The sequence below is a fragment of the Microcebus murinus genome, chromosome 22 (assembly GCF_040939455.1).
Source record: "Microcebus murinus isolate Inina chromosome 22, M.murinus_Inina_mat1.0, whole genome shotgun sequence".
In the NCBI taxonomy this organism is placed as follows: domain Eukaryota; kingdom Metazoa; phylum Chordata; class Mammalia; order Primates; family Cheirogaleidae; genus Microcebus; species Microcebus murinus.
The window spans coordinates 28,209,723-28,281,247 of NC_134125.1; positions in this window are offsets into that span (position 1 = coordinate 28,209,723).

Below are 71,525 nucleotides of genomic sequence, written 5' to 3' on the forward strand. Positions count from 1 at the left end.
CACAGCCAGATCCACACGGCGCCTTGCCTACCCGTCTCCCGTGGGTGATTGGACACAGCCAGATCCGCACTGCGCCCTGCCTGACCGTGTGCCGTGGGTGAGTGGACACAGCCAGATCCTCACTGCGCCCTGCCTGCCCCTCTGCCGTGGGTGATTGGACACAGCCAGATCCGCACTGCGCCCTGCCTGCCCGTCTGCCGTGGGTGATTGGACACAGCCAGATTCGCACTGCGCCCTGCCTGCCCATCTGACGTGGGTCAGTGTACATAGGCAGATCCACACAGCACCCTCTTTGCCCGTCTCCCGTGGGTGAGTGGACACACCCAGATCCGCACTGCGCCCTGCCTGCCCGTCTGCCTTGGGTCAGTGTACATAACTAGATCCACACAGCACACTCTCTGCCCGTCTCCCGTGGGTGAGTGGACACAGCCAGATCCACACTACGCCTTGCCTGCCCGTCTCCCGTGGGTGAGTGGACACAGACAGATCCGCACTGCGCCCTGCCTGTCCGTCTCCCGTGGGTGAGTGGACACAGCCAGATCCGCACTGCTCCCTGTCTGCCCGTCTCCCGTGGGTAGTGGACATAATCAGATCCACACAGCACCCTCTCTGCCCGTCTCTTGTGGGTGAGTGGACACAGCCAGATCTGCATTGCGCCAGCCTGCCCGTCTGCCGTGGGTGAGTGGACACAGCGAGATCTGCACTGCGCCCTCCCTACCCGTCTGCCGTGGATCAGTGGACATAGCCAGATCCACACAGCAACCTCTCTGCCCGTGTCCCGTGGGTGAGTGGACACAGCCAGATCCACACTGCGCCTTGCCTGCCAGTCTCCCATTGGTGAGTGGACACAGCCAGATCTGCACTGCGCCCTCCCTTCCTGTCTGCCGTGTGTGATTGGACACATCCAGATACGCACTGCGCCCTGCCTCCCCATCTCCCGTGGGTGAGTGGACACAGCCAGATCCGCACTGTGCCCTGCCTGCCAGTCTGCCGTCGGTCAGTGGACATAGCCAGATCCACACAGCACACTCTCTGCCCATCTCCCGAGGGTCAGTGGACATAGCCAGATCCACACTGCGCCTTGCCTACCCGTCTCCCGTGGGTGAGTGGACACAGCCAGATCCGCACTGCGCCCTGCCTGCCCGTCTGCCGTGAGTGAGTGGTCACAGCCAGATCCGCATTGCGCCCTGCCTGTCCGTCTGCCGTGAGTGAGTGGACACAGCCAGATCCGCACTGCGCCCTGCCTGACCGTCTGCCGTGGGTGAGTGTACACAGCCAGATCCGCACTGCGCCCTGCCTGACCGTCTGCCGTGGGTGAGTGGACACAGCCAGATCCGCACTGCGCCCTGCCTGCCCGTCAGCCGTGGGTCAGTGGACATAGCCAGATCCACACAGCACCCTCTCTGCCCGTCCCCATGGGTGAGTGGACACAGCCAGATCCACACTGCACCTTGCCTGCCCGTCTCCCGTGGGTGAGTGGACACAGCCAGATCCGCACTGCGCCCTGCCTGACCGTCTGCCGTGGGTGAGTGTACACAGCCAGATCCGCACTGTACCTTCCTGCCCGTCTGCCGTGGTTCAGCGGACATAGCCAGATCCACACAGCACCCTCTCTGCCCATCTCCCATGGGTGAGTGGACACAGGCAGGTCCACAATGCGCCTTGCCTGCCCGTCTCCCATGGGTGAGTGGACACAGCCAGATCCACAATGCGCCCTGCCTGCCCGTCTGCCGTGAGACATTGGACATAGCCAGGTCCACACAGCACCCTCTGTGCCCATCTCCCGTAGGTGAGTAGACACAGCCAGATCCACACTGCGCCTTGCCTGCCAGTCTCCCGTAGGTGAGTGGACACAGCCAGATAAACACTGCGCCTTGCCGACCCGTCTCCCGTAGGTGAGTGTACACAGCCAGATCCGCACTGCGCCCTGCCTGACAGTCTGCCGTGGGTCAGTGGACATAGCCAGATCCACACGGCACCCTCTCTGCCCGTCTCCCTTGGGTGAGTGGATACAGCCATATCCACACTGCGCCTTGCCTGCCAGTCTCCGGTGGGTGAGTGGCCAAGCAAGATCCGCACTGCACCCTGTTTGCCCGTCTGCCGTGGGTCAGTGGACACAGCCAGATCCGCACTGCGCCCTGCCTACCCGTCTGCCGTGGGTCTGCGGACATAGCCAGATCCACACAGCACTCTCTCTGCCCTTCTCCCGTGGGTGAGTGGACACAGCCAGATCCACACTACGCATTGCCTGCCCATCTCCCGTGGGTGAGTGGACATAGGCAGATTCACACTGCGCCTTGCCTGCCCGTCTCCCGTGGGTGAGTGGACACAGCCAGATCCGCACTGCGCCCTTCCTGCCAATCTGCCGTGGGTCAGTGGACATAGCCAGATCCACACAGCACCCTCTCTTCCCGTCTCCCGTGGGTGAGTGGACACAGCCAGATCCACAGTGCTTCTTGCCTACCCGTCTCCCGTGGGTGAGTGGACACAACCAGATCCGCACGGCGCCCTGCCTGACCGTCTGCGGTGGGTGAGGGGACACAGCCAGATCCGCACTGCGCCCTGCCTGCCCGATTGCCGTGGGTCAGTGGACATAGCCAGATACAAACGCCACCCTCTCTGCCCGTCTCCCGTGAGTGAGTGGACACAGCCAGATCCACACTGCGCTTTGCCTACACGTCTCGCGTGGGTGAGTGGACACAGCCAGATCCGCACTGCGCCCTGCCTGCCCATCTGCCTTGGGTTAGTGGACACAGCCACATCCACAGTGCGCCTTGGCTGCTCGTCTCCCGTGGGTTAGTGGACACAGCCATATCCGCACTTCGCCTTGCCTGCTCGTCTGCCGTGGGTGATTGGAAACAGCCAGATCCGCACTGCACTTTGCCTGCCCGTCTGCCGTGGGTCAGTGGACATAGCCAGATCCACACAGCACCCTCTCTGCCTGTCTCTCGTGGGTGAGTGGACACACCCAGATTCACTGCGCCTTGCCTACCCATCTCCCGTGGGTGAGTGGACACAGCCAGATCCGCACTGCGCCCTGCCTGACCGTCTGCCGTTGGTGAGTGGACACAGCCAGATCCTCACACGGCCCTGCCTGCCCGTCTGCCGTGGGTAAGTGTATATAACCAGATCCACACAGCACCCTCTCTGCCTGTCTCCCGTGGGTGAGTGGACACAGTCAGATCCACACTGCGCATTGCATGCCCGTCTCCCGTGGGTGAGTGGACACAGCCAGATCCGCACTGCGCCCTGCCTGCCCGTGTGCCGTGGGACAGTGGACACAGCCAGATCTGCACTGCGCCTTGCCTGCCCGTCTCCCATGGGTCAGTGGACACAGCCAGATCCGCACTGCGCCCTTCCTGCCAGTCTGCCGTGGGTCAGTGGACATAGCCAGATCCACACAGCACCCTCTCTGCCCGTCTCCCGTGGGTGAGTGGACACAGCCAGATCCACACTGCGCCTTGCCTGCCCGTCTCCCGTGGGTGAGTGGACACCGCCAGATCCGCACTGCGCCCTGCCTGCCCGTCTCCCATGGTTGAGTGGACACAGCCAGATCCGCACTGCGCCCTGCCTGCTCGTCTGCCGTGGGTGATTGGACACAGCCAGATCCGCACTGCGCCCTGCCTGCCCGTCTGCCGTGGGTCAGTTCACATAGCCAGATCCACACAGCACACTCTCTGCCCGTCTCCCGTGGGTAAGTGGACACAGCCAAATCCGAACTGCGCCCTGCCTGCCCGTCTGCCGTGGGTGAGTCGACACAGCCAGATATGCACTGCGCCCTGCCTGCCCGTCTGCCGTGGGTGAGTGGACACCGCCAGATTGCACTGCGCCCTGCCTGCCCGTCTCCCGTAGTTGAATGCACACAGCCAGATCCACACTGCGCCTTGCCTACGGGTCTCCCGTGGGTGAGTGGACACAGCCAGATCCACACTACGCCTTGCCTGCCCGTCTCCCGTGGGTGAGTGGACACAGCCAGATCCGCACTGCGCCCTGCCTAATCGTATGCCGTGGGTGAGTAGACACAGTCAGATCCGTACTGCGCCCTGCCTGCCCGTCTCCCGTGGGTGAGAGGACACAGCCAGATCCGCACTGCGCCCTTCCTGACCGTCTGCAGTGGGTGAGTGGACACAGCCAGATCCGCATTACGCCCTGCCTGTTCGTCTGCCGTGGGTCAGTGTACATTGTCAGATCCACACAGCACCCTCTCTGCCCGTCTCCCGTGGGTGATTGGACACAGCCAGATCCGCACTGCGCCCTGCCTGCCCGTGTGCTGTGGGTCAGTGGATATAGCCAGATCAACACAGCACCCTCTCTGCCCGTCTCCCGTGTGTGAGTGGACACAGCCAGATCCGCACTGCGCCCTGCCTGCCCGTCTGCCGTGGGTCAGTGGACATAGCCAGATCCACACAGCACCCTCTCTACCCGTCTCCCGTGGGTGAGTGGACACAGCCAGATCCACACGGCGCCTTGCGTACCCGTCTCCCGTGGGTGATTGGACACAGCCAGATCCGCACTGCGCCCTGCCTGACCGTCTGCCGTGGGTGAGTGGACACAGCCAGATCCTCACTGCGCCCTGCCTGCCCATCTGCCGTGGATGATTGGACACAGCCAGATCCGCACTGCGCCCTGCCTGCCCGTCTGACGTGGGTCAGTGTACATAGGCAGATCCACACAGCACCCTCTTTGCCCATCTCCCGTGGGTCAGTGAACACACCCAGATCCTCACTGCGCTCTGCCTGCCCGTCTGCCGTGGGTCAGTGTACATAGCGAGATCCACACAGCACCCTCTCTGACTGTCTCCCGTGGGTGAGTGGACACAGCCAGATCCACACTACGCCTTGCCTGCCCGTCTCCCGTGGGTCAGTGGACACAGCCAGATCCGCACTGCGCCCTGCCTAATCGTATGCCGTGGGTGAGTAGACACAGCCAGATCCGCACTGCGCCCTGCCTGCCCGTCTCCCGTGGGTGAGAGGACACAGCCAGATCCGCACTGCGCCCTTCCTGACCGTCTGCAGTGGGTGAGTGGACACAGCCAGATCCGCATTACGCCCTGCCTGTTCGTCTGCCGTGGGTCAGTGTACATTGTCAGATCCACACAGCACCTTCTCTGACCGTCTCCCGTGCGTGAGTGGACACAGCCAGATCCACACTGCACCTTGCCTCGCCGTCTCTCGTGGGTGAGTGGACACAGCCAGATCCGCATTGCGCCAACCTGCCCGTCTGCCGTGGGTGAGTGGACACAGCGAGATCTGCATGCGCCCTCCCTGCCCGTCTGCCATGGATCAGTGGACATAGCCAGATCCACACAGCAACCTCTCTGCCCGTCTCCCGTGGGTGAGAGGACACAGCCAAATCCAAACTGCGCCTTGCCTGCCAGTCTCCCATGGGTGAGTGGAAACAGCCAGATCCGCACTGCGCCCTCCCTTCCTGTCTGCCGTGTGTGAGTGGACACATCCAGATCCGCACTGCGCCCTGCCTGACCGTCTGCCGTGGGTGAGTGGACTCAGCCAGATCCGCACTGCGCCCTGCCTGCCCGTCTGCCGTGATCAGTTTACATAGCCAGATCCACACAGCACCCTCTCTACCCGTCTCCCGTGGTGAGTGGACACAGCCAGATCCACACTGTGCCTTGCCTGCCCGTCTGCCGTCGGTCAGAGGACATAGCCAGATCCACACAGCGCCCTTTCTGCCCGTCTCCCGTGGGTGAGTGGACACAGCCAGATCCACACTGCTCCTTGCCTACCTGTCTCCCGTGGGTGAGTGGACACAGCCAGATCCGCACTGCGCCCTGCCTGCCCGTCTCCCGTGGGTGAGTGGACACAGCCAGATCCGCACTGTGCCCTGCCTGCCAGTCTGCCGTGGGTCAGTGGACATAGCCAGATCCACACAGCGCCCTTTCTGCCCGTCTCCCGTGGGTGAGTGGAAACAGCCAGATCCACACTGCGCCTTGCCTTACCGTCTGCCGTGGGTGAGTGGACACAGCCAGATCCGCACTGCGCCCTGCCTGCCCGTCTGCCGTGGGTGAGTGGACACAGCCAGATCCGCACTGTGCCCTGCCTGCCCGTCTGCCGTGGGTGAGTGGACAAAGCGAGATCCGCACTGCGCCCTCCCTGCCCGTCTGCCGTGGGTCTGTGGACATAGGCAGATCCACACAGCAACCTCTCTGCCCGTCTCCCGTGGGTGAGTGGACACAGCCAGATCCACACTGCGCCTTGCCTGCCCATCTCCCATGGGTGAGTGGACACAGCCAGATCCGAACTGCGCCCTGCCTGCCCGTCTCCCGTGGGTGAGTGGACACAGCCAGATCCGCACTGCGCCCAACCTGCCCGTCTGCCGTGGGTCAGTGGACATAGCCAGATCCACACAGCACCCTCTCTGCCCGTCTCCCGTGGGTGAGTGGACACAGCCAGATCCACACGGCGCCTTGCCTACCCGTCTCCCGTGGGTGATTGGACACAGCCAGATCCGCACTGCGCCCTGCCTGACCGTCTGCCGTGGGTGATTGGACACAGCCACATCCGCACTGCGCCCTGCCTGACCCTCTGCCGTGGGTCAGTGGACATAGCCAGATCCACACAGCACCCTCTCTGCCCGTGTCCCTTGGGTGAGTGGACAAAGCCAGATCCACACTGCGCCTTGCCTGCCCGTCTCCCGTGGGTGAGTGGACACAGCCAGATGCACACTGCGCCTTGCCTTCCCGTCTCCCGTGGGTGAGTGGACACATCCAGATCCGCACTGCGCCCTGCCTGCCCGTCTGCCGTGGGTGAGTGGACAAAGCCAGATCCGCACTTCGCCCTGCCTGCCCGTCTGCCGTGGGTGAGTGGACACAGCCAGATCCGCACTGCGCCCTGCCTGCCCGTCTGCCGTGGGTGATTGGACACAGCCAGATCCGCACTGCGCCCTGCCTTCCCGTCTGCCGTGGGTCAGTGGACAGAGCAAGATCCACACTGCGCCCTTTCTGCCCGTCTCCCGTGGGTGAGTGGACACAGCCAGATCCACACTGCGCCTTGCCTGCATGTCTCCCGTGGGTGAGTGGACACAGCCAGATCCACACTGCGCCCTGCCTGCCCGTCTCCCGTGGGTGAGTGGACACAGCCAGATCCGCACTGCGCCATGCCTGCCCGTCTGCCGTGGGTCAGTGGACATAGCCAGATCCACACAGCACCCTCTCTGCCCGTCTCCCGTGGGTGAGTGGACACAGCCAGATCCGCACTGCGCCCTGCCTGCCCGTCTGCCGCGGGTGATTGGACACAGCCAGATCCGCACTGCGCCCTGCATTCCCGTCTGCCGTGGGTCAGTGGACAGAGCCAGATCCACACAGCGCACTTTCTGCCCGTCTCCCATGGGTGAGTGGACACAGCCAGATCCACACTGCGCCTTGCCTGCCCGTCTGCCGTGGGTGAGTGGACACAGCCGGATCCGCACTGCGCCCTGCCTGCCCGTCTCCCGTGGGTGAGTGGACACAGCCAGATCCGCACTGCGCCCTGCCTGCCCGTCTCCCGTGGGTGAGTGGACACAGCCAATCCGCACACCGCCCTGCCTGCTTGTCTGCCGTGGGTCAGTGTACATAGCCAGATACATACAGCACCCCCTTGCCCGTCTCCCGTGGGTGAGTGGACACAGCCAGATGCACACTGCGCCTTGCCTTCCCGTCTCCCGTGGGCGAGTGGACACATCAAGATCCGCACTGCGCCCTGCATGCCCGTCTGCCGTGGGTGAGTGGACACAGCCAGATCCGCACTTCGCCCTGCCTGCCCGTCTGCCGTGGGTCAGTGGACATAGCCAGATCCACACAGCACCCTCTCTGCCCGTCACCCGTGGGTGAGTGGACACAGCCAGATCAACACTGCGCCTTGCCTACCCGTCTCCCGTGGGTGTGTACACAGCCAGATCAACACAGCACCCTCTCTGCCCGTCTCCCGTGGGTGAGTGGACACAGCCAGATCCACACTGCGCCTTGCCTACCTGTCTCCCGTGGGTCAGTGGACACAGCCAGATCCGCACTGCGCCCTGCCTGCCCGTCTGCCGTGGGTGAGTGGACACAGCCAGATCCGCACTGTGCCCTGCCTGCCAGTCTGCCGTCGGTCAGTGGACATAGCCAGATCCACACAGCGCCCTTTCTGCCCGTCTCCCGTGGGTGAGTGGACACAGCCAGATCCACACTGCGCCTTGCCTTACCGTCTGCCGTGGGTGAGTGGACACAGCCAGATCCGCACTGCGCCCTGCTTGCCCGTCTGCCGTGGGTGAGTGGACACAGCCAGATCCGCACTGCGCCCTGCCTGCCCGTCTGCCGTGGGTGAGTGGACAAAGCGAGATCCGCACTGCGCCCTCCCTGCCCGTCTGCCGTGGGTCTGTGGTCATAGCCAGATCCACACAGCAACCTCTCTGCCCGTCTCCCGTGGGTGAGTGGACACAGCCAGATCCACACTGCGCCTTGCCTGCCCATCTCCCATGGGTGAGTGGACACAGCCAGATCCGCACTGCGCCCTGCCTGCCCGTCTCCCGTGGGTGAGTGGACACAGCCAGATCCGCACTGCGCCCAGCCTGCCCGTCTGCCGTGGGTCAGTGGACATAGCCAGATCCACACAGCACTCTCTCTGCCCGTCTCCCGAGGGTGAGTGGACACAGCCAGATCCACACGGCGCCTTGCCTACCCGTCTCCCGTGGGTGATTGGACACAGCCAGATCCGCACTGCGCCCTGCCTGACCGTCTGCCGTGGGTGAGTGGACGCAGCCAGATCCTCACTGCGCCCTGCCTGCCCGTCTGCCGTGGGTGATTGGACACAGCCAGATCCGCACTGCGCCCTGCCTGCCCGTCTGCCGTGTGTGATTGGACACAGCCAGATCCGAACTGCGCCCTGCCTGCCCGTCTGACGTGGGTCAGTGTACATAGCCAGATACATACAGCACCCCCTTGCCCGTCTCCCGTGGGTGAGTGGACACAGCCAGATCCGCACTGCGCCCTGCCTTCCCGTCTGCCGTGGGTCAGTGGACAGAGCCAGATCCACACAGCGCCCTTTCTGCCCGTCTCCCGTGGGTGAGTGGACACAGCCAGATCCACACTGCGCCTTGCCTGCCCGTCTGCCGTGGGTGAGTGGACACAGCCAGATCCACACTGCGCCCTGCCTGCCCGTCTCCCGTGGGTGAGTGGACACAGCCAGATCCGCACTGCGCCATGCCTGCCCGTCTGCCGTGGGTCAGTGTACATAGCCAGATACATACAGCACCCCCTTGCCCGTCTCCCGTGGGTGAGTGGACACAGCCAGATGCAAACTGCGCCTTGCCTTCCCGTCTCCCGTGGGTGAGTGGACACATCCAGATCCGCACTGCGCCCTGCCTGCCCGTCTGCCGTGGATGAGTGGACAAAGCCAGATCCGCACTTCGCCCTGCCTGCCCGACTGCCGTGGGTGAGTGGACACAGCCAGATCCGCACTGCGCCCTGCCTGCCCGTCTGCCGTGGGTGATAGGACACAGCCAGATCCGCACTGCGCCCTGCCTTCCCGTCTGCCGTGGGTCAGTGGACAGAGCAAGATCCACACAGCGCCCTTTCTGCCCGTCTCCCGTGGGTGAGTGGACACAGCCAGATCCACACTGCGCCTTGCCTGCATGTCTCCCATGGGTGAGTGGACACAGCCAGATCCACACTGCGCCCTGCCTGCCCGTCTCCCGTGGGTGAGTGGACACAGTCAGATCCGCACTGCGCCATGCCTGCCCGTCTGCCGTGGGTCAGTGGACATAGCCAGATCCACACAGCACCCTCTCTGCCCGTCTCCCGTGGGTGAGTGGACACAGCCAGATCAGCACTGCGCCCTGCCTGCCCGTCTGCCGCGGGTGATTGGACACAGCCAGATCCGCACTGCGCCCTGCCTTCCCGTCTGCCGTGGGTCAGTGGACAGAGCCAGATCCACACAGCGCACTTTCTGCCAGTCTCCCGTGGGTGAGTGGACACAGCCAGATCCACACTGCGCCTTGCCTGCCCGTCTGCCGTGGGTGAGTGGACACAGCCGGATCCGCACTGCGCCCTGCCTGCCCGTCTCCCGTGGGTGAGTGGACACAGCCAGATCCGCACTGCGCCCTGCCTGCCCGTCTCCCGTGGGTGAGTGGACACAGCCAGATCCGCACACCGCCCTGCCTGCTTGTCTGCCGTGGGTCAGTGTACATAGCCAGATACATACAGCACCCCCTTGCCCGTCTCCCGTGGGTGAGTGGACACAGCCAGATGCACACTGCGCCTTGCCTTCCCGTCTCCCGTGGGCGAGTGGACACATCAAGATCCACACTGCGCCCTGCCTGCCCGTCTGCCGTGGGTGAGTGGACACAGCCAGATCCGCACTTCGCCCTGCCTGCCCGTCTGCCGTGGGTCAGTGGACATAGCCAGATCCACACAGCACCCTCTCTGCCCGTCACCCGTGGGTGAGTGGACACAGCCAGATCAACACTGCGCCTTGCCTACCCGTCTCCCGTGGGTGTGTGGACACAGCCAGATCAACACAGCACCCTCTCTGCCCGTCTCCCGTGGGTGAGTGGACACAGTCATATCCACACTGCGCCTTGCCTACCCGTCTCCCGTGGGTGTGTGGACACAGCCAGATCAACACAGCACTCTCTCTGCCCATCTCCCGTGGGTGAGTGGACACAGCCAGATCCACACTGCGCCTTGCCTACCGGTCTCCCGTGGGTGAGTGGACACAGCCAGATCCGCACTGCGCCCTGCCTGCCAGTCTGCCGTGGGTCAGTGGATATAGCCAGATCCACACAGCACCCTCTCTGCCCGTCTCCCGTGGGCGAGTGGACACAGCCAGATCCACACGGCGCCTTGCCTACCCGTCTCCCGTGGGTGATTGGACACAGCCAGATCCGCACTGCGCCCTGCCTGACCGTCTGCCGTGGGTGAGTGGACACAGCCAGATCCTCACTGCGCCCTGCCTGCCCGTCTGCCGTGGGTGATTGGACACAGCCAGATCCGAACTGCGCCCTGCCTGCCCGTCTGCCGTGGGTGATTGGACACAATCAGATTCGCACTGCGCCCTGCCTGCCCATCTGACGTGGGTCAGTGTACATAGGCAGATCCACACAGCACCCTCTTTGCCCGTCTCCCGTGGGTGAGTGGACACACCCAGATCCGCACTGCGCCCTGCCTGCCCGTCTGCCGTGGGTCAGTGTACATAGCCAGATCCACACAGCACACTCTCTGCCCGTCTCCCGTGGGTGAGTGGACACAGCCAGATCCACACTACGCCTTGCCTGCCCGTCTCCCGTGGGTGAGTGGACACAGCCAGATCCGCACTGCGCCCTGCCTAATCGTATGCCGTGGGTGAGTAGACACAGCCAGATCCGCACTGCGCCCTTCCTGGTCGTCTCCCGTGGGTGAGTGGACACAGCCAGATCCGCACTGCGCCCTTCCTGACCGTCTGCAGTGGGTGAGTGGACACAGCCAGATCCGCATTGCGCCCTGCCTGCTCGTCTGCCGTGGGTCAGTGTACATTGTCAGATCCACACAGCACCCTCTCTGCCCGTCTCCCGTGGGTGAGTGGACACAGCCAGATCCACACTGCACCTTGCCTCGCCGTCTCCCGTGTGTGAGTGGACACAGCCAGATCCGCATTGCGCCAGCCTGCCCGTCTGCCGTGGGTGAGTGGACACAGCGAGATCTGCACTGCGCCCTCCCTACCCGTCTGCCGTGGATCAGTGGACATAGCCAGATCCACACAGCAACCTCTCTGTCCGACTCCCGTGTGTGAGTGGACACAGCCAGATCCACACTGCGCCTTGCCTGCCAGTCTCCCATGGGTGAGTGGACACAGCCAGATCCGCAGTGCGCCCTCCCTGCCTGTCTGCCGTGTGTGAGTGGACATATCCAGATACGCACTGCGCCCTGCCTCCCCGTCTCCCGTGGGAGCGTGGACATAGCCAGATCCACACTGCGCCCTCCCTACCCGTCTGCCGTGGATCAGTGGACATAGCCAGATCCACACAGCACCCTCTCTGCCCATCTCCCGTGGGTCAGTGGACATAGCCATATCCACACTGCGCCTTGCCTACCCGTCTCCCGTGGGTGAGTGGACACAGCCAGATCCACACTGCGCCTTGCCAGCACGTCTCCCGTGGGTGAGTGGACACAGACAGATCCGCACTGCACCCTGCCTGCCCATCTGCCGTGTGTGAGTGTACACAGCCAGATCCGCACTGCGCCCTGCCGGCCCGTCTTCCGTGGGTCAGTGGACATAGCCAGATCCACACAGAACCCTCTCTGCCCGTCTCCCGTGGGTGAGTGGACACAGCCAGATCCACACAGCACCTTGCCTGCCCGTATCCCGTGGGTGAGTGGACACAGCCAGATCCGCTTTGCGCCCTGCCTGCCCGTCTGCCGTAGGTCAGTGGACATAGCCAGTTCCACACAGCACACTCTGTGCCCGTCTCCCGTAGGTGAGTGGACACAACCAGATCCACAGTGCGCCCTGCCTGCCCGTCTCCCGTGTGTGAGTGGACACAGCCAGATCCGCACTGCGCCTTGCCTGCCAGTCTCCCATGGGTGAGTGGACACAGCCAGATCCGCACTGCGCCCTCCCTGCCTGTCTGCCGTGTGTGAGTGGACACATCAAGATCCGCACTGCGCCCTGCCTGCCCGTCTCCCATGGGTGAGTGGACATAGCCAGATCCGCACTGCGCCCTGCCTGACCGTCTGCCGTGGGTCAGTGGAGATAGCCAGATCCACACAGCACCCTCTCTGCCCATCTCAGGTGGGTGAGTGGACACAGCCAGATCCACACTGTGCCTTCCTACCCGTCTCCCTTGGGTGAGTGTACACAGCCAGATCCGCACGGCACCCTGCCTGACCGTCTGCCGTGGGTGAGTGGACACAGCCTGATCCGCACTGCGCCCTGCCTGCCCGTCTGCCGTGGGTGATTGGACACAGCCAGATCCGCACTGTACCCGGCCTTCCCGTCTGCCGTGTGTCAGTGGACATAGCTAGATCCACACAGCACCCTCTCTGCCCGTCTCCCGTGGGTGAGTGGTCACAGCCAGATCAACAGTGCGCCTTTCCTGCCCGTCTGCCGTGGGTGATTGGACACAGTCAGATCCACACTGCGCATTGCATGCCCGTCTCCCATGGGTCAGTGGACACAGCCAGATCCGCACTGCGCCCTTCCTGCCAGTCTGCCGTGGGTCAGTGGACATAGCCAGATCCACACAGCACCCTCTCTGCCCGTCTCCCGTGGGTGAGTGGACACAGCCAGATCCACACTGCGCCTTGCCTGCCCGTCTCCCGTGAGTGAGTGGAAACAGCCAAATCCGCACTGTGCCCTGCCTGCCCGTCTCCCGTTGGTGAGTGGACACAGCCAGATCCGCACGGCGCCCTGCCTGACCGTCTGCCGTTAGTGAGTGGACACAGCCAGATACGCACTGCACCCTGCCTGCCCGTCTTCCGTGGGTCAGTGGACATAGCCAGATCCACACAGCGCCCTTTCTGGCCGTCTCCCGTGGGGGAGTGGACACAGCCAGATCCACACTACGCCTTGCCTGCCCGTCTCCCGTGGGTGAGTGGACACAGCCAGATCCGCACTGCGCCCTGCCTGCCCGTCTCCCATGGTTGAGTGGACACAGCCAGATCCGCACTGCGCCCTGCCTGCTCGTCTGCCGTGGGTGATTGGACACAGCCAGATCCGCACTGCGCCCTGCCTGCCCGTCTGCCGTGGGTCAGTTCACATAGCCAGATCCACACAGCACCCTCTCTGCCCGTCTCCCGTGGGTGAGTGGACACAGCCAAATCCGCACTGCGCCCTGCCTGCCCGTCTGCCGTGGGTGAGTCGACACAGCCAGATATGCACTGCGCCCTGCCTGCCCGTCTGCCGTGGGTGAGTGGACACCGCCAGATTGCACTGCGCCCTGCCTGCCCATCTCCCGTGGTTTAGTGCACACAGCCAGATCCACACTGCGCCTTGCCTACGGTTCTCCCGTGGGTGAGTGGACACAGCCAGATCCGCACGGTGCCCTGCCTGACCGTCTGCCGTTAGTGAGTGGACACAGCCAGATTCGCACTGCACCCTGCCTGCCCGTCTTCTGTGGGTCAGTGGACATAGCCAGATCCACACAGCGCCCTTTCTGCCCGTCTCCCGTGGGGGAGTGGACACAGCCAGATCCACACTGCGCCTTGCCTGCCCGTCTCCCGTGGGTGAGTGGACACAGCCAGTTCCGCACTGCGCCCTGCCTGCCCGTCTCCCGTGGTTGAGTGGACACAGACAGATCCGCACTGCGCCCTGCCTGCTCGTCTGCCGTGGGTGATTGGACACAGCCAGATCCGCACTGCGCCCTGCCTGCCCGTCTGCCGTGGTCAGTTCACATAGCCAGATCCCCACAGCACCCTCTCTGCCCGTCTCCCGTGGGTGAATGGACACAGCCAAATACGCACTGCGCTCTGCCTGCTCGTCTGCCTTGGGTGAGTCGACACAGCCAGATATGCACTGCGCCCTGCCTGCCCGTCTGCCGTGGGTGAGTGGACACCGCCAGATCTGCACTGCGCCCTGCCTGCCCGTCTCCCGTGGTTGAGTGCACACAGCCAGATCCGCACTGCGCCCTGCCTGACCGTCTGCTGTGGGTGAGGGGGCACAGCCACATCCACACTGCGCCCTGCCTGCCCGTCTGCCGTTGGTCAGTGGACATAGCCAGATCCACACAGCACCCTCTCTGTCCGTCTCTTGTGGGTGAGTGGACACAGCCAGATCCACACTGCACCTTGCCTGCCCGTCTCCCGTGGGTGAGTGCACACAGCCAGATCGGCACTGCGCCCTCCCTGACCGTCTGCCGTGGGTCAGTGGACATAGCCAGATCCACACAGCACCCTCTCTGCCCGTATCCCGTGGGTGACTGGACACATCCAGATCCGCACTGCGCCCTGTCTGCCCGTCTCCCGTGGGTGAGTGGACACAGCCAGATCCGCACTGCGCCCTGCCTGACCGTCTGCTATGGGTGAGGGGGCACAGCCAGATCCGCACTGCGCCCTGCCTGCCCGTCTGCCGTGGGTCAGTGGACATAGCCAGATCCACACAGCACTCTCTCTGTCCGTCTCTTGTGGGTGAGTGGACACAGCCAGATCCACACTGCGCCTTGCCTGCCCGTCTCCCGTGGGTGAGTGGACACAGCCAGATCCGCACTACGTTCTGCCTGCCCGTCTCCCGTGGGTGAGTGGACACAGCTAGATCCGCACTGCGCCTTGCCTGCCCGTCTCCCGTGGGTGAGTGGACACAGCCAGATCCGCACTGCGCCCTGCCTGCCCGTCTGCCGTGGGTGAGTGGACACAGCCAGATCCGCACTGCGCCCTGCCTGCCCGTCTGCCGTGGGTGAGTGGACATAGCCAGATCCACACAGGACCCTCTCTGCCCGTTTCCCGTGGGTGAGTGGACACTGCCAGATCCACACTGCGCCTTGCCTACCCCTCTCACGTGGGTGAGTGGACACAGCCAATTCGCATTGCGCCCTGCCTGACCGTCTGCCGTGACTTAGGGGACACAGCCAGATCTGCACTGCGCCCTGCATGCCCGTCTGCCGTGGGTCAGTGGACATAGCCAGATCCACTCGGCACCCTCTCTCCTCGTCTCCCGTGGGTGAGTGGACACAGCCAGATCCGTACACCGCCCTGCCTGCCCGTCTGCCCTGGGTCAGTGGACATAGCCAGATCCAAAGAACACCCCCTTGCCCGTCTCCCGTTGGTGAGTGGACACAGCCAGATCCGCACTGCGCCCTGCCTGCCCGTGTGCCGTGGGACAGTGTACACAGCCAGATCTGCACTGCGCCTTGCCTGCCCGTCTCCCATGGGTCAGTGGACACAGCCAGATCCGCACTGCGCCCTTCCTACCAGTCTGACGTGGGTCAGTGGACATAGCCAGATCCACACAGCACCCTCTCTGCCCGTCTCCCGTGGGTGAGTGGACACAGCCAGATCCACACTGCGCCTTGCCTGCCCGTCTCCCGTGAGTGAGTGGAAACAGCCATATCCGCACTGTGCCCTGCCTGCCCGTCTCCCGTTGGTGAGTGGACACAGCCAGATCCGCACGGCGCCCTGCCTGACCGTCTGCCGTTAGTGAGTGGACACAGCCAGATACGCACTGCACCCTGCCTGCCCGTCTTCCGTGGGTCAGTGGACATAGCCAGATCCACACAGCGCCCTTTCTGCCCGTCTCCCGTGGGGGAGTGGACACAGCCAGATCCACACTACGCCTTGCCTGCCCGTCTCCCGTGGGTGAGTGGACACAGCCAGATCCGCACTGCGCCCTGCCTGCCCGTCTCCCATGGTTGAGTGGACACAGCCAGATCCGCACTGCGCCCTGCCTGCCCGTCTGCCGTGGGTCAGTTCACATAGCCAGATCCACACAGCACCCTCTCTGCCCGTCTCCCGTGGGTGAGTGGACACAGCCAAATCCGCACTGCGCCCTGCCTGCCGGTCTGCCGTGGGTGAGTCGACACAGCCAGATATGCACTGCGCCCTGCCTGCCCGTCTGCCGTGGGTGAGTGGACACCGCCAGATTGCACTGCGCCCTGCCTGCCCGTCTCCCGTAGTTGAATGCACACAGCCAGATCCACACTGCGCCTTGCCTACGGGTCTCCCGTGGGTGAGTGGACACAGCCAGATCCACACTACGCCTTGCCTGCCCGTCTCCCGTGGGTGAGTGGACACAGCCAGATCCGCACTGCGCCCTGCCTAATCGTATGCCGTGGGTGAGTAGACACAGTCAGATCCGCACTGCGCCCTGCCTGCCCGTCTCCCGTGGGTGAGAGGACACAGCCAGATCCGCACTGCGCCCTTCCTGACCGTCTGCAGTGGGTGAGTGGACACAGCCAGATCCGCATTACGCCCTGCCTGTTCGTCTGCCGTGGGTCAGTGTACATTGTCAGATCCACACAGCACCCTCTCTGACCGTCTCCCGTGCGTGAGTGGACACAGCCAGATCCACACTGCACCTTGCCTCGCCGTCTCCCGTGGGTGAGTGGACACAGGCAGATCCGCATTGCGCCAACCTGCCCGTCTGCCGTGCGTGAGTGGACACAGCGAGATCTGCATGCGCCCTCCCTGCCCGTCTGCCATGGATCAGTGGACATAGCCAGATCCACACAGCAACCTCTCTGCCCGTCTCCCGTGGGTGAGAGGACACAGCCAAATCCAAACTGCGCCTTGCCTGCCAGTCTCCCATGGGTGAGTGGAAACAGCCAGATCCGCACTGCGCCCTACCTGCCTGTCTGCCGTGTGTGAGTGGACACATCCAGATCCGCACTGCGCCCTGCCTGACCGTCTGCCGTGGGTGAGTGGACTCAGCCAGATCCGCACTGCGCCCTGCCTGCCCGTCTGCCGTGATAAGTTTACATAGCCAGATCCACACAGCACCCTCTCTACCCGTCTCCCGTGGTGAGTGGACACAGCCAGATCCACACTGTGCCTTGCCTACCCGTCTGCCGTGGGTCAGAGGACATAGCCAGATCCACACAGCGCCCTTTCTGGCCGTCTCCCGTGGGTGAGTGGACATAGCCAGATCCACACTGCGCCTTGCCTGCCCGTCTCCCGTGGGTGAGTGGACACAGCCAGATCCGCACTGCGCCCTGCCTGCCCGTCTCCCGTGGGTGAGTGGACACAGCCAGATCCGCACTGCGCCCTGCCTGCCCGTCTCCCGTGGGTGAGTGGACACAGCCAGATCCGCACTGCGCCCTTCCTGACCGTCTGCCGTGGGTGAGTGGACACAGCCAGATCCGCACTGCGCCCTGCCTGCCCGTCTGCCGTGGGTCAGTGGACATAGCCAGATCCACACAGCACCCTCTCTGCCCATCTCAGGTGGGTGAGTGGACACAGCCAGATCCACACTGTGCCTTGCCTACCCGTCTCCCTTGGGTGAGTGGACACAGCCAGATCCGCACTGCACCCTGCCTGACCGTCTACCGTGGGTGAGTGGACACAGCCAGATCCGCACTGCGCCCTGCCTGCCCGTCTGCCGTGGGTGATTGGACACAGCCAGATCCGCACTGTACCCGGCCTGCCCGTCTGCCGTGGGTCAGTGGACATAGCTAGATCCACACAGCACCCTCTCTGCCCGTCTCCCGTGGGTGAGTGGTCACAGCCAGATCAACAGTGCGCCTTTCCTGCCCGTCTCCCGTGGGTGAGTGGACACAGCCAGATCCGCACTGCACCCTGCCTGACCGTCTGCCCTGCGTGATTGGACACAGCGAGATCCGCACTGCGCCCTGCCTGCCCCTCTGCCGTGGGTCAGTGGACATAGCCATATCCACACAGCACCCTCTCTGCCCGTGTCCCTTGGGTGAGTGGACACAGCCAGATCCACACTGCTCCTTGCCTGCTTGTCCTCCGTGGGAGAGTGGACATAGCCATATACACACTGCGCCCTGCCTGCCCGTCTCCCGTGGGTGAGTGGACACCGCCAGATCCGCACTGCGCCCTGCCTGACCGTCTGCCGTGGGTGAGTGGACACAGCCAGATCCGCACTGCGCCCTGCCTGCCTGTCTGCCGTGGGTGATTGGACCCCGCCACATCCGCACTGCGCCCTGCCTGCCCGTCTGCCGTGGGTCTGTGGACATAGCCAGATCCGGACAGCACCCTCTCTGCCCGTCTCCCGTGGGTGAGTGGACACAGCCAGATCCACACTGGTCCTTGCCTACCTGTCTCCCGTGGGTGAGTGGACACAGCCAGATCCGCACTGCGCCCTGCCTGCCCGTCTCCCGTGGGTGAGTGGACACAGCCAGATCCGCACTGTGCCCTGCCTGCCAGTCTGCCGTGGGTCAGTGGACATAGCCAGATCCACACAGCGCCCTTTCTGCCCGTCTCCCGTGGGTGAGTGGAAACAGCCAGATCCACACTGCGCCTTGCCTTACCGTCTGCCGTGGGTGAGTGGACACAGCCAGATCCGCACTGCGCCCTGCCTGCCCGTCTGCCGTGGGTGAGTGGACACAGCCAGTTCCGCACTGTGCCCTGCATGCCCGTCTGCCGTGGGTGAGTGGACAAAGCGAGATCCGCACTGCGCCCTCCCTGCCCGTCTGCCGTGGGTCTGTGGACATAGCCAGATCCACACAGCAACCTCTCTGCCCGTCTCCCGTGGGTGAGTGGACACAGCCAGATCCACACTGCACCTTGCCTGCCCATCTCCCATGGGTGAGTGGACACAGCCAGATCCGAACTGCGCCCTGCCTGCCCGTCTCCCGTGGGTGAGTGGACACAGCCAGATCCGCACTGCGCCCAGCCTGCCCGTCTGCCGTGGGTCAGTGGACATAGCCAGATCCACACAGCACCCTCTCTGCCCGTCTCCCGTGGGTGAGTGGACACAGCCAGATCCACACGGCGCCTTGCCTACCCGTCTCCCGTGGGTGATTGGACACAGCCAGATCCGCACTGCGCCCTGCCTGACCGTCTGCCGTGGGTGAGTGGACGCAGCCAGATCCTCACTGCGCCCTGCCTGCCCGTCTGCCGTGGGTGATTGGACACAGCCAGATCCGCACTGCGCCCTGCCTGCCCGTCTGCCGTGGGTGATTGGACACAGCCAGATCCGAACTGCGCCCTGCCTGCCCGTCTGACGTGGGTCAGTGTACATAGGCAGATCCACACAGCACCCTCTTTGCCCGTCTCCCTTGGGTGAGTGGACACACTCAGATCCGCACTGCGCCCTGCCTGCCCGTCTGCCGTGGGTCAGTATACATAGCCAGATCCACACAGCACTCTCTCTGCCTGTCTCCAGTGGGTGAGTGGACACAGCCAGATCCACACTACGCCTTGCCTGCCCGTCTCCTGTGGGTGAGTGGACACAGCCAGAGCCGCACTGCGCCCTGCCTAATCGTATGCCGTGGGTGAGTAGACACAGCCAGATCCGCACTGCGCCCTGCCTGCCCTTCTCCCGTGGGTGAGTGGACACAGCCAGATCCGCACTATGCCCTTCCTGACCGTCTGCAGTAGGTGAGTGGACACAGCCAGATCCGCATTGCGCCCTGCCTGCTCGTCTGCCGTGGGTCAGTGTACATAGTCAGATCCGCACAGCACACTCTCTGCCCGTCTCCCGTGGGTCAGTGGACACAGCCAGATCCACACCGCACCTTGCCTCGCTGTCTCCCGTGGGAGAGTGGACACAGCCAGATCCGCATTGCGCCAGCCTGCCCGTCTGCCGTGGGTGAGTGGACACAGCGAGATCTGCACTGCGCCCTCCCTGCCCGTCTGCCGTGGATCAGTGGACATAGCCAGATCCACACAGCAACCTCTCTGCCCGTCTCCCGTGGGTGAGTGGACACAGCCAAATCCACACTGCGCCTTGCCTGCCAGTCTCCCATTGGTGAGTGGACACAGCCAGATCCGCACTGCGCCCTCCCTGCTTGTCTGCCGTGTCTGAGTGGACACATGCAGATCCGCACTGCGCCCTGCCTGCCCGTCTCCCGTGGGAGAGTGGACATAGCCAGATCCGCACTGCGCCCTGCCTGCCCGTCTCCCGTGGGTGAGTGGACACCGCCAGATCCGCACTGCACCCTGCCTGACCGTCTGCCGTGGGTGATTGGACACAGCGAGGTCCGCACTGCGCCCTGCCTGCCCCTCTGCCGTGGGTCAGTGGACATAGCCAGATCCACACAGCACCCTCTCTGCCCGTGTCCCTTGGGTGAGTGGACAAAGCCAGATCCACACTGCGCCTTGCCTGCCCGTCTCCCGTGGATGAGTGGACACAGCTGATCTGCACTGCGCCCTGCCTGCCCATCTGCCGTGGGTGAATTAACACAGCCAAATCCGCACTTCGCCCTGCCTGCCCGTCTGCGTAGGTCAGTGGACACAGCCAGATCCACACTGCGCCCTGCCTACCCGTCTCCCAAGGGTGAGTGGACAGAGCCAGATCCGCACTGCGCCCTGCCTGACCGTCTGCCGTGGGTGAGTGGACACAGCCAGATCCGCACTGCGCCCTGCCTGCCCGTCTGCCGTGGGTGATTGGACACAGCCAGATCCGCACTGCGCCCTGCCTTCCTGTCTGCCGTGGGTCAGTGGACAGAGCAAGATCCACACAGCGCACTTTCTGCCCGTCTCCCGTGGGTGAGTGGACACAGCCAGATCCACACTGCGCCTTGCCTGCATGTCTCCCGTGGGTGAGTGGACACAGCCAGATCCACACTGCGCCCTGCCTGCCCGTCTCCCGTGGGTGAGTGGACACAGCCAGATCCGCACTGCGCCATGCCTGCCCGTCTGCCGTGGGTCAGTGGACATAGCCAAATCCACACAGCACCCTCTCGGCCCGTCTCCCGTGGGTGAGTGGACACAGCCAGATCCGCACTGCGCCCTGCCTGCCCGTCTGCCGCGGGTGATTGGACACAGCCAGATCCGCACTGCACCCTGCCTTCCCGTCTGCGGTGGGTCAGTGGACAGAGCCAGATCCACACAGCGCACTTTCTGCCCGTCTCCCGTGGGTGAGTGGACACAGCCAGATCCAAACTGCGCCTTGCCTGCCCGTCTGCCGTGGGTGAGTGGACACAGCCAGATCCGCACTGCGCCCTGCCTGCCCGTCTCCCGTGGGTGAGTGGACACAGCCAGATCCGCACTGCGCCCTGCCTGCCCGTCTCCCGTGGGTGAGTGGACACAGCCAGATCCGCACATCGCCCTGCCTGCTTGTCTGCCGTGGGTCAGTGTACATAGCCAGATACATACAGCACCCCCTTGCCCGTCTCCCGTGGGTGAGTGGACACAGCCAGATCCGCACTGCGCCCTTCCTTCCCGTCTGCCGTGGGTCAGTGGACAGAGCCAGATCCACACAGCGCCCTTTCTGCCCGTCTCCCGTGGGTGAGTGGACACAGCCATATCCACACTGCGCCTTGCCTGCCCGTCTGCCGTGGGTGAGTGGACACAGCCAGATCCGCACTGCGCCCTGCCTGCCCGTCTCCCGTGGGTGAGTGGACACAGCCAGATCCGCACACCGCCCTGCCTGCTTGTCTGCCGTGGGTCAGTGTACATAGCCAGATACATACAGCACCCCCTTGCCCGTCTCCCGTGGGTGAGTGGACACAGCCAGATGCACACTGCGCCTTGCCTTTCCGTCTCCCGTGGGCGAGTGGACACATCCAGATCCGCACTGCGCCCTGCCTGCCCGTATGCCGTGGGTGAGTGGACACAGCCAGATCCGCACTTCGCCCTGCCTGCCCGTCTGCCGTGGGTCAGTGGACATAGCCAGATCCACACAGCACCCTCTCTGCCCGTCACCCGTGGGTGAGTGGACACAGCCAGATCAACACTGCGCCTTGCCTACCCGTCTCCCGTGGGTGTGTGGACACAGCCAGATCAACACAGCACCCTCTCTGCCCGTCTCTCGTGGGTGAGTGGACACAGCCATATCCACACTGCGCCTTGCCTACCCGTCTCCCGTGGGTGTGTGGACACAGCCAGAACAACACAGCACTCTCTCTGCCCGTCTCCCGTGGGTGAGTGGACACAGCCAGATCCACACTGTGCCTTGCCTACCGGTCTCCCGTGGGTGATTGGACACAGCCAGATCCGCACTGCGCCCTGCCTGCCAGTCTGCCGTGGGTCAGTGGATATAGCCAGATCCACACAGCACCCTCTCTGCCCGTCTCCCGTGGGTGAGTGGACACAGCCAGATCCACACGGCGCCTTGCCTACCCGTCTCCCGTGGGTGATTGGACACAGCCAGATCCGCACTGCGCCCTGCCTGACCGTCTGCCGTGGGTGAGTGGACACAGCCAGATCCTCACTGCGCCCTGCCTGCCCGTCTGCCGTGGGTGATTGGACACAGCCAGATCCGCACTGCGCCCTGCCTGCCCGTCTGCCGTGGGTCAGTGTACATAGCCAGATCCACACAGCACACTCTCTGCCCGTCTCCCGTGGGTGAGTGGACACAGCCAGATCCACACTACGCCTTGCCTGCCCGTCTCCCGTGGGTGAGTGGACACAGCCAGATCCGCACTGCGCCCTGCCTAATCGTATGCCGTGGGTGAGTAGACACAGCCAGATCCGCACTGCGCCCTTCCTGGTCGTCTCCCGTGGGTGAGTGGACACAGCCAGATCCGCACTGCGCCCTTCCTGACCGTCTGCAGTGGGTGAGTGGACACAGCCAGATCCGCATTGCGCCCTGCCTGCTCGTCTGCCGTGGGTCAGTGTACATTGTCAGATCCACAGAGCACCCTCTCTGCCCGTCTCCCGTGGGTGAGTGGACACAGCCAGATCCACACTGCACCTTGCCTCGCCGTCTCCCGTGTGTGAGTGGACACAGCCAGATCCGCATTGCGCCAGCCTGCCCGTCTGCCGTGGGTGAGTGGACACAGCGAGATCTGCACTGCGCCCTCCCTACCCGTCTGCCGTGGATCAGTGGACATAGCAAGATCCACACAGCAACCTCTCTGCCCGACTCCCGTGGGTGAGTGGACACAGCCAGATCCACACTGCGCCTTGCCTGCCAGTCTCCCATGGGTGAGTGGACACAGCCAGATCCGCAGTGCGCCCTCCCTGCCTGTCTGCCGTGTGTGAGTGGACACATCCAGATACGCACTGCGCCCTGCCTCCCCGTCTCCCGTGGGAGAGTGGACATAGCCAGATCCACACTGCGCCCTCCCTACCCGTCTGCCGTGGATCAGTGGACATAGCCAGATTCACACAGCACCCTCTCTGCCCATCTCCCGTGGGTCAGTGGACATAGCCATATCCACACTGCGCCTTGCCTACCCGTCTCCCGTGGGTGAGTGGACACAGCCAGATCCACACTGCGCCTTGCCTGCCCGTCTCCCGTGGGAGAGTGGACACAGACAGATCCGCACTGCACCCTGCCTGCCCATCTCCCGTGTGTGAGTGTACACAGCCAGATCCGCACTGCGCCCTGCCGGCCCGTCTTCCGTGGGTCAGTGGACATAGCCAGATCCACACAGAACCCTCTCTGCCCGTCTCCCGTGGGTGAGTGGACACAGCCAGATCCACACTGCACCTTGCCTGCCCGTATTCCGTGGGTGAGTGGACACAGCCAGATCCGCTTTGCGCCCTGCCTGCCCGTCTGCCGTTGGTCAGTGGACATATCCAGTTCCACACAGCACACTCTGTGCCCGTCTCCCGTAGGTGAGTGGACACAACCAGATCCACAGTGCGCCCTGCCTGCCCGTCTCCCGTGTGTGAGTGGACACAGCCAGATCCGCACTGCGCCCTGCCTGCCCGTCTGCCGTGGGTCATTGGACATAGCCAGATCCACAAAGCACCCTCTCTGACTGTCTCCCGTTTTTGAGTGGACACAGCCAGATCCACACTGCGCCCTGCTTGCCCGTCTGCCGTGGGTCAGTGGACATAGCCAGATCCGGACAGCACCCTCTCTGCCCGTCTCCCGTGGGTGAGTGGACACAGCCAGATCCACACTGCGCCTTGCCTACCTGTCTCCCGTGGGTGAGTGGACACAGCCAGATTCGCACTGCGCCCTGCCTGCCCGTCTGCCGTGGGTGAGTGGACACAGCCAGATCCGCACTGTGCCCTGCCTGCCAGTCTGCCGTCGGTCAGTGGACATAGCCAGATCCACACAGCGCCCTTTCTGCCCGTCTCCCGTGGGTGAGTGGAAACAGCCAGATCCACACTGCGTCTTGCCTTACCGTCTGCCGTGGGTGAGTGGACACAGCCAGATCCGCACTGCGCCCTGCCTGCCCGTCTCCCGTGGGCGAGTGGACACAGCCAGATCCGCACTGCGCACTGCCTGCCCGTCTGCCGTGGGTGAGTGGACACAGCCAGATCCGCACTGCGCCCTGCCTGACCATCTGCCATGGGTGAGTGGACACAGCCAGATCCGCACTGCGCCCTGCCTGCCCGTCTGCCGTGGGCGAGTGGACACAGCCAGATCTGCACTGCGCCCCGCCTGACCGTCTGCCGTGGGTGAGTGGACACAGCCAGATTCGCACTGCGCCCTGCCTGCCTGTCTCCCGTGGGCGAGTGGACACAGCCAAATATGCACTGCGCTCTGCCTGCCTGTCTGCCGTGGGCGAGTGGACACAGCCAGATCCGCACTGAACCCAGCCTGACCGTCTGCCGTGGGTGAGTGGACACAGCCAGATCCACACTACGCCCTGCCTGCCCGTCTGCCGTGGGCGACTGGACACAGCCAGATCCTCACTGCGCCCTGCCTGACCGTCTGCCGTGGGTGAGTGGACAAAGCCAGATCCGCACTGCGCCCTGCCTGACTGCCTGCCGTCTGTGAGCGGACACAGCCAGATCCGCACTGAGCCTTCCTGCCCGTCTCCCGTGGGTGAGTGGACACAGCCAGATCCGCACTGCGCCCTGCCTGCCCGTCTCCCGTGGGTGAGTGGACAATGCCAGATCCGCACTGATCATTGCCTGCCCGTTTCACGTGGGTGAGTAGACACAGCCAGATTCGCACTGCGCCCTGCCTGCCCTTCTGACGTGGGTGAGTGGACACAGCCAGATCCACACTGCGCCCTGCCTGCCCGTCTCCCGTGGGTGAGTGGACACAGCCAGATCCGCACTGCGCCCTGCATGCTCGTCTCCCGTGGGTGAGTGGACACAGCCAGATACGCACTGCGCCCTGCGTGCCCGTCTCCTGTGGGCGAGTGGACACAGCCAGATCCGCACTGCGCCCTGCCTGCCCGTCTGCCGTGGGTGATTGGACACAGCCAGATCCGCACTGCGCCCTGCCTGACCGTCTGCGGTGGGTGAGTGGACACAGCCAGATCCACACTGCGCCCTGCCTGCCCGTCTGCCATGGCTGAGTGGACACAGCCAGATCCGCACTGCGCCCTGCCTGACTGTCTGCCGTGGGTGAGTGGACACAGCCATATCCGCACTGCGCCCTGCCTGACTGCCTGCCGCGGTGAGTGGACACAGCCAGATCCGCACTGCGCCCTTACTGCCCGTCTCCCGTGGGCGAGTGGACACAGCCAGATCCGCACTGCGCCCTGACTGACCGTCTCCCGTGAATGAGTGGACACAGCCAGATCCGCACTGAGCCTTGCCTGCCCGTCTCACGTGGGTGAATGGACACAGCCAGATCCGCACTGCGCCCTGCCTGCCCGTCTCCCGTGGGTGAGTGGACACAGCCAGATCCGCACTGAGCCTTGCCTGCCCGTCTCCCGTGGGCGAGTGGACACAGCCAGATCCGCACAGCGCCCTGCCTGCCCGTCTCCCGTGGGCGAGTGGACACAGCCAGATCCGCACTGCGCCCTGCCTGCCCGTCTGCCGTGGGCGAGTGGACACAGCCAGATCCGCACTGCGCCCTGTCTGACAGTCTGCCGTGGGTGAGTGGACACAGCCAGATGCGCACTGCACCCTGCCTGCCCGTCTGCCGTGGGTCAGTGGACATAGCCATATCCACACATCACCCTCTCTGCCCGTCTTCCGTGGGTGATTGGACACTGCCAGATACGCACTGCGCCTTGCCTGCCCGTCTCCCCTGGGTGAGGGGACACAGCCAGATCCGCACTGCGCCCTGCTGCCCGTCTCCCGTGGGTGAGTGGACACAGCCAGATCCGCACTGCGCCTTGCCTGCCCGTCCCCCTTCAGTGAGTGGACACAGCCAGATCCGCACTGCGCCCTGCCTGACCGTTTGCTGTGGGTGAGTGGACACAGCCAGATCCGCACGGCGCCCTGCCTGCCCGTTTCCCGTAGGTGAGTGGACACAGACAGATCCGCACTGCGCCCTGCCTGCCCGTCTTCTGTGGGCGAGTGGACACAGCCAGATCCGCACTGCGCCCTCCCTGCCCGTTTCCCGTGGGTGAGTGGACACAGACAGATCCGCACTGCGCCCTGCCTGCCCGTCTTCCTTGGGCGAGTGGACACAGCCAGATCCTCACTGCGCCCTGCCTGCCCGTCTCCCGTGGGTGAGTGGACACAGCCAGATCCGCACTGAGCCTTGCCTGCCAGTCTCACGTGGGTGAGTGGACACAGCCAGATCCGCACTGCGCCCTGCCTGCCCGTCTCCCGTGGGTGAGTGGACACAGCCAGATCCGCACTGCACCCTGCCTGACCGTCTGCCGTGGGTGAGTGGACACAGCCAGATCCGCACTGCGCCCTGCCTGACCGCCTGCCGTGGGTGAGTGGACACAGCCAGATACGCACTGCGCCCTGCCTGCCCGTCTCCCGTGGGCGAGTGGACACATCCAGATCCGCACTGCGCCCTGCCTGCCCGTCTGCCGTGGGTGAGTGGACACAGCCAGATCCGCCCTGCGCCCTGCCTGACCATCTGCCGTGGGTGAGTGGACACAGCCAGATCCACACTGCGCCCTGCCTGCCCATCTGCCGAGGGTGAGTGAACACAGCCAGATCCGCACTGCGCCCTGCCTGACCGTCTGCCGTGGGTGAGTGGACACAGCCAGATCCGCACTGCGCCCTGCCTGACCATCTGCCATGGGTGAGTGGACACAGCCAGATCCGCACTGCGCCCTGCCTGCCCGTCTGCCGTGGGCGAGTGGACACAGCCAGATCTGCACTGCGCCCTGCCTGACCGTCTGCCGTGGGTGAGTGGACACAGCCAGATCCGCACTGCACCCTGCCTGCCTGTCTCCCGTGGGCGAGTGGACACAGCCAGATACGCACTGCGCTCTGCCTGCCTGTCTGCCGTGGGCGAGTGGACACAGCCAGATCCGCACTGAGCCCAGCCTGACCGTCTGCCGTGGGTGAGTGGACACAGCCAGATACACACTACGCCCTGCCTGCCCGTCTGCCGTGGGCGACTGGACACAGCCAGATCCTCACTGCGCCCTGCCTGACCGTCTGCCGTGGGTGAGTGGACAAAGCCAGATCCGCACTGCGCCCTGCCTGACTGCCTGCCGTCTGTGAGCGGACACAGCCAGATCCGCACTGCGCCCTGCCTGCCCGTCTCCTGTGAATGAATGGACACAGCCAGATCCGCACTGAGCCTTCCTGCCCGTCTCCCGTGGGTGAGTGGACACAGCCAGATCCGCACTGCGCCCTGCCTGCCCGTCTCCCGTGGGTGAGTGGACAATGCCAGATCCGCACTGATCATTGACTGCCCGTTTCACGTGGGTGAGTAGACACAGCCAGATTCGCACTGCGCCCTGCCTGCCCGTCAACCATGGGTGAGTGGACACAGCCAGATCCGCACTGCACCCTGCCTGACCGTCTGCCGTGGGTGAGTGGACACAGCGAGATCCGCACTGCGCCCTGCCTGCCCGTCTGCCGTGTGTGAGTGGACACAGCCAGATCCGCACTGCGCCCTGCCTGCTCGTCTCCCGTGGGTGAGTGGACACAGCCAGATACGCACTGCGCCCTGCCTGCCCGTCTCCCGTGGGCGAGTGGACACAGCCAGATCCGCACTGCGCCCTGCCTGCCCGTCTGCCGTGGGTGATTGGACACAGCCAGATCCGCACTGCGCCCTGCCTGACCGTCTGCCGTGGGTGAGTGGACACAGCCAGATCCACACTGCGCCCTGCCTGCCCATCTGCCATGGGTGAGTGGACACAGCCAGATCCGCACTGCGCCCTGCCTGACTGTCTGCCGTGGGTGAGTGGACACAGCCATATCCGCACTGCGCCCTGCCTGACCGCCTGCCGTGGGTGAGTGGACACAGCCAGATCCGCACTGCGCCCTTACTGCCCGTCTCCCGTGGGCGAGTGGACACAGCCAGATCCGCACTGCGCCCTGACTGACCGTCTCCCGTGAATGAGTGGACACAGCCAGATCCGCACTGAGCCTTGCCTGCCCGTCTCACGTGGGTGAGTGGACACAGCCAGATCCGCACTGCGCCCTGCCTGCCCGTCTGCCGTGGGCGAGTGGACACAGCCAGATCCGCACTGCGCCCTGTCTGACCATCTGCCGTGGGTGAGTGGACACAGCCAGATGCGCACTGCGCCCTGCCTGCCCGTCTGCCGTGGGTCAGTGGACATAGCCATATCCACACATCACCCTCTCTGCCCGTCTCCCGTGGGTGATTGGACATTGCCAGATCCGCACTGCGCCTTGCCTGCCCGTCTCCCCTGGGTGAGGGGACACAGCCAGATCCGCACTGCGCCCTGCCTGCCCGTCTCCCGTGGGTGAGTGGACATAGCCAGATCCGCACTGCGCCCTGCCTGCCCGTTTCCGGTGGGTGAGTGGACACAGCCAGATCCTCACTGCGCCTTGCCTGCCCGTCCCCCGTCAGTTAGTGGACACAGCCAGATCCGCACTGCGCCCTGCCTGACCGTTTGCTGTGGGTGAGTGGACACAGCCAGATCCGCACGGCGCCCTGCCTGCCCGTTTCCCGTAGGTGAGTGGACACAGACAGATCCGCACTGCGCCCTGCCTGCCCGTCTTCCGTGGGCGAGTGGACACAGCCAGATCCGCACTGCGCCCTCCCTGCCCGTGTCCCGTGGGTGAGTGGACACAGACAGATCCGCACTGCGCCCTGCCTGCCCGTCTTCCATGGGCGAGTGGACACAGCCAGATCCGCACTGCGCCCTGCCTGCCCGTCTCCCGTGGGTGAGTGGACACAGCCAGATCCGCACTGAGCCTTGCCTGCCCGTCTCACTTGGGTGAGTGGACACAGCCAGATCCGCACTGCGCCCTGCCTGCCCGTCTCCCGTGGGTGAGTGGACACAGCCAGATCCGCACTGCACCCTGTCTGACCGTCTGCCGTGGGTGAGTGGACACAGCCAGATCCGCACTGCGCCCTGCCTGACCGTCTGCCGTGAGTGAGTGGACACAGCCAGATCCGCACTGCGCCCTGCCTTACCATCTGGCGTGGGTGAGTGGACACAGCCAGATCCGCACTGCGCCCTGCCTGCCCGTCTGCCGTGGGCGAGTGGACACAGCCAGATCCGCACTGCGCCCTGCCTGACCGTCTGCCGTGGGCGAGTGTACACAGCCAGATCCGCACTGCGCCCTGCCTGACCGCCTGCCGTGGGTGAGTGGACACAGCCAGATCCGCACTGCGCCCTCCCTGCCCGTCTCCCGTGGGCGAGTGGACACAGCCAGATCCGCACTGCGCCCTGCCTGCCCGTTTGCCGTGGGCGAGTGGACACAGCCAGATCCGCACTGGGCCCTGCCTGACCGTCTGCCGTGGGCGAGTGGACACAACCAGATCCGCACTGCGCCCTGCCTGCCCGTCTGCCATGGGCGAGTGGACACAGCCAGATCCGCACTGCGCCCTGCCTGCCCGTCTCCCGTGGGCGAGTGGACACAGCCAGATCCGCACTGCGCCCTGCCTGCCCGTCTGCCGTGGGCGAGTGGACACAGCCAGATCCGCAATGCGCCCTGCCTGCCCGTCTGCCGTGGGTGAGTGGACATAGCCAGATCCGCACTGCGCCCTGCCTGACCGCCTGCTGTGGGTGCGTGGACACAGCCAGATCAGCACTGCGCCCTGCCTGACCGCCTGCCGTGGGTGAGTGGACACAGCGAGATCCGCACTGCGCCCTGCCTGCCCGTCTCCCGTGGGCGAGTGGACACAGCCAGATCCGCACTGCGCCCTGCCTGCCCGTCTGCCGTGGGCGAGTGGACACAGCCAGATCCGCACTGCGCCCTGCCTGACAGTCTGCCGTGGTTGAGTGGACACAGCCAGATCCGCACTGCGCCCTGCCTGACCGTCTGCCGTGGGTGAGTGGACACAGCCAGATCCGCACTGCGCCCTGCCTGACCGCCTGCCGTGGGTGAGTGGACACAGCCAGATACGCACTGCGCCCTGCCTGCCCGTCTCCCGTGGGCGAGTGGACACAGCCAGATCCGCACTGCGCCCTGCCTGCCCGTCTGCCGTGGGTGAGTGGACACAGCCAGATCCGCCCTGCGCCCTGCCTGACCATCTGCCGTGGTTGAGTGGACACAGCCAGATCCGCACTGCGCCCTGCCTGCCCGTCTCCCGTGGGTGATTGGACACAGCCAGATCCGCACTGAGCCTTGCCTGCCCGTCTCACGTGGGTGAGTGGACAAAGCCAGATCCGCACTGCGCCCTGCCTGCCCGTCTCCCGTGGGTGAGTGGACACAGCCAGATCCGCACTGCACCCTGTCTGACCGTCTGCCGTGGGTGAGTGGACACAGCCAGATCCGCACTGCGCCCTGCCTGACCGTCTGCCGTGAGTGAGTGGACACAGCCAGATCCGCACTGCGCCCTGCCTTACCATCTGGCGTGGGTGAGTGGACACAGCCAGATCCGCACTGCGCCCTGCCTGCCCGTCTCCCGTGGGCGAGTGGACACAGCCAGATCCGCACTGCGCCCTGCCTGACCGTCTGCTGTGGGTGAGTGGACACAGCCAGATCCGCACTGCGCCCCGCCTGACCGCCTGCCGTGGGTGAGTGGACACAGCCAGATACGCACTGCGCCCTGCCTGCCCGTCTCCCGTGGGCGAGTGGACACAGCCAGATCCGCAATGCGCCCTGCCTGCCCGTCTGCCGTCGGTCAGTGGACACAGCCAGATCCGCACTGCGCCCTTGCTGACCGCCTGCTGTGGGTGCGTGGACACAGCCAGATCCGCACTGCGCTCTGCCTGACCGCCTGCCGTGGGTGAGTGGACACAGCCAGATCCGCACTACGCCCTGCCTGACCGCCTGCCGTGGGAGAGTGGACACAGCCAGATCCGCACTGCGCCCTGCCTGACCGCCTGCCGTGGGTGAGTGGACACAGCCAGATCCGTACTGCGCCCTGCCTGCCCGTCTGCCGTGGGTCAGTGGACATAGACAGATCCACACAGCACCGTCTCTGCCCATCTCCCGGGGGTGATTGGACACAGCCGGATCCGCACTGCGCCCTGCCTGACCGCCTGTCGTGGGTGAGTGTACACAGCCAGATCCGTACTGCGCCCTGTCTGCCCGTCTCCCGTGGGCGAGTGGACACAGCCAGATCCGCACTGCGCCCTGCCTACCCGTCTGCTGTGGGTGAGTGGACACAGCCAGATCCGCACTGCGCCCTGCCTGACCGTCTGCCGTGGGTGAGTGGACACAGCCAGATCCACACTGCGCCCTGCCTGCCCGCCTGCCGTGGGTTAGTGGACACAGCCAGATCCGCACTACGCCCTGCCTGACCACCTGCCCTGGGTGAGTGGACACAGCCAGATCCGCACTGCGCCCTGGCTGACCGCCTGCTGTGGGTGCGTGGACACCGCCAGATCCGCACTGCGCCCTGCCTGACCGCCTGCCGTGGGTGAGTGGACACAGCCAGATCCGCACTGTGCCTTGCCTGACCGTCTGCCGTGAATGAGTGGACACAGCCAGATTCGCACTGCGCCCTGCCTGACCGCCTGCCGTGGGTGAGTATACACAGCCAGATCCGCACTGCGCCCTGCCTGCCCGTCTCCCGTGGGTGAGTGGACACAGCCAAAATCGCACTGCGTTCTGCCTGCCCGTCTCCCGTGGGTGAGTGGACACAGCCAGATCCGCACTGCGCCCTGCCTGCCAGTCTCCCGTGGGTGAGTGGACACAGCCAGATCCACACTGCACCCTGCCTGACCGCCTGCCGTGGGTGAGTGGACACAGCCAAATCCGTACTGCGCCCTGCCTGACCGCCTGCCGTGGGTGAGTGGACACAGCCAGATCCGTACTGCGCCCTGCCTTCCCGTCTGCCGTGGGTCAGTGGACATAGCCAGATCCACACAGCACCGTCTCTGCCCATCTCCCGTGGGTGAGTGGACACAGCCGGATCCGCACTGCGCCCTGCCTGCCCGTCTCCCGTGGGCGAGTGGACACAGCCAGATCCGCACTGCGCCCTGCCTGCCCGTCTCCCGTGGGCGAGTGTACACAGCCAGATCCGCACTGCGCCCTGCCTGCCCGTCTCCCGTGGGTGAATGGACACAGCCAGATCCACACTGCACCCTGCCTGACCGCCTGCCGTAGGTGAGTGGACTCAGCCAGCTCCGTACTGCGCCCTGCCTGCCCTTCTGCCGTGGGTCAGTGGACATAGCCAGATCCACACAACACCGTCTCTGCCCGTCTCCCGTGGGTGAGTGGACACAGCCAGATCCGCACTGCGCCTTGCCTACCCGTCTTCCGTGGGTGAGTGGACACAGCCAGAACCGCACTGCGCCCTGCCTGACCCCTGCGGTGGGTGAGTGGACACAGCCAGATCCGCACTGCGCCCTGCCTTCCCGTCTCCCGTGGGCGAGTGGACACAGCCAGATCCGCACTGCGCCCTGCCTGCCCGTCTGCCGTGGGTGAGTGAACACAGCCAGATCCGCACTGCGCCCTGCCTGACCGTCTGCCGTGTGTGAGTGGACACAGCCAGATCCGCACTGCGCCCTGCCTGCCCGTCTGCCGTGGGTGAGTGGACACAGCCAGATCCGTACTGCGCCCTGCCTGACCACCTGCCGTGGGTGAGTGGACACAGCCAGATCCGCACTGCGCCCTGGCTGACCGCCTGCTGTGGGTGCGTGGACACAGCCAGATCCGCACTCCGCCCTGCCTGACCGCCTGCCGTGGGTGAGTGGACACAGTCAGATCCGCACTGTGCCCTGCCTGACCGTCTGCCGTGAATGAGTGGACACAGCCAGATCCGCACTGCGCCCTGCCTGACCGCCTGCCGTGGGTGAGTGGACACAGCCAGATCCGCACTGCGCCCTGCCTGCCCGTCTCCCGTGGGCGAGTGGACACAGCCAGATCCGCACTGCGCCCTGCCTGACCGCCTGCCGTGGGTGAGTGGACACAGCCATATCCGCACTGCGCCCTGCCTGACAGCCTGCCGTGGGGCAGTGGACATAGCCAGATCCACACAGCACCGTCTCTACCAGTCTCCCGTGGGTGAGTGGACACAGCCAGATTCGCACTGCCCCCTGCCTGACCGTCTGCCGTGGGTGAGTGGACACAGCCATATCCGCACTGCGCCCTCCCTGACCGCCTGCCGTGGGTGAGTGGACACAGCCAGATCCGTACTTCGCCCTGCCCGCCCGTCTGCCGTGGGTCAGTGGACATAGCCAGATCCACACAGCACCGTCTCTGCCCGTCTCCCGTGGGTGAGTGGACACAGCCAGATCCGCACTGCGCCCTGCCTGCCCGTCTCCCGTGGGTGAGTGGACACAGCCAGATCCGCACTGCGCCCTGCCTGCCCGTCTCCCGTGGGTGTGTGGACACAGCCAGATCCGCACTGCGCCCTGCCTGACCGCCTGCCGTGGGTGAGTGGACACAGCCAGATCCGTACTGCGCCCTGCCCGCCCGTCTGCCGTGGGTCAGTGGACATAGCCAGATCCACACAGCACCGTCTCTGCCCTTCTCCCGTGGGTGAGTGCACACACAAGATCCGCACTGCGCCCTGCCTGCCCGTCTCCCGTGGGTGAGTGGACACAGCCAGAACCGCACTCCGCCCTGCCTGCCCGTCTCCCGTGGGTGTGTGGACACAACCAGATCCGCACTGCGCCCTGCCTGACCGTCTACCGTGGGTGAGTGGACACAGCCATATCCGCACTGGCCCTGCCTGACCGCCTGCCGTGGGTGAGTGGACACAGCCAGATCCGCACTGCGCCCTGGCTGACCGCCTGCTGTGGGTGCGTGGACACAGCCAGATCCGCACTGCGCCCTGCCTGACCGCCTGCCGTGGGTGAGTGGACACAGCCAGATCCGCACGGCGCCCTGCCTGACCGTCTGTCGTGGGTGAGTGGACACAGCGAGATCCGCACTGCGCCCTGCCTGACCGCCTGCCGTGGGTGAGTGGACACAGCCAGATCCGCACTGCGCCGTGCCTGCCCGTCTCCCGTGGGCGAGTGGACACAGCCAGATCCGCACTGCGCCCTGCCTGCCCGTCTGCCGTGGGTGAGTGGACACAGCCAGATACGCACTGCGACCTGCCTGACCGTCTGCTGTGGGTGAGTGGACACAGCCAGATCCGCACTGCGCTCTGCCTGCCCGTCTGCCGTGGGTGAGTGGACACAGCCAGATCCACACTGCGCCTTGCCTGTCCGTCTTCCGTGGGTGAGTGGACACAGCCAGATCCGCACTGCGCCCTGCCTGCCCGTCTCCCGTGGGTGAGTGGACACAGCCAAAACCACACAGCACCCGGCCTGCCCATCTCCCGTAGGTGAGTGGACACAGCCAAAACCACACAGCACCCTGCCTGCCCATCCCCCATGTGTGTGTGGACAAAGCCATATCCAGACAGCACCCTGCCTGCCCGTCTCCCGTGGGTGAGTGGAAACAGCCAATTCCAGACAGCACCCTGCCTGCCCGTCTCCGTGGGTGTGTGGACACAGCCACATCCACACTGCACCCTACCTGCCCGTCCCTGGTGGGTGAGTGGATACAGCCAAATCCACACAGCACCCTGCCAGCCGGTCCCTCGTGGGTGTGTAGACACAGCCAGATCCTCACTGCGCCCTGCCTGCCCGTCTCCCGTGGGTGAGTGGACACAGCCAGATCCGCACTGCGCCCTGCCTGCCCGTCTGCCGTGGGTGAGTGGACACAGCCAGATCAGTACTGCGCCCTGCCTGACCGTCTGCCGTGGGTGGGTGGACACAGCCAGATCCGCAATGCGCCCTGGCTGACCGCCTGCTCTGGGTGCGTGGACACAGCCAGATCCGCACTGCGCCCTGCCTGACCGCCTGCCGTTGGTGAGTGGACACAGCCAGATCCGCACTGCGCCCTGCCTGCAAGTCTCCCGTGGGCGAGTGGACACAGCCACATCCGCACTGCGCCCTGCCTGCCCGTCTGCCGTGGGTGAGTGGACACAGCCAGATCCGCACTGCGCCCTGCCTGACCGTCTACCATGGTTGAGTGGACACAGCCAGATCCACACTGCGCCCTGCCTGCCCGTCTGCCGTGGGTGAGTGGACACAGCCAGATCCGCACTACGCCCTGCCTGACCGCCTGCCGTGGGTGAGTGGACAAAGCCAGATCCGCACTGCACCCTGCCTGACCGCCTGCCGTGGGTGAGTGGACACAGCCAGATCCGTACTGCGCCCTGCCTGCCCGTCTGCCGTGGGTCAGTGGACATAGCCAGATCCACACATCACCGTCTCTGCCCATCTCCCGTGGGTGAGTGGACACAGCCGGATCCGCACTGCGCCCTGCCTGCCCGTCTGCCGTGGGTTAGTGGACACAGCCAGATCCGCACTACGACCTGCCTGACCGCTTGCCGTGGGAGAGTGGACACAGCCAGATCCGCACTGCGCCCTGCCTGACTGCCTGCCGTGGATGAGTGGACACAGCCAGATCCGTAATGCGCCCTGCCTGCCCGTCTGCCGTGGGTCAGTGGACACAGCCAGATCCGCACTGCACCCTGGCTGACCGCCTGCTGTGAGTGCGTGGACACCGCCAGAATCGCACTGCGCCCTGCCTGACAGCCTGCCGTGGGTGAGTGGACACAGCCAGATCCACACTACGCCCTGCCTGACCGCCTGCCGTGGGTGAGAGGACACAGCCAGAGCCGCACTGCGCCCTGCCTGACCATCTCCCGTGGGTGAGTGGACACAGCCAGATCCGCACTGCGCCTTGCCTGCCCGTCTCCCGTGGGTGAGTGGACACAGCCAGATCCGCACTGCGCCCTGCCTGCCCGTCTCCCGTGGGTGAGTGGACACAGCCAGATCCGCACTGCCCCCTGTCTGACAGTCTGCCGTGGGTGAGTGGACACAGCCATATCCGCACTGCGCCCTGCCTGACCGCCTGCCGTGGGTCAGTGGACATAGCCAGATCCACACAGCACCGTCTCTGCCCGTCTCCCATGAGTGAGTGGACACAGCCAGATCCGCACTGCCCCCTGCCTGACCGTCTGCCGTGGGTGAGTGGACACAGCCATATCCGCACTGCGCCCTCCCTGACCGCCTGCCGTGGGTGAGTGGACACAGCCAGATCCGTACTGCGCCCTGCCCGCCCGTCTGCCGTTGGTTAGTGGACATAGCCAGATCCACACAGCACCGTCTCTGCCCGTCTCCCGTGGGTGAGTGGACACAGCCAGATCCGCACTGCGCCCTGCCTGCCCGTCTCCCGTGGGCGAGTGGACACAGCCATATCCGTACTGCGCCCTGCCTGCCCGTCTGCCGTGGGTGAGTGGACACAGCCAGATCCGCACAACGCCCTGCCTGACCGCCTGCCGTGGGTGAGTGGACACAGCCAGATCCGCACTGCGCCCTGCCTGACCGCCTGCCGTGGGTGAGTGGACACAGCCAGATCCGTACTTCGCCCTGCCTGCCCGTCTGCCGTGGGTCAGTGGACACAGCCAGATCCGCACTGCGCCCTGGCTGACCGCCTGCTGTGGGTGCGTGGACACAGCCAGATCTGCACTGCGCCCTGCCTGACCGCCTGCCGTGGGTGAGTGGACACAGCCAGATCCGCACTACGCCCTGCCTGACCGCCTGCCGTGGGTGAGTGGACACAGCCAGATCCGCACTGCGCCCTGCCTGACCGCCTGCCGTGGGTGAGTGGACACAGCCAGATCCGTACTGCGCCCTGCCTGCCCGTCTGCCGTGGGTCAGTGGACATAGCCAGATCCACACAGCACCGTCTCTGCCCATCTCCCGTGGGTGAGTGGACACAGCCAGATCTGCACTGCGCCCTGCCTGCCCATCTCCCGTGGGTGAGTGGACACAGGCAGATCCGCACTGCGCCCTGCTTGCCCGTCTCCCGTGGGTGAGTGGACACAGCCAGATACGCACTGCACCCTGCCTGACCGCCTGCCGTGGGTGATTGGACACAGCCAGATCCGTACTGTGCCCTGCCTGCCCGTCTGCTGTGGGTGAGTGGACACAGCCAGAACCGTACTGCGCCCTGCCTGACCGCCTGCCATGGGTGAGTGGACACAGCCAGATCCGTACTGCGCCCTGCCTTCCCGTCTGCCGTGGGTCAGTGGACATAGCCAGATCCACACAGCACCGTTTCTGCCCATCTCCCGTGGGTGAGTGGACACAGCCGGATCCGCACTGCGCCCTGCCTGCCCGTCTCCCGTGGGCGAGTGGACACAGCCAGATCCGCACTGCGCCCTGCCTGCCCGTCTCCCGTGGGCGAGTGGACACAGCCAGATCCGCACTGTGCCCTGCCTGCCCATCTCCCGTGGGCGAGTGGACACAGCCAGATCCGCACTGCGCCCTGCCTGCCCGTCTCCCGTGGGTGAGTGGAAACAGCCAGATCCGCACTGCGCCCTGCCTGCCCGTCTCCCGTGGGTGAGTGGACACAGCCAGATCCGCACTGCGCCCTGCCTGCCCGTCTCCCCTGGGTGAGTGGACACAGCCAGATCCGCACTGCGCCCTGCCTGCCCGTCTCCCGTGGGTGAGTGTACACAGCCAGATCCACACTGCAACCTGCCTGACCGCCTGCCGTCGGTGAGTGGACTCAGCCAGCTCCGTACTGCGCCCTGCCAGCCCATCTGCCGTGGGTCAGTGGACACAGCCAGATCAGCACTGCGCACTGCCTGCCCATCTTCCGTGGGTGAGTGGACACAGCCAGATCCGCACTGCGCCCTGCCTGCCCATCTCCCGTGGGTGAGTGGACACAGCCAGATCCGTACTGCGCCCTGCCTGACCGTCTGCCGTGGGTGAGTGGACACAGCCAGATCCGCACTGCGCCCTGGCTGACCGCCTGCTGTGGGTGCGTGGACACAGCGAGATCCGCACTGCGCCCTGCCTGACCGCCTGCCGTGGGTGAGTGGACACAGCCAGATCCGCACTGTGCCCTGCCTGAACGTCTGCCGTGGGTGAGTGGACACAGCCAGATCCGCACTGCGCCCTGCCTGAACGCCTGCTGTGGGTGAGTGGACACAGCCAGATCGGCACTGCGCCCTGCCTGCCCGTCTCCCGTGGGTGAGTAGACACAGCCAGATCCGCACTGCGCCGTGCCTGCCCGTCTCCCGTGGGTGAGTGGACACAGCCCGATCCGCACTGCGCCCTGCCTGCCCGTCTCCCGTGGGTGAGTGGACACAGCCAGATCCGCACTGCCCCCTGCCTGACAGTCTGCCGTGGGTGAGTGGACACAGCCATATCCGCACTGCGCCCTGCCTATCCGCCTGCCGTGGGTCAGTGGACATAGCCAGATCCACACAGCACCGTCTCTGCCCGTCTCCCGTGGGTGAGTGGACACAGCCAGATCCGCACTGCCCCCTGCCTGACCGTCTGCCGTGGGTGAGTGGACACAGCCATATCCGCACTGCGCCCTCCCTGAACGCCTGCCGTGGGTGAGTGGACACAGCCAGATCCGTAGTGCGCCCTGCCTGCCCGTCTGCCGTGGGTCAGTGGACATAGCCAAATCCACACAGCACCGTCTCTGCCCGTCTCCCGTGGGTGAGTGGACACAGCCAGATCCGCACTGCGCCCTGCCTGCCCGTCTCCCGTTGGTGAGTGGACACCGCGAGATCCGCACTGCGCCCTGCCTGCCCGTCTCCCGTGGGTGAGTGGACACAGCCAGATCCGCACTGCACCCTGCCTGACCGCCTGCCGTGGGTGAGTGGACACAGCCAGATCCGTACAGCGCCCTGCCCGCCCGTCTGCCATGGGTCAGTGGACATAGCCAGATCCACACAGCACCGTCTCTGCCCGTCTCCCGTGGGTGAGTGCACACACAAGATCCGCACTGCGCCTTGCCTGCCCGTCTCCCGTGGGTGAGTGGACACAGCCATATCCGCACTGGCCCTGCCTGACCGCCTGCCGTGGGTGAGTGGACACAGCCAGATCCGCACTGCGCCCTGGCTCACCGCCTGCTGTGGGTGCGTGGACACAGCCAGATCCGCACTGCGCCCTGCATGACCGCCTGCCGTGGGTGAGTGGACACAGCCAGATCCGCTCGGCGCCCTGCCTGCCCGTCTGCCGTGGGTGAGTGGACACAGCCAGATCCGTACTGCGCCCTGCCTGCCCGTCTGCCGTGGGTCAGTGGACATAGCCAGATCCACACAGCACCGTCTCTGCCCATCTCCCGTGGGTGAGTGGACACAGCCGAATCCGCACTGCGCCCTGCCTGCCCGTCTCCCGTGGGTGAGTGGACACAGCCAGATCCGCACTGCGCCCTGCCTGCCGGTCTCCCGTGGGTGAGTGGACACGGCCAGATCCGCACTGCGCCCTGCCTGACCGCCTGCCGTGGGTGAGTGGACACAGCCAGATCCGTACAGCGCCCTGCCCGCCCGTCTGCCATGGGTCAGTGGACATAGCCAGATCCACACAGCACCGTCTCTGCCCGTCTCCCGTGGGTGAGTGCACACACAAGATCCGCACAGCGCCTTGCCTGCCCGTCTCCCGTGGGTGAGTGGACACAGCCATATCCGCACTGGCCCTGCCTGACCGCCTGCCGTGGGTGAGTGGACACAGCCAGATCCGCACTGCGCCCTGGCTCACCGCCTGCTGTGGGTGGGTGGACACAGCCAGATCCGCACTGCGCCCTGCATGACCGCCTGCCGTGGGCGAGTGGACAAAGCCAGATCCGCACTGCGCCCTGCCTGCCCGTCTCCCGTGGGCGTGTGGACACAGCCAGATCCGCACCGCGCCCTGCCTGCCCGTCTGCCGTGGGTGAGTGGACACAGCCAGATCCGCACTGCGCCCTGCCTGACGGTCTGCCGTGGGTGAGTGGACACAGCCAGATCCGTACTGCGCCCTGCCTGCCCGTCTGCCGTGGGTCAGTGGACATAGCCAGATCCACACAGCACCGTCTCTGCCCATCTCCCGTGGGTGAGTGGACACAGCCGGATCCGCACTGCGCCCTGCCTGCCCGTCTCCCGTGGGTGAGTGGACACAGCCAGATCCGCACTGCGCCCTGCCTGCCGGTCTCCCGTGGGTGAGTGGACACGGCCAGATCCGCACTGCGCCCTGCCTGCCCGTCTCCCGTGGGCGAGTGGACACCTCCAGATACGCACTGCGCCCTGCCTGCCCGTCTCCCGTGGGTGAGTGGACACAGCCAAATCCGCACTGCGCCCTGCCTGCCCGTCTCTCGTGGGTGAGTGGACACAGCCAGATCTGCACTGCGCCCTGCCTGCCCATCTCCCGTGGGTGAGTGGACACAGCCAGATCCGCACTGCGCCCTGCTTGCCCGTCTCCCGTGGGTGAGTGGACACAGCCAGATCCGCACTGCGCCCTGCTTGCCCGTCTCCCGTGGGTGAGTGGACACAGCCAGATCCGCACTGCGCCCTGCCTGCCCATCTCCCGTGGGTGAGTGGACAAAGCCAGATCGGCACTGCGCCCTGCTTGCCCATCTCCCGTGGGTGAGTGGACACAGCCAGATCCGCACTGCGCCCTGCCTGACCGCCTGCCGTGGGTGAGTGGACACAGCCAGATCCGTACTGCGCCCTGCCCGCCCATCTGCCGTGGGTCAGTGGACATAGCCAGATCCACACAGCACCGTCTCTGCCCGTCTCCCGTGGGTGAGTGGACACAGCCAGATCCGCACTGCGCCTTGCCTACCCGTCTCCCGTGGGTGAGTGGACACAGCCAGATCCGCACTGCGCCCTGCCTGCCCGTCTCCCTTGGGTGAGTGGACACAGCCAGATCCGCACTGCGCCCTGCCTGACCGTCTGCCGTGGGTGAGTGGACACAGCCATATCCGCACTGCGCCCTGCCTGACCGCCTGCCGTGGGTGAGTGGACACAGCCAGATCCGTACTGCGCCCTGCCTGACCGTCTGCCGTGGGTGAGTGGACACAGCCGGATCCGCACTGCGCCCTGCCTGCCCGTCTGCCGTGGGTGAGTGCACACAGCCAGATCCGCACTACGCCCTGCCTGACCGCCTGCCATGGGTGTGTGGACACAGCCAGATCCACACTGCGCCCTGCCTGACCGCCTGCCGTGGGTGAGTGGACACAGCCAGATCCGCACTGCGCCCTGCCTGACCGCCTGCCGTGGGTGAGTGGACACAGCCAGATCCGCACTACGCCCTGCCTGACCGCCTGCCGTGGGTGAGTGGACACAGCTAGATCCGTACTGCGCCCTGCCTGCCCGTCTGCCGTGGGTCAGTGGACATAGCCAGATCCACACAGCACCGTCTCTGCCCATCTCCCGTGGGTGAGTGGACACAGCCGGATCCGCACTGCGCCCTGCCTGCCCGTCTGCCGTGGGTGCCTGGACACAGCCAGATCCGCACTACGCCCTGCCTGACCGCCTGCCGTGGGTGAGTGGACACAGCCAGATCCGCACTGTGCCCTGCCTGACTGCCTGCCGTGGGTGAGTGGACACAGCCAGATCCGTACTGCGCGCTGCCTGCCCGTCTGCCGTCGGTCAGTGGACACAGCCAGATCCGCACTGCGCCCTTGCTGACCGCCTGCTGTGGGTGCGTGGACACAGCCAGATCCGCACTGCGCTCTGCCTGACCGCCTGCCGTGGGTGAGTGGACACAGCCAGATCCGCACTACGCCCTGCCTGACCGCCTGCCGTGGGTGAGTGGACACAGCCAGATCCGCACTGCGCCCTGCCTGACCGCCTGCCGTGGGTGAGTGGACACAGCCAGATCCGTACTGCGCCCTGCCCGCCCGTCTGCCGTGGGTCAGTGGACATAGCCAGATCCACACAGCACCGTCTCTGCCCATCTCCCGGGGGTGATTGGACACAGCCGGATCCGCACTGCCCCCTGCCTGCCCGTCTGCCGTGGGTGAGTGGACACAGCCAGATCCACACTGCGCCCTGTCTGCCCGTCTCCCGTGGGCGAGTGGACACAGCCAGATCCGCACTGCGCCCTGCCTACCCGTCTGCCGTGGGTGAGTGGACACAGCCAGATCCGCACTGCGCCCTGCCTGACCGTCTGCCGTGTGTGAGTGGACACAGCCAGATCCACACTGCGCCCTGCCTGCCCGCCTGCCGTGGGTTAGTGGACACAGCCAGATCCGCACTACGCCCTGCCTGACCGCCTGCCCTGGGTGAGTGGACACAGCCAGATCCGCACTGCGCCCTGGCTAACCTCCTGCTGTGGGTGCGTGGACACTGCCAGATCCGCACTGCGCCCTGCCTGACCGCCTGCCGTGGGTGAGTGGACACAGCCAGATCCGCACTGTGCCCTGCCTGACCGTCTGCCGTGAATGAGTGGACACAGCCAGATCCGCACTGCGCCCTGCCTGACCGCCTGCCGTGGGTGAGTAGACACAGCCAGATCCGCACTGCGCCCTGCCTGCCCGTCTCCCGTGGGTGAGTGGACACAGCCAAAATCGCACTGCGTTCTGCCTGCCTGTCTCCCGTGGGTGAGTGGACACAGCCAGATCCGCACTGCGCCCTGCCTGCCCGTCTCCCGTGGGTGAGTGGACACAGCCAGATCCACACTGCACCCTGCCTGACCGCCTGCCGTGGGTGAGTGGACACAGCCAAATCCGTACTGCGCCCTGCCTGACCGCCTGCCGTGGGTGAGTGGACACAGCCAGATCCGTACTGCGCCCTGCCTTCCCGTCTGCCGTGGGTCAGTGGACATAGCAAGATCGACACAGCACCGTCTCTGCCCATCTCCCGTGGGTGAGTGGACACAGCCAGATCCGCACTGCGCCTCGCCTACCCGTCTGCCGTGGGTGAGTGGACACAGCCAGATCCGCACTGCGCCCTGCCTGACCGTCTGCCGTGTGTGAGTGGACACAGCCAGATCCGCACTGCGCCCTGCCTGCCCGTCTGCCGTGGGTGAGTGGACACAGCCAGATCCGTACTGCGCCCTGCCTGACCATCTGCCGTGGGTGATTGGACACAGCCAGATCCGCACTGCGCCCTGGCTGACCGCCTGCTGTGGGTGCGTGGACACAGCCAGATCCGCACTCCGCCCTGCCTGACCGCCTGCCGTGGGTGAGTGGACACAGCCAGATCCGCACTGTGCCCTGCCTGACCGTCTGCCGTGAATGAGTGGACACAGCCAGATCCGCACTGCGCCCTGCCTGACCGCCTGCAGTGGGTGAGTGGACACAGCCAGATCCAAACTGCGCCCTGCCTGCCCGTCTCCCGTGGGCGAGTGGACACAGCCAGATAGGCACTGCGCCCTGCCTGCCCGTCTCCCGTGGGTGAGTGGACACAGCAAAAATCGCACTGCGCCCTGCCTGCCCGTCTAACGTGGGTGAGTGGACACAGCCAGATCCGCACTGCGCCCTGCCTGCCCGTCTCCCATGGGTGAGTGGACACAAACAGATCCGCACTGTGCCCTGCCTGCCCGTCTCCGGTGGGAGAGTGGACACAGCCAGATCCGCACTGCACCCTGCCTGACCGCCTGCCTTGGGTGAGTGGACACAGCCAGATCCGTACTGTGCCCTGCCTGCCCGTCTGCCGTGGGTCAGTGGACATAGCCAGATCCACACATCACCGTCTCTGCCCATCTCCCGTGGGTGAGTGGACACAGCCGGATCCGCACTGCGCCCTGCCTGCCCGTCTGCCGTGGGTGAGTGGACACAGCCAGATCCGCACTACGCCCTGCCTGACCGCTTGCCATGGGTGTGTGGACACAGCCAGATCCACACTGCGCCCTGCCTGACCGCCTGCCGTGGGTGAGTGGACACAGCCAGATCCGCACTGCGCCCTGCCTGACCGCCTACCGTGGGTGAGTGGACACAGCCAGATCCGCACTACGCCCTGCCTGACCGCCTGCCGTGGGTGAGTGGACACAGCTAGATCCGTACTGCGCCCTGCCTGCCCGTCTGCCGTGGGTCAGTGGACATAGCCAGATCCACACAGCACCGTCTCTGCCCATCTCCCGTGGGTGAGTGGACACAGCCGGATACGCACTGCGCCCTGCCTGCCCGTCTGCCGTGGGTGCCTGGACACAGCCAGATCCGCACTACGCCCTGCCTGACCGCCTGCCGTGGGTGAGTGGACACAGCCAGATCCGCACTGCGCCCTGCCTGACCGCCTGCCGTGGGTGAGTGGACACAGCCAGATCCGTACTGCGCCCTGCCTGCCCGTCTGCCGTCGGTCAGTGGACACAGCCAGATCCGCACTGTGCCCTGCCTGACCGTCTGCCGTGAATGAGTGGACACAGCCAGATCCGCACTGCGCCCTGCCTGACCGCCTGCCGTGGGTGAGTGGACACAGCCAGATCCGCACTGCGCCCTGCCTGCCCGTCTCCCATGGGCGAGTGGACACAGCCAGATCCGCACTGCGCCCTGCCTGACCGCCTGCCGTGGGTGAGTGGACACAGCCGTATCCGCACTGCGCCCTGCCTGATCGCCTGCCGTGGGTAAGTGGACATAGCCAGATCCAGACAGCACCGTCTCTACCAGTCTCCCGTGGGTGAGTAGACACAGCCAGATTCGCACTGCCCCCTGCCTGACCGTCTGCCGTGGGTTAGTGGACACAGCCATATCCGCACTGCGCCCTCCCTGACCGCCTGCCGTGCGTGAGTGGACACAGACAGATCCGTACTTCGCCCTGCCCGCCCGTCTGCCGTGGGTCAGTGGACATAGCCAGATCCACACAGCACCGTCTCTGCCCGTCTCCCGTGGGTGAGTGGACACAGCCAGATCCGCACTGCGCCCTGCCTGCCCATCTCCCGTGGGTGAGTGGACACAGCCAGATCCGCACTGCGCCCTGCCTGCCCGTCTCCCGTGGGTGAGTGGACACAGCCAGATCCGCACTGCGCCCTGCCTGACCGCCTGCCGTGGGTGAGTGGACACAGCTAGATCCGTACTGCGCCCTGCCCGCCCGTCTGCCGTGGGTCAGTGGACATAGCCAGATCCACACAGCACCGTCTCTGCCCTTCTCCCGTGGGTGAGTGCACACACAAGATCCGCACTGCGCCCTGCCTGCCCGTCTCCCGTGGGTGAGTGGACACAGCCAGAACCGCACTGCGCACTGCCTGCCCGTCTCCCGTGGGTGTGTGGACACAACCAGATCCGCACTGCGCCCTGCCTGACCGTCTGCCGTGGGTTAGTGGACACAGCCATATCCGCACTGGCCCTGCCTGACCGCCTGCCGTGAATGAGTGGACACAGCCAGATCCGCACTGCGCCCTGCCTGACCGCCTGCCGTGGGTGAGTAGACACAGCCAGATCCGCACTGCGCCCTGCCTGCCCGTCTCCCGTGGGTGAGTGGACACAGCCAGATCCGCACTGCGCCCTGCCTGCCCGTCTCTTGTGGGTGAGTGGACACAGCCAGATCCGCACTGCGCCCTGCCTGCCCGTCTCCCGTGGGTGAGTGGACACAGCCAGATCCGCACTGCGCCTTGCCTGCCCGTCTCCCGTCGGTGAGTGGACACAGCCAGATCCGCACTGCGCCTTGCCTGCCCATCTCCCGTGGGCGAGTGGACACAGCCAGATCCGCACTGCGCCCTGCCTGCCCGTCTCCCGTGGGTGAGTGGACACAGCCAGATCCGCACTGCGCCCTGCCTGCCTGTCTCCCGTGGGTGAGTGGACACAGCCAGATCCGCACTGCGCCTTGCCTGCCCGTCTCCCGTCGGTGAGTGGACACAGCCAGATCCGCACTGCGCCCTGCCTGCCTGTCTCCCGTGGGTGAGTGGACACAGCCAGATCCGCACTGCGCCCTGCCTGCCGGTCTCCCGTGGGTGAGTGGACACGGCCAGATCCGCACTGCGCCCTGCCTGCCCGTCTCCCGTGGGCGAGTGGACACGGCCAGATACGCACTGCGCCCTGCCTGCCCGTCTCCCGTGGGTGACTGGACACAGCCAGATCTGCACTGCGCCCTGCCTGCCCATCTCCCGTGGGTGAGTGGACACAGCCAGATCCGCACTGCACCCTGCCTGACCGCCTGCCGTGGGTGAGTGGACACAGCCAGATCCGCACGGCGCCCTGCCTGACCGTCTGCCGTGGGTGAGTGGACACAGCCATATCCGCACTGCGCCCTGCCTGACAGCCTGCCGTGTGTGAGTGGACACAGCCAGATCCGCACTGTGCCGTGCCTGCCCGTCTCCCGTGGGTGAGTGGACACAGCCAGATCCGCACTGCCCCCTGCCTGACCGTATGCCGTGGGTGAGTGGACACAGCAATATCCGCACTGCGCCCTCCCTGACCGCCTGCCGTGGGTGAGTGGACACAGCCAGATCCGTACTGCGCCCTGCCCGCCCGTCTGCCGTGGGTCAGTGGACATAGCCTGATCCACACAGCACCGTCTCTGCCCGTCTCCCGTGGGTGAGTGGACACAGCCAGATCCGCACTGCGCCCTGCCTGCCTGTCTCCCGTGGGTGAGTGGACACAGCCAGATCCCCACTGCGCCCTGCCTGCCCGTCTCCCGTGGGTGAGTGGACACAGCCAGATCCGCACTGCACCCTGCCTGACCGCCTGCCGTGGGTGAGTGGACACAGCCATATCCGTACTGCGCCCTGCCCGCCCGTCTGCCGTGGGTCAGTGGACATAGCCAGATCCACACAGCACCGTCTCTGCCCGTCTCCCGTGGGTGAGTGCACACACAAGATCCGCACTGCGCCTTGCCTGCCCGTCTGCCGTGGGTCAGTGGACATAGCCAGATCCGAACAGCACCGTCTCTGCCCGCCTTCCGTGGGTGCGTGGACACAGCCAGATCCGCACTGCGCCCTGTCTGACCGCCTGCCGTGGGTGAGTGGACACAGCCAGATCCGCACTGCGCCCTGCCTGACCGTCTGCCGTGGGTGAGTGGACACAGCCAGATCCGCACTGCGCCCTGCCTGACCGCCTGCCGTGGGTGAGTGGACACAGTCAAATCCGCACTGCACCCTGACTGCCCGTCTCCCGTGGGTGAGTGGACACAGCCAGATCCGCACTGCGCCCTGCCTGCCCGTCTGCCGTGGGTCAGTGGACACAGCCAGATCCGCACTGCGCCCTGGCTGACCGCCTGCCGTGGGTGCGTGGACACAGCCAGATCCGCATTGCGCCCTGCCTGACCGCTTGCCGTGGTGAGTGGACACAGCCAGATCCGCACTGCGCCCTGCCTGACCGTCTGCCGTGGGTGAGTGGACACAGCCAGATCCGCACTGCGCCCTGCCTGACCGCCTGCCGTGGGTCAGTGGACATAGCCAGATCCACACAGCACCGTCTCTGCCCGTCTCCCGTGGGTGAGTGGACACAGCCAGATCCGCACTGCCCCCTGCCTGACCGTCTGCCGTGGGTGAGTGGACACAGCAATATCCACACTGCGCCCTCCCTGACCGCCTGCCGTGGGTGAGTGGACACAGCCAGATCCGTACTGCGCCCTGCCCGCCCGTCTGCCGTGGGTCAGTGGACATAGCCAGATGCACACAGCACCGTCTCTGCCCGTCTCTCGTGGGTGAGTGGACACAGCCAGATCCGCACTGCGCCCTGCCTGCCCGTCTCCCGTGGGTGAGTGGACACAGCCAGATCCACACTGCGCCCTGCCTGCCCGTCTCCCGTGGGTGAGTGGACACAGCCAGATCCGCACTGCACCCTGCCTGACCGCCTGCCGTGGTTGAGTGGACACAGCCAGATCCGTACTGCGCCCTGCCCGCCCGTCTGCCGTGGGTCAGTGGACATAGCCAGATCCGAACAGCACCGTCTCTGCCCGTCTCCCGTGGGTGAGTGCACACACAAGATCCGCACTGCGCCTTGCCTGCCCGTCTCCCGTGGGTGAGTGGACACAGCCAGATCCGCACTGCGCCGTGCCTGCCCGTCTCCCGTGGGTGTGTGGACAAAGCCAGATCCGCACTGCGCCCTGCCTGACCGTCTGCCGTGGGTTAGTGGACACAGCCATATCCGCACTGGCCCTGCCTGACCGCCTGCCGTGGGTGAGTGGACACAGCCAGATCCGCACTGCCCCCTGCCTGACCGTCTGCCGTGGGTGAGTGGACACAGCCAAATCCGCACTGCGCCCTGACTGCCTGTCTGCCGTGGGTGAGTCGACACAGCCAGATATGCACTGCGCCCTGCCTGCCCGTCTGCCGTGGGTGAGTGGACACCGCCAGATTGCACTGCGCCCTGCCTGCCCGTCTCCCGTAGTTGAATGCACACAGCCAGATCCACACTGCGCCTTGCCTACGGGTCTCCCGTGGGTGAGTGGACACAGCCAGATCTACACTATGCCTTGCCTGCCCGTCTCCCGTGGGTGAGTGGACACAGCCAGATCCGCACTGCGCCCTGCCTAATCGTATGCCGTGGGTGAGTAGACACAGTCAGATCCGCACTGCGCCCTGCCTGCCCGTCTCCCGTGGGTGAGAGGACACAGCCAGATCCGCACTGCGCCCTTCCTGACCGTCTGCAGTGGGTGAGTGGACACAGCCAGATCCGCATTACGCCCTGCCTGTTCGTCTGCCGTGGGTCAGTGTACATTGTCAGATCCACACAGCACCCTCTCTGACCGTCTCCCGTGCGTGAGTGGACACAGCCAGATCCACACTGCACCTTGCCTCGCCGTCTCCCGTGGGTGAGTGGACACAGCCAGATCCGCATTGCGCCAACCTGCCCTTCTGCCGTGGGTGAGTGGACACAGCGAGATCTGCATGCGCCCTCCCTGCCCGTCTGCCATGGATCAGTGGACATAGCCAGATCCACACAGCAACCTCTCTGCCCGTCTCCCGTGGGTGAGAGGACACAGCCAAATCCAAACTGCGCCTTGCCTGCCAGTCTCCCATGGGTGAGTGGAAACAGCCAGATCCGCACTGCGCCCTACCTGCCTGTCTGCCGTGTGTGAGTGGACACATCCAGATCCGCACTGCGCCCTGCCTGACCGTCTGCCGTGGGTGAGTGGACTCAGCCAGATCCGTACTGCGCCCTGCCTGCCCGTCTGCCGTGATAAGTTTACATAGCCGGATCCACACAGCACCCTCTCTACCCGTCTCCCGTGGTGAGTGGACACAGCCAGATCCACACTGTGCCTTGCCTACCCGTCTGCCGTGGGTCAGAGGACATAGCCAGATCCACACAGCGCCCTTTCTGCCCGTCTCCCGTGGGTGAGTGGACATAGCCAGATCCACACTGCGCCTTGCCTGCCCGTCTCCCGTGGGTGAGTGGACACAGCCAGATCCGCACTGCGCCCTGCCTGCCCGTCTCCCGTGGGTGAGTGGACACAGCCAGATCCGCACTGCGCCCTGCCTGCCCGTCTCCCGTGGGTGAGTGGACACAGCCAGATCCGCACTGCGCCCTTCCTGACCGTCTGCCGTGGGTGAGTGGACACAGCCAGATCCGCACTGCGCCCTGCCTGCCCGTCTGCCGTGGGTCAGTGGACATAGCCAGATCCACACAGCACCCTCTCTGCCCATCTCAGGTGGGTGAGTGGACACAGCCAGATCCACACTGTGCCTTGCCTACCCGTCTCCCTTGGGTGAGTGGACACAGCCAGATCCGCACTGCACCCTGCCTGACCGTCCACCGTGGGTGAGTGGACACAGCCAGATCCGCACTGCGCCCTGCCTGCCCGTCTGCCGTGGGTGATTGGACACAGCCAGATCCGCACTGTACCCGGCCTGCCCGTCTGCCGTGGGTCAGTGGACATAGCTAGATCCACACAGTACCCTCTCTGCCCGTCTCCCGTGGGTGAGTGGTCACAGCCAGATCAACAGTGCGCCTTTCCTGCCCGTCTCCCGTGGGTGAGTGGACACAGCCAGATCCGCACTGCACCCTGCCTGACCGTCTGCCGTGCGTGATTGGACACAGCGAGATCCGCACTGCGCCCTGCCTGCCCCTCTGCCGTGGGTCAGTGGACATAGCCAGATCCACACAGCACCCTCTCTGCCCGTGTCCCTTGGGTGAGTGGACACAGCCAGATCCACACTGCTCCTTGCCTGCTTGTCCTCCGTGGGAGAGTGGACATAGCCAGATACACACTGCGCCCTGCCTGCCCGTCTCCCGTGGGTGAGTGGACACCGCCAGATCCGCACTGCGCCCTGCCTGACCGTCTGCCGTGGGTGAGTGGACACAGCCAGATCCGCACTGCGCCCTGCCTGCCTGTCTGCCGTGGGTGATTGGACCCAGCCACATCCGCACTGCGCCCTGCCTGCCCGTCTGCCGTGGGTCTGTGGACATAGCCAGATCCGGACAGCACCCTCTCTGCCCGTCTCCCGTGGGTGAGTGGACACATCCAGATCCACACTGCTCCTTGCCTACCTGTCTCCCGTGGGTGAGTGGACACAGGCAGATCCGCACTGCGCCCTGCCTGCCCGTCTCCCGTGGGTGAGTGGACACAGCCAGATCCGCACTGTGCCCTGCCTGCCAGTCTGCCGTCGGTCAGTGGACATAGCCAGATCCACACAGCGCCCTTTCTGCCCGTCTCCCGTGGGTGAGTGGAAACAGCCAGATCCACACTGCGCCTTGCCTTACCGTCTGCCGTGGGTGAGTGGACACAGCCAGATCCGCACTGCGCCCTGCCTGACCGTCTGCCGTGAGTTAGGGGACACAGCCAGATCTGCACTGCGCCCTGCATGCCCGTCTGCCGTGGGTCAGTGGACATAGCCAGACCACACTGCACCCTCACTGCCCGTCTCCCGTGGGTGAGTGGACACAGCCAGATCCACACTGCGCCTTGCCAGCCCGTCTCCCTTGGGTGAGTGGACACAGCCAGATCCGCAATGTGCCCTGCCTGCCCGTCTCCCATGGGTGAGTGGACACAGCCAGATCCGCACTGCGCCCTCTTGCCCGTCTCCCGTTGGTGAGTGGACACCGGCAGATCCACACTGCGCCTTCCCTGCCTGTCTCCAGTGGGTGAGTGGACACAGCCAGATCCGCACTGCGCCCTGCCTGCCCGTCTGCCGTGGGTCAGTGGACACAGCCAGATCCGCACTGCGCCCTCCCTGCCCGTCTGCCATGGGTCAGTGGACATAGCCAGATCCACACAGCACCCTCTCTGCCCGTCTCCCGTGGGTGAGTGGACACTGCCAGATCCACACTGTGCCTTGCCTGCCCGTCTCCCATGGGTGAGTGGACAGAGCCAGATCCGCACACCGCCCTGCCTGCCCGTCTGCCGTGGGTCTGTGTACATAGACAGATCCACACAGCACCCCCTTGCCCGTCTCCCGTGGGTGAGTGGACACAGCCAGATCCACACTGCGCCTTGCCTGCCCGTCTCCCATGGGTGAGTGGACACAGCCAGATACGCACTGCGCCCTGCATGCCCGTCTGCCGTGGGTGAGTGGACACAGCCCGATCCGCACTGCGCCCTGCCTGCCCGTCAGCCGTGGGTCAGTGGACATATGGAGATCCACACAGCACCCTCTCTGCCCGTCTCCCGTGGGTGAGTTGACACAGCCAGATCCACACTGCGCCTTGCCTACCCGTCTCCCGTGGGTGAGTGGACACAGCCTTATCCGCACTGCGCCCTGCCTGACCGTCTGCTGTGGGTGATTGGACATAGCCAGATCCACACTGCGCCCTGCCTGCCCGTCTACCGTGGGTCATTGGACATAGCCAGATCCACACAGCACCCTCTCTGCCCGTCTCCCTTGGGTGAGTGGACACAGCCAGATCCACAGTGCGCCCTGCCAGCCCGTCTCCCATGGGTGAATAGGCACAGCCAGATCCGCACTGCGCCCTGCTTGCCCGTCTGCCGTGGGCGACTGGACACAGCCAGATCCTCACTGCGCCCTGCCTGACCGTCTGCCGTGGGTGAGTGGACAAAGCCAGATCCGCACTGCGCCCTGCCTGACTGCCTGCCGTCTGTGAGCGGACACAGCCAGATCCGCACTACGCCCTGCCTGCCCGTCTCCTGTGAATGAATGGACACAGCCAGATCCGCACTGAGCCTTCCTGCCCGTCTCCCGTGGGTGAGTGGACACAGCCAGATCCGCACTGCGCCCTGCCTGCCCGTCTCCCGTGGGTGAGTGGACACTGCCAGATCCGCACTGATCATTGCCTGCCCGTTTCACGTGGGTGAGTAGACACAGCCAGATTCGCACTGCGCCCTGCCTGCCCGTCTCCCGTGGGTGAGTGGACACAGCCAGATCCGCACTGCACCCTGTATGACCGTCTGCCGTGGGTGAGTGGACACAGCCAGATCCGCACTGCGCCCTGCCTGCCCGTCTGCCGTGGGTGAGTGGACACAGCCAGATCCGCACTGCGCCCTGCCTGACTGTCTGCCGTGGGGGAGTGGACACAGCCAGATCCGCACTGCGCCCTTACTGCCTGTCTCCCGTGGGCGAGCGGACACAGCCAGATCCGCACTGCGCCCTGACTGACCGTCTCCCGTGAATGAGTGGACACAGCCAGATCCGCACTGAGCCTTGCCTGCCCGTCTCACGTGGGTGAGTGGACACAGCCAGATCCGCACTGCGCCCTGCCTGCCCGTCTCCCGTGGGTGAGTGGACACAGCCAGATCCGCACTGAGCCTTGCCTGCCCCTCTCACGTGGGTGAGTGGACACAGCAAGATCCGCAGTGCGCCCTGCATGCCCGTCTCCCGTGGGTGAGTGGACACAGCCAGATCCGCACTGCACCCTGTCTGACCGTCTGCCGTGGGCTAGTGGACACAGCCAGATCCGCACTGCGCCCTGCCTGCCCGTCTACCGTGGGTCAGAGGACATAGCCATATCCACACATCACCCTCTCTGCCCGTCTCCCGTGGGCGAGTGGACACAGCCAGATCCACACTGCGCCCTGCCTGCCCATCTCCCGTGGGCGAGTGGACACAGCCAGATCCGCACTGCGCCCTGCCTGCCCGTCTGCCGTGGGTGAGTGGACACAGCCAGATCCGCACTGCGCCCTGCCTGACCGTCTGCCGTGGGTGAGTGGACATAGCCAGATCCGCACTGCGCCCTGGCTGACCGTCTGCCGTGGGTGAGTGGAAACAGCCAGATCTGCACTGCGCCCTGCCTGACCGCCTGCCGTGGGTGAGTGGACACAGCCAGATACGCACTGCGCCCTGCCTGCCCGTCTCCCGTGGGCGAATTGACACAGCCAGATCCGCACTGCGCCCTGCCTGCCCGTCTGCCGTGGGTGAGTGGACATAGCCAGATCCGCACTGCGCCCTGCCTGACCGTCTGCCGTGGGCGAGTGGACACAGCCAGATCCGCACTGGGCCCTGCCTGACCGTCTGCCGTGGGTGAGTGGACACAGCCAGATCCGCACTGCGCCCTTACTGCCCGTCTCCCGTGGGCGAGTGGACACAGCCAGATCCGCACTGCGCCCTGACTGACCGTCTCCCGTGAATGAGTGGACACAGCCAGATCCGCACTGAGCCTTGCCTGCCCGTCTCACGTGGGTGAGTGGACACAGCCAGATCCGCACTGCGCCCTGCCTGCCCGTCTCCCGTGGGTGAGTGGACACAGCCAGATCCGCACTGAGCCTTGCCTGCCCCTCTCACGTGGGTGAGTGGACACAGCAATATCCGCAGTGCGCCCTGCCTGTCCGTCTCCCGTGGGTGAGTGGACACAGCCAGATCCGCACTGCACCCTGTCTGACCGTCTGCCGTGGGTGAGTGGACACAGCCAGATGCGCACTGCGCCCTGCCTGCCCGTCTGCCGTGGGTCAGTGGACATAGCCATATCCACACATCACCCTCTCTCCCCGTCTCCCGTGGGTGAGTGGACACAGCCAGATCCGCACTGAGCCTTGCCTGCCCGTCTCCCGTGGGCGAGTGGACACAGCCAGATCCGCACTGCGCCCTGCCTGCCCGTCTCCCGTGGGCGAGAGGACACAGCCAGATCCGCACTGCGCCCTGCCTGCCCGTCTGCCGTGGGCGAGTGGACACAGCCAGATCCGCACTGCGCCCTGCCTGCCCGTCCCCCGTGGGTGAGTGGACACAGCCAGATCCGCACTGCGCCTTGCCTGCCCGTCTCCCGTCAGTGAGTGTACACAGCCAGATCCGCACTGCGCCCTGCCTGCCCGTCTCCCGTGGGTGAGTGGACACAGCCAGATCCGCATTGCGCCCTGCCTGCCCGTCTCCCGTGGGCGAGTGGACACAGCCAGATCCGCACTGCGCACTGCCTGCCCGTCTGCCGTGGGTGAGTGGACACAGCCAGATCCGCACTGCGCCCTGCCTGACCATCTGCCATGGGTGAGTGGACACAGCCAGATCCGCACTGCGCCCTGCCTGCCCGTCTGCCGTGGGCGAGTGGACACAGCCAGATCTGCACTGCGCCCCGCCTGACCGTCTGCCGTGGGTGAGTGGACACAGCCAGATCCGCACTGCGCCCTGCCTGCCTGTCTCCCGTGGGCGAGTGGACACAGCCAAATATGCACTGCGCTCTGCCTGCCTGTCTGCCGTGGGCGAGTGGACACAGCCAGATCCGCACTGAACCCAGCCTGACCGTCTGCCGTGGGTGAGTGGACACAGCCAGATCCACACTACGCCCTGCCTGCCCGTCTGCCGTGGGCGACTGGACACAGCCAGATCCTCACTGCGCCCTGCCTGACCGTCTGCCGTGGGTGAGTGGACAAAGCCAGATCCGCACTGCGCCCTGCCTGACTGCCTGCCGTCTGTGAGCGGACACAGCCAGATCCGCACTGCGCCCTGCCTGCCCGTCTCCTGTGAATGAATGGACACAGCCAGATCCGCACTGAGCCTTCCTGCCCGTCTCCCGTGGGTGAGTGGACACAGCCAGATCCGCACTGCGCCCTGCCTGCCCGTCTCCCGTGGGTGAGTGGACAATGCCAGATCCGCACTGATCATTGCCTGCCCGTTTCACGTGGGTGAGTAGACACAGCCAGATTCGCACTGCGCCCTGCCTGCCCTTCTGACGTGGGTGAGTGGACACAGCCAGATCCACACTGCGCCCTGCCTGCCCGTCTGCCGTGGGTCAGTGGACACAGCCAAATCCACACTGCGCACTGCTTGCCCGTCTCCCGTGGGTGAGTGGACACAGCCAGATCCGCACTGCGCCCTGCATGCTCGTCTCCCGTGGGTGAGTGGACACAGCCAGATACGCACTGCGCCCTGCGTGCCCGTCTCCTGTGGGCGAGTGGACACAGCCAGATCCGCACTGCGCCCTGCCTGCCCGTCTGCCGTGGGTGATTGGACACAGCCAGATCCGCACTGCGCCCTGCCTGACCGTCTGCGGTGGGTGAGTGGACACAGCCAGATCCACACTGCGCCCTGCCTGCCCGTCTGCCATGGCTGAGTGGACACAGCCAGATCCGCACTGCGCCCTGCCTGACTGTCTGCCGTGGGTGAGTGGACACAGCCATATCCGCACTGCGCCCTGCCTGACTGCCTGCCGCGGTGAGTGGACACAGCCAGATCCGCACTGCGCCCTTACTGCCCGTCTCCCGTGGGCGAGTGGACACAGCCAGATCCGCACTGCGCCCTGACTGACCGTCTCCCGTGAATGAGTGGACACAGCCAGATCCGCACTGAGCCTTGCCTGCCCGTCTCACGTGGGTGAGTGGACACAGCCAGATCCGCACTGCGCCCTGCCTGCCCGTCTCCCGTGGGTGAGTGGACACAGCCAGATCCGCACTGAGCCTTGCCTACCCCTCTCACGTGGGTGAGTGGACACAGCAATATCCGCAGTGCGCCCTGCCTGCCCGTCTCCCGTGGGTGAGTAGACACAGCCTGATCCGCACTGCACCCTGTCTGACCGTCTGCCGTGGGTGAGTGGACACAGCCAGATCCGCACTGCGCCCTGCCTGCCCGTCTGCCGTGGGTCAGTGGACATAGCCATATCCACACATCACCCTCTCTGCCCGTCTCCCGTGGGTGAGTGGACACAGCCAGATCCGCACTGAGCCTTGCCTGCCCGTCTCCCGTGGGCGAGTGGACACAGCCAGATCCGCACTGCGCCCTGCCTGCCCGTCTCCCGTGGGCGAGTGGACACAGCCAGATCCGCACTGCGCCCTGCCTGCCCGTCTGCCGTGGGCGAGTGGACACAGCCAGATCCGCACTGCGCCCTGTCTGACAGTCTGCCGTGGGTGAGTGGACACAGCCAGATGCGCACTGTACCCTGCCTGCCCGTCTGCCGTGGGTCAGTGGACATAGCCATATCCACACATCACCCTCTCTGCCCGTCTTCCGTGGGTGATTGGACACTGCCAGATACGCACTGCGCCTTGCCTGCCCGTCTCCCCTGGGTGAGGGGACACAGCCATATCCGCACTGCGCCCTGCTGCCCGTCTCCCGTGGGTGAGTGGACACAGCCAGATCCGCACTGCGCCTTGCCTGCCCGTCCCCCGTCAGTGAGTGGACACAGCCAGATCCGCACTGCGCCCTGCCTGACCGTTTGCTGTGGGTGAGTGGACACAGCCAGATCCGCACGGCGCCCTGCCTGCCCGTTTCCCGTAGGTGAGTGGACACAGACAGATCCGCACTGCGCCCTGCCTGCCCGTCTTCTGTGGGCGAGTGGACACAGCCAGATCCGCACTGCGCCCTCCCTGCCCGTTTCCCGTGGGTGAGTGGACACAGACAGATCCGCACTGCGCCCTGCCTGCCCGTCTTCCTTGGGCGAGTGGACACAGCCAGATCCGCACTGCGCCCTGCCTGCCCGTCTCCCGTGGGTGAGTGGACACAGCCAGATCCGCACTGAGCCTTGCCTTCCAGTCTCACGTGGGTGAGTGGACACAGCCAGATCCGCACTGCGCCCTGCCTGCCCGTCTCCCGTGGGTGAGTGGACACAGCCAGATCCGCACTGCACCCTGCCTGACCGTCTGCCGTGGGTGAGTGGACACAGCCAGATCCGCACTGCCCCCTGCCTGACCGCCTGCCGTGGGTGAGTGGACACAGCCAGATACGCACTGCGCCCTGCCTGCCCGTCTCCCGTGGGCGAGTGGACACATCCAGATCCGCACTGCGCCCTGCCTGCCCGTCTGCCGTGGGTGAGTGGACACAGCCAGATCCGCCCTGCGCCCTGCCTGACCATCTGCCGTGGGTGAGTGGACACAGCCAGATCCACACTGCGCCCTGCCTGCCCATCTGCCGAGGGTGAGTGGACACAGCCAGATCCGCACTGCGCCCTGCCTGACCGTCTGCCGTGGGTGAGTGGACACAGCCAGATCCGCACTGCGCCCTGCCTGACCATCTGCCATGGGTGAGTGGACACAGCCAGATCCGCACTGCGCCCTGCCTGCCCGTCTGCCGTGGGCGAGTGGACACAGCCAGATCTGCACTGCGCCCTGCCTGACCGTCTGCCGTGGGTGAGTGGACACAGCCAGATCCGCACTGCACCCTGCCTGCCTGTCTCCCGTGGGCGAGTGGACACAGCCAGATACGCACTGCGCTCTGCCTGCCTGTCTGCCGTGGGCGAGTGGACACAGCCAGATCCGCACTGAGCCCAGCCTGACCGTCTGCCGTGGGTGAGTGGACACAGCCAGATACACACTACGCCCTGCCTGCCCGTCTGCCGTGGGCGACTGGACACAGCCAGATCCTCACTGCGCCCTGCCTGACCGTCTGCCGTGGGTGAGTGGACAAAGCCAGATCCGCACTGCGCCCTGCCTGACTGCCTGCCGTCTGTGAGCGGACACAGCCAGATCCGCACTGCGCCCTGCCTGCCCGTCTCCTGTGAATGAATGGACACAGCCAGATCCGCACTGAGCCTTCCTGCCCGTCTCCCGTGGGTGAGTGGACACAGCCAGATCCGCACTGCGCCCTGCCTGCCCGTCTCCCGTGGGTGAGTGGACAATGCCAGATCCGCACTGATCATTGACTGCCCGTTTCACGTGGGTGAGTAGACACAGCCAGATTCGCACTGCGCCCTGCCTGCCAGTCAACCATGGGTGAGTGGACACAGCCAGATCCGCACTGCACCCTGTCTGACCGTCTGCCGTGGGTGAGTGGACACAGCGAGATCCGCACTGCGCCCTGCCTGCCCGTCTGCCGTGTGTGAGTGGACACAGCCAGATCCGCACTGCGCCCTGCCTGACCGTCTGCCGTGAGTGAGTGGACACAGCCAGATCCACACTGCGCCCTGCCTGCCCGTCTGCCGTGGGTCAGTGGACACAGCCAGATCCACACTGCGCACTGCTTGCCCGTCTCCCGTGGGTGAGTGGACACAGCCAGATCCGCACTGCGCCCTGCCTGCTCGTCTCCCGTGGGTGAGCGGACACAGCCAGATACGCACTGCGCACTGCCTGCCCGTCTCCCGTGGGCGAGTGGACACAGCCAGATCCGCACTGCGCCCTGCCTGCCCGTCTGCCGTGGGTGATTGGACACAGCCAGATCCGCACTGCGCCCTGCCTGACCGTCTGCCGTGGGTGAGTGGACACAGCCAGATCCACACTGCGCCCTGCCTGCCCATCTGCCATGGGTGAGTGGACACAGCCAGATCCGCACTGCGCCCTGCCTGACTGTCTGCCGTGGGTGAGTAGACACAGCCATATCCGCACTGCGCCCTGCCTGACCGCCTGCCGTGGGTGAGTGGACACAGCCAGATCCGCACTGCGCCCTTACTGCCCGTCTCCCGTGGGCGAGTGGACACAGCCAGATCCGCACTGCGCCCTGACTGACCGTCTCCCGTGAATGAGTGGACACAGCCAGATCCGCACTGAGCCTTGCCTGCCTGTCTCACGTGGGTGAGTGGACACAGCCAGATCCGCACTGCGCCCTGCCTGCCCGTCTGCCGTGGGCGAGTGGACACAGCCAGATCCGCACTGCGCCCTGTCTGACCATCTGCCGTGGGTGAGTGCACACAGCCAGATGCGCACTGCGCCCTGCCTGCCCGTCTGCCGTGGGTCAGTGGACATAGCCATATCCACACATCACCCTCTCTGCCCGTCTCCCGTGGGTGATTGGACATTGCCAGATCCGCACTGCGCCTTGCCTGCCCGTCTCCCCTGGGTGAGGGGACACAGCCAGATCCGCACTGCGCCCTGCCTGCCCGTCTCCCGTGGGTGAGTGGACATAGCCAGATCCGCACTGCGCCCTGCCTGCCCGTTTCCGGTGGGTGAGTGGACACAGCCAGATCCTCACTGCGCCTTGCCTGCCCGTCCCCCGTCAGTTAGTGGACACAGCCAGATCCGCACTGCGCCCTGCCTGACCGTTTGCTGTGGGTGAGTGGACACAGCCAGATCCGCACGGCGCCCTGCCTGCCCGTTTCCCGTAGGTGAGTGGACACAGACAGATCCGCACTGCGCCCTGCCTGCCCGTCTTCCGTGGGCGAGTGGACACAGCCAGATCCGCACTGCGCCCTCCCTGCCCGTGTCCCGTGGGTGAGTGGACACAGACAGATCCGCACTGCGCCCTGCCTGCCCGTCTTCCGTGGGCGAGTGGACACAGCCAGATCCGCACTGCGCCCTGCCTGCCCGTCTCCCGTGGGTGAGTGGACACAGCCAGATCCGCACTGAGCCTTGCCTGCCCGTCTCACGTGGGTGAGTGGACACAGCCAGATCCGCACTGCGCCCTGCCTGCCCGTCTCCCGTGGGTGAGTGGACACAGCCAGATCCGCACTGCACCCTGTCTGACCGTCTGCCGTGGGTGAGTGGACACAGCCAGATCCGCACTGCGCCCTGCCTGACCGTCTGCCGTGAGTGAGTGGACACAGCCAGATCCGCACTGCGCCCTGCCTTACCATCTCCCGTGGGTGAGTGGACACAGCCAGATCCGCACTGCGCCCTGCCTGCCCGTCTGCCGTGGGCGAGTGGACACAGCCAGATCCGCACTGCGCCCTGCCTGACCGTCTGCCGTGGGCGAGTGTACACAGCCAGATCCGCACTGCGCCCTGCCTGACCGCCTGCCGTGGGTGAGTGGACACAGCCAGATCCGCACTGCGCCCTCCCTGCCCGTCTCCCGTGGGCGAGTGGACACAGCCAGATCCGCACTGCGCCCTGCCTGCCCGTTTGCCGTGGGCGAGTGGACACAGCCAGATCCGCACTGGGCCCTGCCTGACCGTCTGCCGTGGGCGAGTGGACACAACCAGATCCGCACTGCGCCCTGCCTGCCCGTCTGCCATGGGCGAGTGGACACAGCCAGATCCGCACTGCGCCCTGCCTGCCCGTCTCCCGTGGGCGAGTGGACACAGCCAGATCCGCACTGCGCCCTGCCTGCCCGTCTGCCGTGGGCGAGTGGACACAGCCAGATCCGCAATGCGCCCTGCCTGCCCGTCTGCCGTGGGTGAGTGGACATAGCCAGATCCGCACTGCGCCCTGCCTGACCGCCTGCTGTGGGTGCGTGGACACAGCCAGATCAGCACTGCGCCCTGCCTGACCGCCTGCCGTGGGTGAGTGGACACAGCGAGATCCGCACTGCGCCCTGCCTGCCCGTCTCCCGTGGGCGAGTGGACACAGCCAGATCCGCACTGCGCCCTGCCTGCCCGTCTGCCGTGGGCGAGTGGACACAGCCAGATCCGCACTGCGCCCTGCCTGACAGTCTGCCGTGGTTGAGTGGACACAGCCAGATCCGCACTGCGCCCTGCCTGACCGTCTGCCGTGGGTGAGTGGACACAGCCAGATCCGCACTGCGCCCTGCCTGACCGCCTGCCGTGGGTGAGTGGACACAGCCAGATACGCACTGCGCCCTGCCTGCCCGTCTCCCGTGGGCGAGTGGACACAGCCAGATCCGCACTGCGCCCTGCCTGCCCGTCTGCCGTGGGTGAGTGGACACAGCCAGATCCGCCCTGCGCCCTGCCTGACCATCTGCCGTGGTTGAGTGGACACAGCCAGTTCCGCACTGCGCCCTGCCTGCCCGTCTCCCGTGGGTGATTGGACACAGCCAGATCCGCACTGAGCCTTGCCTGCCCGTCTCACGTGGGTGAGTGGACAAAGCCAGATCCGCACTGCGCCCTGCCTGCCCGTCTCCCGTGGGTGAGTGGACACAGCCAGATCCGCACTGCACCCTGTCTGACCGTCTGCCGTGGGTGAGTGGACACAGCCAGATCCGCACTGCGCCCTGCCTGACCGTCTGCCGTGAGTGAGTGGACACAGCCAGATCCGCACTGCGCCCTGCCTTACCATCTGGCGTGGGTGAGTGGACACAGCCAGATCCGCACTGCGCCCTGCCTGCCCGTATCCCGTGGGCGAGTGGACACAGCCAGATCCGCACTGCGCCCTGCCTGACCGTCTGCTGTGGGTGAGTGGACACAGCCAGATCCGCACTGCGCCCCGCCTGACCGCCTGCCGTGGGTGAGTGGACACAGCCAGATACGCACTGCGCCCTGCCTGCCCGTCTCCCGTGGGCGAGTGGACACAGCCAGATCCGCAATGCGCCCTGCCTGCCCGTCTGCCGTCGGTCAGTGGACACAGCCAGATCCGCACTGCGCCCTTGCTGACCGCCTGCTGTGGGTGCGTGGACACAGCCAGATCCGCACTGCGCTCTGCCTGACCGCCTGCCGTGGGTGAGTGGACACAGCCAGATCCGCACTACGCCCTGCCTGACCGCCTGCCGTGGGTGAGTGGACACAGCCAGATCCGCACTGCGCCCTGCCTGACCGCCTGCCGTGGGTGAGTGGACACAGCCAGATCCGTACTGCGCCCTGCCTGCCCGTCTGCCGTGGGTCAGTGGACATAGACAGATCCACACAGCACCGTCTCTGCCCATCTCCCGGGGGTGATTGGACACAGCCGGATCCGCACTGCGCCCTGCCTGACCGCCTGTCGTGGGTGAGTGTACACAGCCAGATCCGTACTGCGCCCTGTCTGCCCGTCTCCCGTGGGCGAGTGGACACAGCCAGATCCGCACTGCGCCCTGCCTACCCGTCTGCTGTGGGTGAGTGGACACAGCCAGATCCGCACTGCGCCCTGCCTGACCGTCTGCCGTGGGTGAGTGGACACAGCCAGATCCACACTGCGCCCTGCCTGCCCGCCTGCCGTGGGTTAGTGGACACAGCCAGATCCGCACTACGCCCTGCCTGACCACCTGCCCTGGGTGAGTGGACACAGCCAGATCCGCACTGCGCCCTGGCTGACCGCCTGCTGTGGGTGCGTGGACACAGCCAGATCCGCACTGCGCCCTGCCTGACCGCCTGCCGTGGGTGAGTGGACACAGCCAGATCCGCACTGTGCCTTGCCTGACCGTCTGCCGTGAATGAGTGGACACAGCCAGATTCGCACTGCGCCCTGCCTGACCGCCTGCCGTGGGTGAGTAGACACAGCCAGATCCGCACTGCGCCCTGCCTGCCCGTCTCCCGTGGGTGAGTGGACACAGCCAAAATCGCACTGCGTTCTGCCTGCCCGTCTCCCGTGGGTGAGTGGACACAGCCAGATCCGCACTGCGCCCTGCCTGCCAGTCTCCCGTGGGTGAGTGGACACAGCCAGATCCACACTGCACCCTGCCTGACCGCCTGCCGTGGGTGAGTGGACACAGCCAAATCCGTACTGCGCCCTGCCTGACCGCCTGCCGTGGGTGAGTGGACACAGCCAGATCCGTACTGCGCCCTGCCTTCCCGTCTGCCGTGGGTCAGTGGACATAGCCAGATCCACACAGCACCGTCTCTGCCCATCTCCCGTGGGTGAGTGGACACAGCCGGATCCGCACTGCGCCCTGCCTGCCCGTCTCCCGTGGGCGAGTGGACACAGCCAGATCCGCACTGCGCCCTGCCTGCCCGTCTCCCGTGGGCGAGTGTACACAGCCAGATCCGCACTGCGCCCTGCCTGCCCATCTCCCGTGGGCGAGTGGACACAGCCAGATCCGCACTGCGCCCTGCCTGCCCGTCTCCCATGTGTGAGTGGACACAGCCAGATCAGCACTGCGCCCTGCCTGCCCGTCTCCCGTGGGTGAATGGACACAGCCAGATCCACACTGCACCCTGCCTGACCGCCTGCCGTAGGTGAGTGGACTCAGCCAGCTCCGTACTGCGCCCTGCCTGCCCTTCTGCCGTGGGTCAGTGGACATAGCCAGATCCACACAACACCGTCTCTGCCCGTCTCCCGTGGGTGAGTGGACACAGCCAGATCCGCACTGCGCCTTGCCTACCCGTCTTCCGTGGGTGAGTGGACACAGCCAGAACCGCACTGCGCCCTGCCTGACCCCTGCGGTGGGTGAGTGGACACAGCCAGATTCGCACTGCGCCCTGCCTTCCCGTCTCCCGTGGGCGAGTGGACACAGCCAGATCCGCACTGCGCCCTGCCTGCCCGTCTGCCGTGGGTGAGTGAACACAGCCAGATCCGCACTGCGCCCTGCCTGACCGTCTGCCGTGTGTGAGTGGACACAGCCAGATCCGCACTGCGCCCTGCCTGCCCGTCTGCCGTGGGTGAGTGGACACAGCCAGATCCGTACTGCGCCCTGCCTGACCACCTGCCGTGGGTGAGTGGACACAGCCAGATCCGCACTGCGCCCTGGCTGACCGCCTGCTGTGGGTGCGTGGACACAGCCAGATCCGCACTCCGCCCTGCCTGACCGCCTGCCGTGGGTGAGTGGACACAGTCAGATCCGCACTGTGCCCTGCCTGACCGTCTGCCGTGAATGAGTGGACACAGCCAGATCCGCACTGCGCCCTGCCTGACCGCCTGCCGTGGGTGAGTGGACACAGCCAGATCCGCACTGCGCCCTGCCTGCCCGTCTCCCGTGGGCGAGTGGACACAGCCAGATCCGCACTGCGCCCTGCCTGACCGCCTGCCGTGGGTGAGTGGACACAGCCATATCCGCACTGCGCCCTGCCTGACAGCCTGCCGTGGGGCAGTGGACATAGCCAGATCCACACAGCACCGTCTCTACCAGTCTCCCGTGGGTGAGTGGACACAGCCAGATTCGCACTGCCCCCTGCCTGACCGTCTGCCGTGGGTGAGTGGACACAGCCATATCCGCACTGCGCCCTCCCTGACCGCCTGCCGTGGGTGAGTGGACACAGCCAGATCCGTACTTCGCCCTGCCCGCCCGTCTGCCGTGGGTCAGTGGACATAGCCAGATCCACACAGCACCGTCTCTGCCCGTCTCCCGTGGGTGAGTGGACACAGCCAGATCCGCACTGCGCCCTGCCTGCCCGTCTCCCGTGGGTGAGTGGACACAGCCAGATCCGCACTGCGCCCTGCCTGCCCGTCTCCCGTGGGTGTGTGGACACAGCCAGATCCGCACTGCGCCCTGCCTGACCGCCTGCCGTGGGTGAGTGGACACAGCCAGATCCGTACTGCGCCCTGCCCGCCCGTCTGCCGTGGGTCAGTGGACATAGCCAGATCCACACAGCACCGTCTCTGCCCTTCTCCCGTGGGTGAGTGCACACACAAGATCCGCACTGCGCCCTGCCTGCCCGTCTCCCGTGGGTGAGTGGACACAGCCAGAACCGCACTCCGCCCTGCCTGCCCGTCTCCCGTGGGTGTGTGGACACAACCAGATCCGCACTGCGCCCTGCCTGACCGTCTACCGTGGGTGAGTGGACACAGCCATATCCGCACTGGCCCTGCCTGACCGCCTGCCGTGGGTGAGTGGACACAGCCAGATCCGCACTGCGCCCTGGCTGACCGCCTGCTGTGGGTGCGTGGACACAGCCAGATCCGCACTGCGCCCTGCCTGACCGCCTGCCGTGGGTGAGTGGACACAGCCAGATCCGCACGGCGCCCTGCCTGACCGTCTGTCGTGGGTGAGTGGACACAGCCAGATCCGCACTGCGCCCTGCCTGACCGCCTGCCGTGGGCGAGTGGACACAGCCAGATCCGCACTGCGCCGTGCCTGCCCGTCTCCCGTGGGCGAGTGGACACAGCCAGATCCGCACTGCGCCCTGCCTGCCCGTCTGCCGTGGGTGAGTGGACACAGCCAGATACGCACTGCGACCTGCCTGACCGTCTGCTGTGGGTGAGTGGACACAGCCAGATCCGCACTGCGCTCTGCCTGCCCGTCTGCCGTGGGTGAGTGGACACAGCCAGATCCACACTGCGCCTTGCCTGTCCGTCTTCCGTGGGTGAGTGGACACAGCCAGATCCGCACTGCGCCCTGCCTGCCCGTCTCCCGTGGGTGAGTGGACACAGCCAGAACCACACAGCACCCGGCCTGCCCATCTCCCGTAGGTGAGTGGACACAGCCAAAACCACACAGCACCCTGCCTGCCCATCCCCCATGTGTGTGTGGACAAAGCCATATCCAGACAGCACCCTGCCTGCCCGTCTCCCGTGGGTGAGTGGAAACAGCCAGTTCCAGACAGCACCCTACCTGCCCGTCTCCGTGGGTGTGTGGACACAGCCACATCCACACTGCACCCTACCTGCCCGTCCCTGGTGGGTGAGTGGATACAGCCAAATCCACACAGCACCCTGCCAGCCGGTCCCTCGTGGGTGTGTAGACACAGCCAGATCCTCACTGCGCCCTGCCTGCCCGTCTCCCGTGGGTGAGTGGACACAGCCAGATCCGCACTGCGCCCTGCCTGCCCGTCTGCCGTGGGTGAGTGGACACAGCCAGATCAGTACTGCGCCCTGCCTGACCGTCTGCCGTGGGTGGGTGGACACAGCCAGATCCGCAATGCGCCCTGGCTGACCGCCTGCTCTGGGTGCGTGGACACAGCCAGATCCGCACTGCGCCCTGCCTGACCGCCTGCCATTGGTGAGTGGACACAGCCAGATCCGCACTGCGCCCTGCCTGCAAGTCTCCCGTGGGCGAGTGGACACAGCCACATCCGCACTGCGCCCTGCCTGCCCGTCTGCCGTGGGTGAGTGGACACAGCCAGATCCGCACTGCGCCCTGCCTGACCGTCTACCATGGTTGAGTGGACACAGCCAGATCCACACTGCGCCCTGCCTGCCCGTCTGCCGTGGGTGAGTGGACACAGCCAGATCCGCACTACGCCCTGCCTGACCGCCTGCCGTGGGTGAGTGGACAAAGCCAGATCCGCACTGCACCCTGCCTGACCGCCTGCCGTGGGTGAGTGGACACAGCCAGATCCGTACTGCGCCCTGCCTGCCCATCTGCCGTGGGTCAGTGGACATAGCCAGATCCACACATCACCGTCTCTGCCCATCTCCCGTGGGTGAGTGGACACAGCCGGATCCGCACTGCGCCCTGCCTGCCCGTCTGCCGTGGGTTAGTGGACACAGCCAGATCCGCACTACGACCTGCCTGACCGCTTGCCGTGGGAGAGTGGACACAGCCAGATCCGCACTGCGCCCTGCCTGACTGCCTGCCGTGGATGAGTGGACACAGCCAGATCCGTAATGCGCCCTGCCTGCCCGTCTGCCGTGGGTCAGTGGACACAGCCAGATCCGCACTGCACCCTGGCTGACCGCCTGCTGTGAGTGCGTGGACACCGCCAGAATCGCACTGCGCCCTGCCTGACAGCCTGCCGTGGGTGAGTGGACACAGCCAGATCCACACTACGCCCTGCCTGACCGCCTGCCGTGGGTGAGAGGACACAGCCAGAGCCGCACTGCGCCCTGCCTGACCATCTCCCGTGGGTGAGTGGACACAGCCAGATCCGCACTGCGCCTTGCCTGCCCGTCTCCCGTGGGTGAGTGGACACAGCCAGATCCGCACTGCGCCCTGCCTGCCCGTCTCCCGTGGGTGAGTTGACACAGCCAGATCCGCACTGCCCCCTGTCTGACAGTCTGCCGTGGGTGAGTGGACACAGCCATATCCGCACTGCGCCCTGCCTGACCGCCTGCCGTGGGTCAGTGGACATAGCCAGATCCACACAGCACCGTCTCTGCCCGTCTTCCATGAGTGAGTGGACACAGCCAGATCCGCACTGCCCCCTGCCTGACCGTCTGCCGTGGGTGAGTAGACACAGCCATATCCGCACTGCGCCCTCCCTGACCGCCTGCCGTGGGTGAGTGGACACAGCCAGATCCGTACTGCGCCCTGCCCGCCCGTCTGCCGTTGGTTAGTGGACATAGCCAGATCCACACAGCACCGTCTCTGCCCGTCTCCCGTGGGTGAGTGGACACAGCCAGATCCGCACTGCGCCCTGCCTGCCCGTCTCCCGTGGGCGAGTGGACACAGCCATATCCGTACTGCGCCCTGCCTGCCCGTCTGCCGTGGGTGAGTGGACACAGCCAGATCCGCACAACGCCCTGCCTGACCGCCTGCCGTGGGTGAGTGGACACAGCCAGATCCGCACTGCGCCCTGCCTGACCGCCTGCCGTGGGTGAGTGGACACAGCCAGATCCGTACTTCGCCCTGCCTGCCCGTCTGCCGTGGGTCAGTGGACACAGCCAGATCCGCACTGCGCCCTGGCTGACTGCCTGCTGTGGGTGCGTGGACACAGCCAGATCCGCACTGCGCCCTGCCTGCCCGTCTCCCGTGGGTGAGTGGACACAGCCAGATCCGCACTGCGCCCTGCCTGACCGCCTGCCGTGGGTGAGTGGACACAGCCAGATCCGTACTGCGCCCTGCCCGCCCATCTGCCGTGGGTCAGTGGACATAGCCAGATCCACACTGCACCGTCTCTGCCCGTCTCCCGTGGGTGAGTGGACACAGCCAGATCCGCACTGCGCCTTGCCTACCCGTCTCCCGTGGGTGAGTGGACACAGCCAGATCCGCACTGCGCCCTGCCTGCCCGTCTCCCGTGGGTGAGTGGACACAGCCAGATCCGCACTGCGCCCTGCCTGACCGTCTGCCGTGGGTGAGTGGACACAGCCATATCCGCACTGCGCCCTGCCTGACCGCCTGCCGTGGGTGAGTGGACACAGCCAGATCCGTACTGCGCCCTGCCTGACCGTCTGCCGTGGGTGAGTGGACACAGCCGGATCCGCACTGCGCCCTGCCTGCCCGTCTGCCGTGGGTGAGTGCACACAGCCAGATCCGCACTACGCCCTGCCTGACCGCCTGCCATGGGTGTGTGGACACAGCCAGATCCACACTGCGCCCTGCCTGACCGCCTGCCGTGGGTGAGTGGACACAGCCAGATCCGCACTGCGCCCTGCCTGACCGCCTGCCGTGGGTGAGTGGACACAGCCAGATCCGCACTACGCCCTGCCTGACCGCCTGCCGTGGGTGAGTGGACACAGCTAGATCCGTACTGCGCCCTGCCTGCCCGTCTGCCGTGGGTCAGTGGACATAGCCAGATCCACACAGCACCGTCTCTGCCCATCTCCCGTGGGTGAGTGGACACAGCCGGATCCGCACTGCGCCCTGCCTGCCCGTCTGCCGTGGGTGCCTGGACACAGCCAGATCCGCACTACGCCCTGCCTGACCGCCTGCCGTGGGTGAGTGGACACAGCCAGATCCGCACTGTGCCCTGCCTGACCGCCTGCCGTGGGTGAGTGGACACAGCCAGATCCGTACTGCGCCCTGCCTGCCCGTCTGCCGTCGGTCAGTGGACACAGCCAGATCCGCACTGCGCCCTTGCTGACCGCCTGCTGTGGGTGCGTGGACACAGCCAGATCCGCACTGCGCTCTGCCTGACCGCCTGCCGTGGGTGAGTGGACACAGCCAGATCCGCACTACGCCCTGCCTGACCGCCTGCCGTGGGTGAGTGGACACAGCCAGATCCGCACTGCGCCCTGCCTGACCGCCTGCCGTGGGTGAGTGGACACAGCCAGATCCGTACTGCGCCCTGCCCGCCCGTCTGCCGTGGGTCAGTGGACATAGCCAGATCCACACAGCACCGTCTCTGCCCATCTCCCGGGGGTGATTGGACACAGCCGGATCCGCACTGCGCCCTGCCTGTCCGTCTGCCGTGGGTGAGTGGACACAGCCAGATCCGCACTGCGCCCTGTCTGCCCGTCTCCCGTGGGCGAGTGGACACAGCCAGATCCGCACTGCGCCCTGCCTACCCGTCTGCCGTGGGTGAGTGGACACAGCCAGATCCGCACTGCGCCCTGCCTGACCGTCTGCCGTGTGTGAGTGGACACAGCCAGATCCGCACTGCGCCCTGCCTGCCCGCCTGCCGTGGGTTAGTGGACACAGCCAGATCCGCACTACGCCCTGCCTGACCACCTGCCCTGGGTGAGTGGACACAGCCAGATCCGCACTGCGCCCTGGCTAACCGCCTGCTGTGGGTGCGTGGACACTGCCAGATCCGCACTGCGCCCTGCCTGACCGCCTGCCGTGGGTGAGTGGACACAGCCAGATCCGCACTGTGCCCTGCCTGACCGTCTGCCGTGAATGAGTGGACACAGCCAGATCCGCACTGCGCCCTGCCTGACCGCCTGCCGTGGGTGAGTAGACACAGCCAGATCCGCACTGCGCCCTGCCTGCCCGTCTCCCGTGGGTGAGTGGACACAGCCAAAATCGCACTGCGTTCTGCCTGCCCGTCTCCCGTGGGTGAGTGGACACAGCCAGATCCGCACTGCGCCCTGCCTGCCCGTCTCCCGTGGGTGAGTGGACACAGCCAGATCCACACTGCACCCTGCCTGACCGCCTGCCGTGGGTGAGTGGACACAGCCAAATCCGTACTGCGCCCTGCCTGACCGCCTGCCGTTGGTGAGTGGACACAGCCAGATCCGTACTGCGCCCTGCCTTCCCGTCTGCCGTGGGTCAGTGGACATAGCAAGATCCACACAGCACCGTCTCTGCCCATCTCCCGAGGGTGAGTGGACACAGCCAGATCCGCACTGCGCCCTGCTTACCCGTCTCCCGTGGGTGAGTGGACACAGCCAGAACCGCACTGCGCCCTGCCTGACCCCTGCGGTGGGTGAGTGGACACAGCCAGATCCGCACTGCGCCCTGCCTGCCCGTCTCCCGTGGGCGAGTGGACACTGCCAGATCCGCACTGCGCCCTGCCTGCCCGTCTGCCGTGGGTGAGTGGACACAGCCAGATCCGCACTGCGCCCTGCCTGACCGTCTGCCGTGTGTGAGTGGACACAGCCAGATCCGCACTGCGCCCTGCCTGCCCGTCTGCCGTGGGTGAGTGGACACAGCCAGATCCGTACTGCGCCCTGCCTGACCATCTGCCGTGGGTGATTGGACACAGCCAGATCCGCACTGCGCCCTGGCTGACCGCCTGCTGTGGGTGCGTGGACACAGCCCGATCCGCACTCCGCCCTGCCTGACCGCCTGCCGTGGGTGAGTGGACACAGCCAGATCCGCACTGTGCCCTGCCTGACCGTCTGCCGTGAATGAGTGGACACAGCCAGATCCGCACTGCGCCCTGCCTGACCGCCTGCAGTGGGTGAGTGGACACAGCCAGATCCAAACTGCGCCCTGCCTGCCCGTCTCCCGTGGGCGAGTGGACACAGCCAGATAGGCACTGCGCCCTGCCTGCCCGTCTCCCGTGGGTGAGTGGACACAGCCAAAATCGCACTGCGCCCTGCCTGCCCGTCTCCCGTGGGTGAGTGGACACAGCCAGATCCGCACTGCGCCCTGCCTGCCCGTCTCCCATGGGTGAGTGGACACAAACAGATCCGCACTGTGCCCTGCCTGCCCTTCTCCCGTGGGAGAGTGGACACAGCCAGATCCGCACTGCACCCTGCCTGACCGCCTGCCTTGGGTGAGTGGACACAGCCAGATCCGTACTGTGCCCTGCCTGCCCGTCTGCCGTGGGTCAGTGGACATAGCCAGATCCACACATCACCGTCTCTGCCCATCTCCCGTGGGTGAGTGGACACAGCCGGATCCGCACTGCGCCCTGCCTGCCCGTCTGCCGTGGGTGAGTGGACACAGCCAGATCCGCACTACGCCCTGCTTGACCGCTTGCCATGGGTGTGTGGACACAGCCAGATCCACACTGCGCCCTGCCTGACCGCCTGCCGTGGGTGAGTGGACACAGCCAGATCCGCACTGCGCCCTGCCTGACCACCTGCCGTGGGTGAGTGGACACAGCCAGATCCGCACTACGCCCTGCCTGACCGCCTGCCGTGGGTGAGTGGACACAGCTAGATCCGTACTGCGCCCTGCCTGCCCGTCTGCCGTGGGTCAGTGGACATAGCCAGATCCACACAGCACCGTCTCTGCCCATCTCCCGTGGGTGAGTGGACACAGCCGGATCCGCACTGCGCCCTGCCTGCCCGTCTGCCGTGGGTGCCTGGACACAGCCAGATCCGCACTACGCCCTGCCTGACCGCCTGCCGTGGGTGAGTGGACACAGCCAGATCCGCACTGTGCCCTGCCTGACCGCCTGCCGTGGGTGAGTGGACACAGCCAGATCCGTACTGCGCGCTGCCTGCCCGTCTGCCGTCGGTCAGTGGACACAGCCAGATCCGCACTGCGCCCTTGCTGACCGCCTGCTGTGGGTG